Source organism: Gastrolobium bilobum, unplaced genomic scaffold, assembly GCF_033153095.1.
Source record: "Gastrolobium bilobum isolate Gb01-03AN ecotype WA unplaced genomic scaffold, APGP_CSIRO_Gbil_v1 utg28800, whole genome shotgun sequence".
NCBI classification, from domain to species: Eukaryota; Viridiplantae; Streptophyta; class Magnoliopsida; order Fabales; family Fabaceae; genus Gastrolobium; species Gastrolobium bilobum.
Genome location: NW_026895237.1, coordinates 3,085 through 75,173, shown reverse-complemented (window position 1 = coordinate 75,173; position 72,089 = coordinate 3,085). Strand labels below are relative to the sequence as shown.

Sequence of the window (72,089 nt, the reverse complement as noted above, 5' to 3'; positions counted from 1 at the left end):
GTTAGGTGCAAGCGGTGTTCCCTGTACTTATTGTGGGGTTGTAGACGTACGTCCTGCATTTCTCTGGCCAGTAGAATAATTAAAACACACATGGCATGAATATCTGTTGCACTGCATAGTTTTGGAACTTATACTGTTAAATGCTTTTGAACTTATATTGCTCGTGTAAGTGAACTTGGGGTGGAAGATCCTTGAGGACCCCTTGTCTTACTGAGATTTCTTTTTAGTGATCTCACCCCACGTTTGGGGAACATATTTCAGGTTCAGGTAATGCGGGGGTTGAGACCTCTAGCGACAGGAGGCCGGAGCTTAGCTGATATTTCTGCTATATGATGATTATGCTTGGATGCTGGATATGTCTGTTGCTATTTTGCTGTTAGCTTTATTATTATGTTGTTGCTGTTGAGGCTTGATGAGCTTTGTTGCCTTATTTGGTGAGCATGGGGATTGTCCATGCCGCATTGATTGACTATGTTTTATTTTAGATTCGAGTTGTAATAATGTATCAGGATTATTGTCCGGACTACGTGTTGTAGTTCCGTGACTTAGATATTCACATTTATATCTATATATCGAGGTATTTCAGTTAGATGTCTATTTGCAATTTACATACAGGAGATGTTTTTATGGAAATAATTAAGTAATCAACTTGACTACGTATAATGATGTCATAATTGAAAAGAAAAGGATATTCGGCATTTTTAAATTAAGCGCGGCTTAATACGATGACATGTTAACAAACCGGGTATACACGGGGTGTTACACAAGGCAACATACAAAAGTGAAGAAGTGACTCAATTGTACAATGACAACTTCAAAGTCAAAGTATTCAAGTGAAGGAATGACCTAGAAGACTCAAAGGATGAAGACACTTGAAAATAATTGAAGAATTATATTCTGCTTATGTGTCATATACTTTTATAGTCTTTGAATGTACGAAGCTGAGTTTATTGAGCTTATATCCCTCTAGATTTCATTTAGTAACATGAACTCATGCATACAAGTCTCACACACATGGCCAACTATTATATTGATGCTAGGAACATGCATTCATGCGTGAGAAGTGATAAAAGATCATATAGAACTAAGTTTGATCAAATTCAGATGATTTATGATTGTTTTCATGAAATATCCGGATATATGAACTGTATATCCTGATATCTCTACCCAGAATATCCGGGTACAGATTCAAATATATCCGGATATATCTCGGGGGTCACGTAATAGTTTTTTAAATCCGAATCAAATCTTTTCGTATCTTTTTAGATATCACTTGGGTTATTATGTATTTATGTTTTAGGGTTCAGAAAAAAAAAACATAATATTACATGCATTAGAGTCAGGATCGCTCATGAACATGATTTTTGCATAAACTTTAGTTCTAGAGAGAGAAAGCTTGATATTTCTTCTTCTTCCTTTGTTTTCTGTTTTTACTTGTTGTTCTGAAATTGGGGAGATTGTTTCTGTTGTGGTTGTTCAACTAGAGTGATCCTAGGGTTAGGTTCAGTGTGATTAAGTGTAGGTCACGGGTCTTGTAAAATTCCAATTGTGTTGGTTCAAGGGAGTAGTTATCCTAGGATTAGGTTGAGCGTGGTTGAGTGAAGATTACTGGTCTTTTAAAGTTCCTCTTGTAAAATGATTTCTTCAAGCACCAGTTGAAAGCTTGATGATAGAGGAAAGATTTGCCTCAATATGGATGTAGCTCTCAGTGGTTGAGAGTGAACTAGGATAAATACTGGTGTTATTTTCTCTTCCCTTACTCTTTTTATTTACCTCTGCATTACTCTTCTCTTATTCATTATTCTTGATAATATGAATTTGGTTTTTTAGGGTTTGGGAATTTTTATTAAGTCTCTCTCTCTCTCTCTTCCCTTACTCTTTTTATTTACCTTTCCAACTAAGAGTGTTAATAGGCTAGGTTAGGCCGAGCTTTGTCCTAAAAAGTCCAAGCCTATGCCAAAAAGTTTCAATTTGACTGGCCCGATAGCATAGTACGAGTCCAACTGTTAGCCTGACCTGACCCATTTATAAAAAAACAAATGGCCTGGTCTAGCCCGTGAGCTTGTTAATTTTCAACTTCTAAGCAAAAACATAAATCATCTTCACAAAATATTTAAATTATGTTGTTAAAACAAAAATCACAATTTCAACTTCTAAACATAACCTGCATTTAAGTCACTTTCAGAAGCAAAATGCCCAAACTAAATAGTATATGTTTAATTAGATCTAACAAACCAATCCGTACTATGTAAATTAAAACAACTACATGAATCCAACATATATATCATGATGCTTGTAGTAGCCAAAAACTTCTCATCATCTTCTCTTCCCTGCAAATACATTCCAAGGTCACATAAGTTAGCAAACAATTTGTAAATGTAGAAAACAAAAACAAGATTAAAGAATAGAAAAAAAATAAGATTAAGAAACAAAAAACCTTTTAATATATTCATATACACAATCTAACATGCTGAGATATTGGTTCCTCCTACATAATATATTCAGTCTAACTAAGACCATGTTGCACTAGCAAATTCAATATGTGAGCACAACATCTTACATGAAATAGATGTCCACCAGGGACTAAATTAGTGTTCTTTGCTAATGTGCTTTTCAAACTTCTTATACAAACATCATCATAGGTTGCATTGTCCACAGATACTGAAAATATCTTATTTTCAATCCCATATAATTGCAGATATTTAAAAATTGCATCAGCGACATCAACTTCACGCCTTGTAGGTGGAACCTTAACAAAATTCAACACTCGTTTTTGCAATTTCCATTCTGAATAGATAAAATGACATGTGAAGACCATATATTCAACTATTTGGTGACTAGACTTCCACATATCAGTTGTTATACTGATCTTGTTCACACCCATCAACAAAGCCTTTAGTTTTTCTTTTCTGCTTTATATAATGCAATACAATCTTTTTTCACTGTAATACGTGATACTTTCTCAAAATCAACATTCACAAACTTAAAGTCCCACATCCAAACAACGTCCTCCATAATACTAAAAGGATTCTCGTGAATCATAATTGCAGTAGATATAATTTCTCTCATCTTGTCATTGGTATACATCCCTCCGAGTGCAAGAAAATGATTCAAAGTAGAACTTGTAGGCTGGAATGATAAAGTGGTTTGTTTCTTCCCTGATTTGTCCAATTTCCTATTCAAGCAATTTTGTGAATACCTTCTTAGATGACTGGTGCTACCTCCAACTCCCCTAGTTGCTAAATTTTGTTTGCAGTAGTAACAAGCTGGTTTACGCCTAACATTAGTGATGTCCACTTCATGGAAATCATTCCAAACTGCAGAAGTTTTTCGCCTCTTTTTTACCAAGCTTGGATCTTTAGATTCTTGGCCTCATTTTCAAGATCATTTCTTCCATCTTGATTAGAGGCCATCTATATAACAACTTAAAATAACCAAATTCAAGAGAACAAGGAACCACTGGCAGCTGGAATATATCCTGCACCCACTAGCAACTTTTCACAAGTCTAAAAGTTGTTACTGTAGATGAAATCGAATATAACATTTTTTTCAACCCCTTCCCCATGCAACAACGATAGCAAGCAAATATAAAACAGAAATAGGTTTCTCACGCTAGGGAAAAAAATAAACAAATTCTAACATTACCTAAACAAAAAGATAATGTATTAAACACCAAGCAAACATACTCAGTAAACAGTGGAATCATTTTACTATAGTTCACAAGCCATCAATTTTTCTAATGAAAAAAGCGCCAAATCTCCCATACTGTTAATATGCATTGCCATATGAGTTGTGTAACTCCCACATAAAAAATGCATAAATCAAGAACTTCTTAGTTACTACTATGTCTAATAAAACCATACATTCATAAACAACCCACAAACTTCGGAAACTCCTATTTATCTTAATAAAAATATGGCAACACAAATTTCAAATAAAAAAAAATAAAAATACTATTTACCAGAGTAAAAAAAAGATAGATCTTCTGGGTTTCCATCGAATTGAACCATATTAAGTAGCCTAAAACTATTTGAAAGTTTCAAAGCCAGCAAAAAATCACTATTATTTTATAATCAAAAGGAATTCCTTTCATGCATCGCTATATCAAATTACTAACCAAAATTTGAAAGAGTCATCAATAATAAATCCTTATCAAACATGCATCAACTAAATGAAGAAGCATTAGAGAAGAAATGAAATGTTCCCTTGCTTCGAAAGAGAATGAACTAGAATAATTACATATCATTGTTCAGTAAAAAACTAGGGAGGACATATCCATATAAGTTCTATATGAGGACAACATTTTATCAATAACAATAGCAGAAAGGAAAAAGCTAGTTATTGGAATCCATGACTTAATTAATGAAGGGTAATGAATGGATAGCATCACAAATTAAAAAAGAAAAAAAAGAAATGTATGGAGAAGTTATATTGGAAATAATAAAATAGAATGGGGGAGAGGAAATAATACCTTGAGAATAGGAGAAGGAAAAAGCATTTACATTTGGGTGTTGAAGAGCGAGAAGCGGTCTCGGGAAGCGACTTTCGGTTAAAGTTTCAGTTTTTGTTGTAGGCATTGAAATAAAGGTTTATACCAACTTTGCGGCCATTTTCTCCATGCTTCATTCTGTCTCTTATTTTTCTTATACTAAACACGATTGAAAAGAGAACATGAATTAGTTCAAGCAAACACACTCCGCAAGAACAAACACTAAAACTACACAAAGAAAAAGAATTAAACAATGACAATCATCAAAATGAAACCAGCCCCAAAAGAAAGTTTGATGAACTGACCTTCAAAACGACACTGAATCAAAGAAGCAGCAGCATCAAAGTTGAAGAAGAACTTGGAGGAAATCGACAGTGACTATTGACTAGGGTTTTTTGAATTTATTAAGACTTGGGTCACTCTCACTTAGGTTGGGTTGGTGAGGGTAAAAGGGCTAATGTTGCGACTCGGCAAGTGCACGAGTCGTTAAGTAATAAAGTGTACCGGAGTACGAGGAGGATTAGTTTTCAAGCACTACTAGTTCACTAATTGCGGTTTAATTGGATAACCAAGATTGAGATGAAGAGAATTGAAATTAAAAACAATCAATAACATGCAAATTAAAATTAAAAAGCAATTAAAAGATGAGTTGTTTAACTATCAAGAACGTGTCTAGCTAGGGTTCGATTTCCCCCTTGTTTATTGTTATAAGTAAAACAATTATCAAATTGCTCTTAACATAATGCCAGTCGATTCTTTCTAAATTAATTAGGGCTCGATCCCTTGTTACCCTAAATCTATGTGATCTTGCGAGAAACCTAGTTCTCCGGTTATTCCACAAAAACACAAGCATTAAGTTTAAGAATCTTAAGATTGCATAAGTGCCCTATGTCTATTCTTAGATCACGGGGATTATGATAAGATTATCAAATCAGGATTTTCACAGCAACATTCCTATTGTCATGCAATTACCCTAGATTATTCTACAAGGATCAAACTCATAGAAAGTATTAAGGAAAAATAAAATCATGCAAATATGAAAAGAGAAGAATTCAAATAAAGAATTAACTCATAACAAAAGGATTCCAATAGGATCCATATGCCACTAACTACATAATAATCTAACCTAGCATATTGAAATTAAAAACTATAGAAAATAATAAAGAATCCCCAAACTCCATTGTTGTGATAGCTTGACGAGTCTTAAGAGTTCCCAAAGCCTTTTTGAGTTCCACCCGCTCCCAACGCTCCAAAGCATGAAAACATGTTTCTCTTTCTTTCCCTTTGAGTAATCTGCACTCTTGATTCGTCTAAAAAGCCCGCCTGATTATAAATATGCCAGCCTTTTTATAATGAAGAACCATATCTTTTAATTTTTTTATAAAATCTTCAATGGAATCTTCTCAAATCATATCTTTTATTATATGATTCCATAAATTGGGTCTGGCTTGGATCGCGTTGAGCGCTCAAGCGCGCTATAGGGCGCTTGAGCCCTTTCCCACGTTCAAAAACTCTGCAATTCTCTATCTTAACACGCTCAGGCGCTCTGGAGAGCGCTCGAGCGTGCTTCTCGATAGGAAATTTTTTACTCTTAGCGCGCTTGAACACGTTGTTGAGAACTTGAGCGCTCTCCTTGAGTGGATTTGACCTAATTTGCTGCGTAACGTGCTTGAGCGCGCTCCAATAGCCTTTGTATTGCTTGTAACTTGCTTCAATCTGACTTTATTTGATCTCTAACTTTATCTTCCAAGTTCCTTACTTCATTTAGATGCTTTATAATGTCAAATTACCTTCAAAACAAGCAAGATTACAAAATGTTAGCTCAAAATCCAATCTTCAAGCTCTTTTACTATAAAACCTTAATTCTCATGCAATTGACTATGTAATTATGTGTGTCCATACATATCAGATCTAAGGGTGATGACAATATACAGGAAGCATGGCTGCACTCACCATGAACCACAACAACAGATTAAGAGCATGGTCTCTATTGCACAATGTAGCAAGAAGCCATACACCACCATCTCGGGCTTTTCTTTAATTGAGTGATCGGGCTGAAACTTTCAACTCAATATCGGATATTAGTCGAGCTTTTAGACTTATATTTGATTAGACCGGCCCAATGACCCAGCCCACGGGTTGGAGAATTATAGGGTCTACGTGAACCCGTGATTATATTTACTTAATTTGAGTATCATGATTCTTTTTGGTTAAGCTGAATCATTATTTTCAATTAAGTTTGTTTTGAACAATTTTGTTTTAGCATTAAATTAATAATAATAATTGCAAAACAAATTCAGTAACTTGGATTATTTTTCCTTCACAAAACAACAATCAATTTACACATTGCACCCATAGAAATGAAAGCATTTGGAATGATTATAAACAAAAGATTATTTGAGGAAAAATTAACAAATGAAAGTGGGGTGCATTATTAAACAACAAACAAAAGGCTGAGAAATATATAGCTACATTGCATAGCTAAATATCTAGAATCGAAGTTGATGAAGAGTACTCATTGTCTGCAACTTGTTATACACAGCATGCCAACCTGCTTGTGTTGGGTGCAACACATCCCAAAAGAAAGTTGATTTGGGATTATCACAAACCTTATATTTCTTCACATTGTTCTCATCAACGCTTCCACAAAAATACTGGCTGCTAACCCCAACGCAGCATGGCTGTAACTTATCCTTAATGTTATTGGTGGATGGGTGATCCAGCACTGACATGAAACTGTCGTAAAGGTCAAGAATTACGAAGGTTGAATTATCCTTGCTTACTTGGTTCAACTTGGTCACAGCTTGGTTTAACAGGTTGTTGTGGAGAACTACGAGGTTGTTAAAGGTACTATTGCAACTTTGGAAAGAGGATGAGGCTGTGTTTGGAGGAAGGCAACCAAGGGGTTGGAGACCACCCACAACAATTTTCTTCACTCCCAACCCTTTGATGCGAATTAAATTTTTTGTGGTTTGGTTAACCACTGAGGCAATGAAAGACGGGAAACCCTACATATATACAATCAACAAAAAGAGTGAAAATTTAGTAAATAAATTACTATATATAACTTCTATGAGGAAATAAATAGCATGTTAACATTTTTTTTTCAAGACAAGAAATAATATAATTGTACGAAGCAATGGAGAGGCAAGAAAATTTTATGAGGGCAAAATTGTAATTATATTTTTTCTAGTATGTTATATATATATATATATAAATATATATATATAAATTTCTACGGCCACTTTAAATAAGATAGTTATTTTTTATAAGTACTGTATATTACCCGTACCCTAACCCTTTATACAGGAGCGACCATTTACCCTAACCCTTCCCTTGCTCCTTCACTCATATATCTACAAAAATACATATTATGCATTGGGTGGTGATAGAAGTCTAAATAAACGGTTTCTGAGAAACCATTATAAATATGTTTGATATCATATTTTAACCGAAAACTTTAAACTAATGAGTTTAATTACAGGCCTTTTCACTATATGATATTTACTTACTTTATTCCTAACTAATGAGAGATTTTGTCACTCATATTCAAATTACAAAAGCTACTATATATGATTGGTATAGTTGTAAGGGATTTGAATAGTTTGTATTATGTTATATATTCAATTTCCAATTATATTCAAAAAAAATTATAAACATCATAAATAAATCAAATTAATTTACCTGGGCAGAGCCATTTGTGGTCAAGTAAAAACTGTAGTCATTTCCAGCAACGGAGACATAGGCAACTGAGTTGCTGAGATCTGAGGCAGTGTACAATTTTTCTTCAATGAGCTGCTTGAAGAAATCGATCTGGATTGTCATATTTGGGTTTGTAGAGGATGTATTAAAGACACCGGTTCCACCAAAGGCAAAGTTCATCCCGTATTTCAAATGCTGTGGCATCAGTTTCCTCAATTTGTAGGGGGGTGGCGATTTGAGTCCCAAATACTTAGCTGCACCACATTTTGTTATAATAATTCAATATTACAAGAGGAAGCAGTGATTCAGGAAAGAGCTTATGACTTGTGAGGTTTTTTTGTAAATCAATCAAAAGAATCAAATTGTTAGGAATAATAATTCAGCAGTTATTTGGTACTAACAGCTTTGTACATAACTATCATACATGGTTTAAGAGAAAAAAATAAGTTATTTACTAAACAATGGAAAAAGTTATAGTTACTACCTCTTATTGTTACTACTTGTTACTACTAAATCGTAACCGTTGATTTTTGTCAATCTAACGGTTATAATATATTGGAAATTAATAATTAATTAATAAGTATGACCCAAGAAATTATAACTGTTAGATTGACGGAAATCAACGATTATGATTTAGTAGTAACAATAAGAGGTAATAACTATAACCTCTCCCTAAATAAATAAGGGGGGAAAGTTAGATTAAAAGGTAAAAAAGAATAACTGATAATATATAATAAATCTTTCTCGCGCTTCTCTCCAATTTTGAGTCGATTAATTTTTGTACTGGATGAATGTTTCTGATTTTTTTGGAAATAAGTTTTATCTTCTACACACACAAAAATATGTGGTCCATATAAGAATCTTATATACTTTTATGTGTGTATAAGAGATAAATTTATTAAATAAACAAATATGGGTTTATTATTTCTTATAGGAGATAAATTTATTTATATTATTTTTTTGAAAACATATCCTAATTACTTTTTTAAGGCGAGTAGGCTTTCTCCGACATCCCACAAGATTCGACTGATCTTTTAGTTGACTATGAGACTAATTCGGAGTGCAAGGCGAATCAGGGATAAATATTTTAAGTCCCTCCCAAATACGACATGTGGGGATCCAACCGAAATACTTTTCTTACACTAACCAGCTCTACTCGTCTCAAAGAGATAATTAAGGTATGTTTCTAAAAAAAAATAAGAGATAAATTTATATCTTATGAGAAGTAATAAACCCTTTTTTTAATGAATAAACAAAGAAAAGCTTTTGTTAAATAACGATTATTTTTTAGCGTTTCATAGAAGAGAAAAAAAAATTTGTCCCGAAAATCATGATAACCAAGAATATGTTAGGAAAGTAAATTTTTGAAAAATGTGATTAAAAAGTTATTTGATAGGCAAAAATATTATTAAGAATATTGGCTCAAATTTAATAATTTTATATTTAGTTGATTGTTAAATATTATTATAATATTAAATTTTTTAAACACCCCGGATTCTAAAAATATCATCTTGTCATCTTGCTGCACAATTTATTCATAAATCAAAATCTCATAAAAATCATATTCCCAAAAAAAATTTCAAAAATCTTTTACTAAATATAAATAAATAAAATTTTCTATCAAAAAAGGTCAATGCCAGAAACAAAGCTGCAATGCTGCAGACAAGAGCAGTTGTGATAAAAGCTCCTGGGAATAAGAAAAATAACAATATTCTAAGGGTTTTGCTTTTCTTGTGTCATATTAGATAACATCTTTCATACTATAGATATAATAAGTGATACCATTAAGCAAGTTTTAATATAAACTACACGATAATTAATTAAATTAATTGTTAATTAATTAAGGGGAGTGCTACCCACCCCACTAATTATAGAAACTGATTCAACTTCTAGAATAGCATGTGTACAACCAGGTTTTATTTTAAGCAGAATAAAAATATAAAAAGCAAGTCCGATCACTCACCATTAATTAATGAATTTAATATTTTTATGTTGTACAAGTTAAATTTTTATCTTTTATGTATGGGCTTTAATTCTCTATGTAGTATGAGAGAAGTTATCTTATGTTGTAAGAAAATGAAATGGAACTCATCAATTTTTAAAAATCAAAAAAGAAAGAAAAAGAAAGGTATGTCTTTTTATATGAGTGTAATATGAGAAATGAATCTCATGTGAGATAAGAGTATAATTTCCCTTTATATATATGAAAAAAATATACTCTTTTGTTGTAGGAGAGTGTTTTTCTCTCCTACACATACATCGATTTCTGTGTTACTTTTATTTTTATTTTTCTATAAATAGATGAGTCCTACACATGATTGTCTCTATAGCATGAGAGAGTTTCTCTCCTATTGCACGAGATTAATAAAGCAACATATATATATATATATATATATATATATATATATATATATATATATAAATGTGATGGTGTCATATATATATTTTTCTCTTATTCTTATATGGATTTATATAAATTCCACTCATTTTTATATGTACTTAAAAAATAAATTTATTTTCTATACCCGAAATATTAAACCCTCTATTCGTCCAACTACATAGTTACGAATGAGGATGACTTTCCTCATAAACGAATAGAGTCATATTCAGCAAAAAAATGATTGGTTGAAATGGTAAGGAGCATATTTCTCTTTCCAGGATAGGTATTATAGTGCCCGAACCAGATGAAATCTTCTAAAAATTATTTTAAAAATATAGCAATATTCTTTTATATTTTTATTATATCTTATTTGCAACTATTTTTTTTATAAACCATTTTACTCCATTTCCCAAAAGTCTCAAAATTAGAGAGTAAATAGGCAATGCTAGATTAGACTAGTCTTTGGCTTAAATAAATTAAACCTGTGTAAAAAATATTAAGTCTAACTTGGCCAGTTAGCCTGTGTAGGCTCTGAATTATAAGTCATACATGACTTATATTTAGAGAGAGAAAATTTTTTGGCCTAAGCCTATTAGCTTGTTCAAGCATATTAAACATTCAACAATTATTATTTTATTATTCAAAATTATTAAAATAATAATTTTATTTAAAATAAATAATACGATATAGACTGATATGTAAGCTTACAGGCTCGACTTATACAAAAAAAAGTTTATGACCTGTTTTCTAAATAGATTTTTTTTAAAAGCTTAATTCTGTTTTATTTCACTATTTGTAATAGACCAAACCTAACCTAATATAGATTAGGGCGTAGATCTCTATAGATCGGATTAGCCTATTTACACTACTAATTTCGTTTTTCGAAACATGGTGCAGCATATATAGATAGATAGATAGATAGAGGTATAACAGTGGTATAATTAATAATTCGGTGTGATCAAAACGATAATTCGATGTGATCAAAACGATATGTTCTAACGTGATACTTTGTTGAGTATTCCAAAATTAAGAATTAAACAAAAGTTAGAGGAGATAAGTTTTTGTCTAAATTATAGCTTCAGACTTTCTAAACAAAAATCAAACATGCAAGTACATGAGTGAACAAATCTAACGTGAAACATGATACTTGTTTTTCCCTTACTAAATATTAAAAAAAAAAAAAAAAGAGCTAACACAAACACAATAGTGTAGCTTTATGCTTTTTCTGTCCCTAGCAATGGATAATATAGCATTCACTGGCGAAAGGGAGAACCGAACATCGTCAGATAGATATATAAAATCTTATAGATAATGGCACAAGAAAGGTAAAGTGGCAAGCCACCATAGAAATGAACCCCACCCTTTCAATACTATAATATTGTATTGTTATACTATACGCATAGAATCGAACCAAAGCATCAGAATTCCAAACACGTCACTTTGCTTGAGAAAGAAAAGTAAAGATAAAATAAACCAAAAAAGCATGCACTTCGTAATTTTCTAACTGACAGCATTATATAACTATAGAGAGAGAGAAAGGCACGAACCAATATAATCAGTAAAAACTCTGCCGTCGGAGAATCTTCCGGCAGGTTTTCCGGGAAAGGTTATGCCATAAGGGTCTTTCCATGAACCAGGTAAATCTCTTCTAGTGTTGCCGGTATCAACATATGAGTCCCCAAAAACGAACAATTTTTTTGGGGGATAATTGAACTGGTCACGTTGCAATCGAGCCTCAATTTGCATCCCCATTTGTGCTGTAATAATGGACAATAACACATATAATTAAGTTATAGTTTGAACTTATGGTAACTCGAATTGAATTAATTGAGTAATATGACGCAATGAAAAGAAAAAATAAGTTTGAGATCAATAAGTGGTATAACAAGTTACGGAGTACCATAGATTAACCATTATATTGTTTTTTAAGCTAGCTTGGTGGCATATTTAATATATTCATAATTAATAATAATCATACCTGAGACAAGTAGAAGGACAAGGGGCAGACATAAGAGGGAAAATAGTTGTTTGTGAGAGTTCATCATGAATGATGAGCTTAGAAGTGCAAGCGTTTTATAGTGAATTCAAACGGAGAGAGGAAAATGAAACTGAATGAATGATTATAGGTTTGTAGAGGAAAGGAATGAACTGTGTTGAAGGCGAGAAACTAGGTGATGGATATGGCATTTTATAGTAAAAGGAGAAAGACGTGGCCTCCACTTGGAATTTGGCAATTACGATAGGCTGTGTAGTTAAAACGCGGTTATGGAGGGTGAAGACTGAAATGAAAAAGTTGGCACGGTTGTTATTACGGACCGAAAATTAAATATTCATTTTAACTACGTCTTCCACTCCAAAATATCTTCATGTGATGGGAGTACCAAACATTCATTATATCCTTTATTAAATATGGGAAAAAGGAACATAGTTATATTATTTCAATTTTTATAATTATTTTTTCCTATATCTTATTATTTTATTTTATTTTAAAAAAGGAGTAGGTACTCTGCACATAAAATGTGCTCCTTCAGATTCTTTTAAATTTGTTTCTATCAATGGTCTGTTATTAAATTTTTTCTTTTTCTTTGCATTATATTAAAGACAGAGGTGATAAAGTGGATAACCTGACTCAATCCGTCACGCCTCGTTTTTTAAAATAAGTTAAAAATTTCAACCCAACCCATCTTGTCAACTTGTTAATATATTAAAAATTGAATTTTTTAAAAAATTATATCTCCCTTATAAGTGAAAGACTGAAAGGTATCAAATGAAAATAAAAGAGATATAAAAAATATTATTAATTAGTGTTTTTTAAAAAAAATTAAAAAATAGAATAAAAAATATCTCGGCAAGTCAAGCTGTCTTGCAACCAGTACTTGAATCTATTTTGATCTTCCCTTAATCAGGGCAGGACAAGATTAGCGGGTTGTAAATTCTAACTCAATCTGCCATTTATGACGAGTTAAACAAGCTAATCCGATGGGATGAATTTATTTTACCATCTCTAACTCTTGTGATGATTGATGTACCAAACTAACAAGATTAGCGACGTTGTTTTCTACAATTAAAAATGCTTTATTACTAATGAAAATGTCAATAATAATGGGTCCGATTGATGTTTATATATTAGCAAAATTCCCAGCAGCCACATCGTACATAAACTTTTTCATTTCTTTATTACGATGACCATGGAAAATCAGGGAGTCCATTGACATGGTCAATGCAAATGTCACAAGAATTATGCGTATCAAATAAACAAATAAATAATGCGCAATTTTTTAAGTTATGCGTATGTACACGTGCTACAAATGTTATTTTGTGTTCTAGAATGATATATGAGGATTAGATCTAAAACGCCACATACAAATACTTCATTATGAAAAAAATACATCTCTTCGTCAATAATAGCTATATTTCTGCTTCTCTGCAATCTCATCTCAAGTTACGACTTCGGTAAATGTATCGATTGTAAAAAGTAATAAAGTGTATTGAGTACGATATCATTTCTATGAAGATTAGATTTCAACAATTAATTCACTATTTAGGCTTAAGTTAGACAATTGATTAAGAGAATTTAATGAAAACTAAATTAAATAACAAAACAAGAACGCAAAATATGAGTAACTTGACAACCAAGAAAGCACAATTAGGGGGTCAATTTCTCTCAATCTCCACTTTATGTTATAAATTAAAACCTTACTTAATCACCTTGTTTATATTGTCAATCAATTCCCCTAAGTTAATTAGAACGCAATCCCTTGACATCCTAATTCTTTATTATCTTGAAAGAATACTAGATCTCTAGCTATCCCTCAAAAAAATAAGCATTAAACACAAGAATCACAAGATTGCATAAAATCATATGTCTATCCCTAGAATCAATGTTGTCAAAATTGAGTATCTACGTAAAAACGGAAGGGAATGGTAGAGACGTAAATCGTAGAAACGACACGAAACATAAAGTTTCTACTATTTAAGGTCAAGATACAAAATTATATATATATATATATATATATATATATATATATATATATATATATATATATATATATATATATATGCATGTAAAAAAAATATATCACAAAAGTCACTACTCAAAATTCAATGAACAACTTTATATTTAAAATATATAAGGGGTTTGATTTTCTCATGTTAAATGAGAATTCAATTCTCATGTTATAGAGATAAAAAACATGTGGGACCCATGTGTTAGAAAAAATTATATGTAGGACCTATGCCAGCACGGAAATCGAAGGGTGTGTAGAAAAATTTGAATTCTCATGTTAAATGAGAATTATAAAACCCAATATATAAATCTCATAACTATATAAGACATAAGTTCAAAAACACAAAAAGAGTTTAACAACTTCTATAACCAAATTTCAAAAATCAAAAGAATAAAAGAAAACTTATGCAAATTTCCATAATAAGGGATTTTATAACCTAGAGTTAATGGTATTGCTTGGAGGAGTTATAATGAATAAGTTTTATGCTTCCGCGAGTTTTGCATTTACAATTACGATGTTGTTTTTAATTGATTACGGAAATGGTTAATGTTTAACAATGAGGATTTAATAAAAGAAAAAGTTTACCCGAAATTTAATTAACTCAATTACTGTGATTGTAACTGCGCTTAATACCATATGCAATGATAACATTACCGGTATGTAACGGGCTGTTACATGTGTGACCTTGAATGAATGATTCAAGTATGCATGTTCTTGAAATGCAAGTTTTATGACTTATGATGCATTTCTTCAAGATAGAGCTCAATACTCTTCATTCTTTAAGTCTCTAAACTTAAAACTATATTTCTAACTATAAGAGACTATATGAGTCTTTGTCTTCACTTGAATTCATTGGTTTTCATACTTTGAGCCTTTAGGAGCATTGTTTAAGTTGAAAGCTTTGACTTGGAGGTTGAATTTTGCAATTTGAGTTATTCCTTCACTTTCACATGTTCTCTTGGTCTTCTAACACCATTTGGGACTTGTTGCACTACTCTCCAAGTTGTCTAATCATATTAAGCTTGTAGGTGCTTTGTTATAATAAAACTCAAAAGCTTTAGTCCTTGTAACCTAGGGTTCAACATGCTTGAGCGCGCTAAAGCACCATCGTCCATAAACTTGAAATGCTTTTCTACGCTCTTGATGACTCCTTTGATCTTCTCTTTCATGCTCCAAGCCTTTTAAGTCCATCCTTACCTCAACTTAGCTCAATTTACCTACAAAATATGTAAGGAACATTCACATTAGTCAATAAATCAAACTTCATGCTTTTTAAGCTAAATAAGCCTAAGTTTTCATGCTTTTGACTAGATAATGGTGTGATTAAAGTCCTTAAAACTTATAATTATGTGTTTATTGTGTTTTCATGAAAAACCGAAAGATCATCACATCCATCCATGCTAAATATTTCAATAGCAACTGGACGAAACTAGTAATCATGCTTCAAAATCATCTAAATGTTATCAATCATCCACATGCGCAAAGGATGCATCACGATAGAAGAAATGGTCAAGCTGGTTATTACAACAACAATAATAATAGAAGCTGGAGCAGCAGATTTCGAAGAAATCTTGAAAAGATGCTCCTAGTTATCCTGTTATTCTAGAATATATCCCGATCATCAAATCATCCCAGTTTTCTTTTAGGGGTAACATTCATGTTTCCATTAGCCTGCATATACTGTTAGGATTTTCCCAAATATCCCAAGGTGAAAACTACCACCGCTAACCCCTGAATACATTGTATTGGATCATCGAGGAAACTAAAGTAATTAAAGTGTACCCGATTCCATTGTAATGATTATGGTTTGTTAATGTTCTTGAATTTTGGGACTGGTGATCTTCCTTAGTCAAATCACCAGAGTGCACATCCTTATGCGAAATTTATCTCTTTATGGTGAAAAGAAAAACTATTTAACTGATTTAATATACAGGGGACCATAATCATTTTCCTAATTCTTTATCATCAGCCCCACCACGCTCTTGTTATGCCAACCCATACTCATTGTGAAATCTAATTGAGTTCCTTAATAGATCACTTAATTTGCCCAATAATAAAATAGAATAATATAATTGATAATTAAGTATATAGCCTACAATAATATAGAAAATAAAATTTTCTAACAATCTCACACTTGAGCTACATATTAACTTGAAGCAATATAAAGATTATCAATTAAGGAATCAGTACCAACAATATTTGAATCATGAAAAAGACTAACTTTATTATTCCTAAAAGAATAAGAGTAACAGGATTTGTCCAAGCAGGAAATAGAAATTAAATTCCATTTAAATGACGGTGCAACAAAAGTTTCATTCAAATCCTAATAAACACCAAGCTTTATCAATAATCTAAAATTCTCAATAGTTCAACTGAAATAGGATTTGTCCAAGCAGGAAATAGAGATTAAATTCCATTTAAATGACATTGCAACAAAAGTTTCATTCAAATCCCTATAAACACCAATCTTTATCAATAATCAAAAATTCTTAATAGTTCAACTGAAACTTTCTTGCCATCGCCCACAAAGATGTAACTTTCAACGTCACTTGGAGGTCGGCTCCACAAGCAACCCTGCATAGACATATTTATGTGAGTAGTAGCACCACAATCTACCCACCAAGTATCCTTAGGTACAGAAGCTAAATTAATTTCAGAAAGAGTCATACCATTCTTTTCACGTCATTCCTTATATTTGGAGCTCTCTTTCTTCATGTGTCCACTTTTCTTGCAAAAGTAGCAGCTAAATGCCTGATCATGCTTCTTTTTGTTTCTTTTGCATACATGCTTCATTTGTAGTTTCCTTAGCTCTCTTTTTTTTCTTATTTTGACATGTTGATGCCAAATGAGCACTATTTATCTTCTTTCGCTGAGGACTTTCCTAATCTTGCACGCAAAGAGAAATGAACTTATTAAGAGTCAATTTGTCACTTTGAGTATTTTAGCTTACATAAAACTAACTATGTAGTGTAGGAAGAGATATGATAACTAAATGCACGAGAAAATCATCAGATAGCTCTAACTTTAGTGCCTTGAATTTCCCAGCATGATCAAACATCTTTATGGTGTACTCCCTTATATTTCCTTTTCTTTGATACCTTACGGTAATGAGTTTTTCCAAAGTGTTACTCGCTTCCATCTTTTATTTCTAGCAAAATATTGCTCAATTTATGTGATGAACTTCTTGGCATCAGTTCTCTCAGCAATAGAGCCCTGAAACGCTTCTGGAATAATATTTTTCATGATCATTAGACACATGAGATTAAAGTGTTCCCACTTCTCAATTATCTTCATATTCAAATTTTTCAAAGTGGAAGTGAGTTTCTCCATCCTTAGTGCACGGTCCAGTTCCATACAACCAAGAATAATTTTCACATTCTCTTTTTACATCTTGAAATTTGACTATTTAGCATAGGGATCATGTTCACTTAAGTAGCAAAATTAGCAGCAACTGAATAAAGAACAACATAAGTCTACATGCTCTACATTTATGATATATCATATATATAATGAAATAACATAATATACATAATGAAATTGACCAATAATTCAAAGAAAAATGGATTCATCAAAAAGATACCTTGCACAACATTGACATCTAGCCTTTGGACAAGAAATATCAACTTGTAAGTGGTACCTTCGCGTAGTAATCAAATATTGACAATCAATCCTATCAAACCATAGCCTTCCTTTGGACCTATTATTATTCACATGGAAATTCCTTATGATTATTACACATTTATTACAATAAGTGTATCTATTGCTTCACCAAAAACTACCCTTCCTTTGGGCCAAGCATTATTTGTATGAACAATTGACACACACATAGTACATGTATTGCTTAGCAAAATAATAACCCTTACTTTTGTGTGTGTGTGTGTGTGTGTGTGTGTGAGTGACCAATCAATTAGAATTAGATCAACTTTATAGGATTTGAACACATTTATGGCTACCAAATCCACCATATTTAATTCCAAAAGCAAACAATGATAAATAACAAACTCATTTTAGAGTCATACAGTCAATCTTTTCCATCAAAGTTGTAAGATTAACTGCATTGAACCTTTAAAATTTCCTTATCCTAGTGCCCCACAAATAAGGGTCCAAAGGCCTAAATATAAAAATATCATCATAACCAATAACAAAAATTTTATATTGAGGATTCAACAAAGAAAATCAAATCTAGGAAACCCCAAAAACCAAAGACTTTAAAGATTTGAGTTCTTTCAAACCACACATCCCAAAGATTTTCACAAAGGAATTCATTGTTCATCCAAATTCTCAATTCGAACAATGAGCCCCCATCAAACTATGAAGCCAAATTCTTCCAAAGATTCAACCTTGATACAAATTTAAAATTTTAAACAAGAAACCCTTACTAAACTATAAATCCTAAGATCCTCAAAAGATTCTTTCTTTATGTAGATTCAAAAGTTTAAACAACAAACCATTATTAAATTATGAATCCTAGATTTTCAAAAAATTCATTCTTTATGTAAATTCCAAATGGTATCTTTTATATAAATTTAAAAAGTTTAAACAATAAACCCCAATGATTCAATATGATCAAAGCTCTAATACCAATTATAAAGATTCTCCCTAATATCCCATAGTGTAAACCATCCCCGCAAACCCCTAGATATATAGTGTTGGATCATCGAGGAAACAAAATTAAAGCGTACATGATTCCATTGCAACAATTGTGGTTTTTTGATTCCCCTGAATTTTAGGATTGATAGTCTTCCTCAGTCAAATCACCAAAATGCAAATCCTTATGCTGAAGTTATCTCTTGATAGGGAAAAGGAAAACTATCTAACTAATTTAACATATTGGGGACCATAACCATTTTCCTGATTACTTATCATTGGGCCCACCAAGCTCCTATTATACTATGTTGGGCCAATCTGGTATCCATTCATTTAACTCATACTTATTATGAAATCTACTTGGGTTCCTTAATAGATCACTGAATTTGTCCAAATATTAAATAACATGATATAATTGATAATTAAGTATGTAGCCCACCATAATATAGAAAATAAAATTTTCTAACACGTACATCCCACACGATGAACGAAATATATATCCGATAAATTTTGGTTATAGAATGCATCAGGTGATTGATTGACTATTTTGCCCTCGTCCCAAAATTATACATCAATCTATCCCTATTTGACCATTAACCAACCCATTTACTTGAGTACAAGGTTTATGTATTGACGTAATGGAACAAAGGTTTTTTTATATAAAAAAACATCTATCTCAAAAGAGGGTAAAAACAAACTCTCAAAGCTCTTTCCCAATTAACAGTGGTATTCATGTCCATTGCAACAAAATATCCCCAAATCGCATCGTGGGTTATAATAACTTAAATAATCAAATAATATTAATTAGAAAATAATGCATAATTAGAGGGTTAATAAAGTAAAAATATTGATTTTAGGGCTAAGTCTCCACCGGGGCAAAAAAGTAATTTGGTAAAAATTGCCCAGATTGGGCTAATTCTATGTGATACATTCCACCTAAGCTCATGAAATTACGGAATCAAAATAAAATAGGCTAATTAGATGAAAAATCTAATTATACAAATAAAGTCATTTTTTGAGGAAAAAGTTACCTGAAACTTTGAAATACTATAGTGTGATACTACTAAATAATTTTGGAAAATGTGACATTACATGTTAGATGACCTAATTAATGGTTAGAGGAGATTAGGAGCAATTTCATTAAGGGTAAATTGATTATTTCCCTAACAAAACCTCTCATCAAGAGTCAAAACAAGACTTAAGTGAATCAAGACACTTAAATCCATATTTTTTTCCTCTTCTTCTTTATGAAAATATAACACCTCATAATTCTAAAACATAAAGTTATAGTTGAAATATGGATTAAAGGGTAGGATTAGTGAAAATCCTGAATTCGGAGTCGAAATACGTATAAAGGGTAAAAATGTAAATTGCCAAACACGTAATCCTAGACAATGAAATGTTAGTAGAAGGTATCAAATGGAAAAAATAACCCTGTAAATGGATTCAGAACGAAAAATTGAGTAGTTAGGCAAGTTTCTGGAAATTTGATGAATAGTATTTTTACCGGGTAAAAACACATCGGTATAATTGCACTGAAAAGCGTGCCAAATGAAATTTGAGCTCTAGGCTCGAAAATAAGTGGGAAGAGATGCATACGACTAAGATTTATGATTACTGATAAAAATTGATTGAAATTAGGGTTTTTGGGGAAACTTGTCCACAGTGCACATAACAGCTTAAAACTGTGATTTCACCGAATGACCGAAAAACTCTGGATTCATTGCTCAAGGGAAATTAAAAGACTTTGGTGAATGTTAAAATTTGGAGTTTCTAAATAGTCTTGGAATTAATTGGAGATTAGTGGTTTAAGCAGGAGATTCGAAATGATTTGAATTGCACGAGGTGACAAGTGGGACCCACCCACTTAAGTGGACAAAGCCACATGTCCAAGTCACTATTCAACCTCCTCCTTCTCTCATCCTTCCTCTCCAAACCCACGGCCATAGGTAGTTATTGGGAAAAAATTCATGTTTTGATTTCTTACACATTAACTCACCAAAATCAACAAAGTTTGTCATCAAACTTTTAAGTAAACGATCATCCAAACACAACCATACTATCCTAAACCCTTGAAACTCTCTATTTTGGAAGAAAATCAACACATATTCCCACAAAAATTTGGAGGAAATTCGTGTTCTTGGAGTTGTTGCTCAAGCCATTGCTTGGGTATTACTTGAAGGAGTCATAGGCCTTGATTGTGGGTAAGTTTCAACACTTTTCATTGGATGAATGTGGTGATTTAATTTTGGAAAACCTAAGCTATGTGTTGTGTGATTGAGGTGGTTGGGGACCTCAAATTGAAATTGTGTATTAGATAAATATGTCTTAGAATAATGTTTTATGATGATTGAGCTCATAAAATTTATTGAGGAAAAATATTTTAACTTTGGCAATTTTGTGGTTGATGAGCATGACTTTGTGAATTGAGATTGTTGTGTGACTGGAAAATTGAGTTGTGGAGTAGTTGTAGTAGTTGATTATAGGCTATGGTGTGTTTGAAGTGTAGAATTGAATTGAATGTACCTTAGAACCAAGGAATGCACGATTCGGCGAAGAAGGAAAAAGTGAGGGAAGATGATTTAAAAATTGTGTAATTGATGTTGTGATGGTCTGAGCTAAGTTTAAATAGGTTGTGTACTTATGTGATGCAAATGAATTGGAAGTAAAATCATTGGATGTGCCTAGGTGTGGATTTAGGCCTAGAAGAGGAATTTAGGATAAATGATGTTGAGTTGTAATTTAATGATGTTGGACTTGAAATGGTGTTGTCATGGGCTTAGGAAGCCATAGGAACGTTGAAATAAAATTAACAACATGATTAAGTAGTTTTGGCCTTGATGGTCGAAATGGTGTTTTGTTGGGGGAGTTCTGTAACATCCCGAGCACTGATGAGGGCGGGGAGTGATCGCCGGTGCGAAAGGGCATGGACAAGGAGCGGCTCCTGACAGGCTTCCACTGGGGAGTTACATGCATGAATGAATCAAATCGACCCCCGAAAGAGAGGGATTCCAAAGGTTGTGCATGCATAGAACTGCACAGTTTGGGATAGCTTATAAGAATTAATTGGTACTACCTACGCTAACAAGATGCATCTGCTTTTCGGTAGCCCGGAACGGAAGAGCTCCACAGTTAAACGTGTTTGACTTGGAGCAATTCTGGGATGGGTGACCTCCTGGGAAGTTTTCCCGAGAAGTGTGCGAGTGAGGAAAAAGCACACTGAAAAGTCTCATGTTAGTATGTGGGGATAGTCATTGATTCTTGAAGTGGTCGGACGTTACAAGTGGTATCAGAGCAGGGCCTCTCTTCCAGTACGGTGTGGTTCGAGGACGAACCAAGCGGAAGCTGGTGGGCATGTAACATCCCGAGCACTGATGAGGGCGGGGAGTGATCGCCGGTGCGAAAGGGCATGGACAAGGAGCGACTCCTGACAGGCTTCCAGTGGGGGTTACATGCATGAATGAATCAAATCGACACCCGAAAGAGAGGGATTCCAAAGGTTGTGCAGGTATAGAACTGCACAGTTTGGGATAGCTTATAAGAATTAATTGGTACTACCTACGCTAACAAGATGCATCTGCTTTTCGGTAGCCCAGAACGGAAGAACTCCACAGTTAAGCGTGCTTGACTTGGAGTAATTCTGGGATGGGTGATCTCCTGGGAAGTTTTTCCGGGAAGTGTGCGAGTGAGGAAAAAGCACACTGAAAAGTCTCGTGTTAGTATGTGGGGATAGTCATTGATTCTTAAAGTGGTCGGGCATTACATTATGTTTTATTGTTTATATGCATCGAAGTGAGCCATGGGGAAGAGTATTCTCCAGAATCTCTGAGTTACTGAGATATATCCATATATCTTACCCCGTTTTGGGGACTTTATTTCAGGTGGTAGCAGTGGTTTTTGGGGCAGTGGGCAAGAAACCCGTAGGTTGAGCATGAGGATTATGAGTATTTTGCATTTTGGTGGCCATTGGGCCTAGACTAGACTTAGGACATGAACACTATGTTTAGATAGGACCATTCATATTGTCATTTTGTTCATGTCTCTTTTGGCTAAGTCTAGTGGTTAATTATTATGCTTTATTTGAAAGTTATGGGTTGTAATTTGTAATATGTCATTTGGAGGAGTTGTAAATTGTATATCAAGACTTGATGTAACATGGAAGTGTATGTATATGATGAATAGGCATAATCTGGGATTGATTTAGAATATAGTGATTGAAATTGATTAACTTGAGAAAGTAAGCACGAATTATGCAAAATAATTGAATTGAATATAAACTGTGAAGGGTTGTAAGAGCACCAAAACACTACTGGTCCTTGTGTGCCACCCAATGATTATTAGGTACAAATTGAGGTTAGAGAACACATTTGCAAATATGGGATTTATTGGAAAAACAAAGAAAACTCTGGCGAAATTTTTAGAAATTTACAGAATTAAGGTGAACTTTGGGAGAGCATATCTCCCTTCACAGAGGTCCGATAAGGACGTTCCGTACGCCGTTGTAAATCTTGAGATTTCCTCTATCTTGTGTTAAAATTTGATAATTTTCTGGGTTGTACGTAGCCCTGTAAAAGTCATTGAAGACGGACTGTCCAGAACGCACCTGTGCAGGAGCTGTTTCTGTCAGTTTTTGGGAATTTTCTTCCTGCTTCGTTTCTTGGTAAAATTAAGTGCATGAAATTTCAAATTGAAGCTTGAGGTGTCTAGTTTACTGCCTAAAAATTTGAGAGCAATTGGTTAAGTGGATTTTCCAGAATAATTGATTGAGTGAAGATTGTTTGGAGCCGAATTGAGGTTGGCTGGCAGATTTGCTTGTCCAACTTCAAACGGCGATATCCGGAGCAAACGAGAACTTTATGACTCATGTGGTAGCTTCCTAGAAATACAATTAAGTCTAGAATAACATACTAAAAGATGAGATACTTGTAGAATGCGGTTTGTCCGCAGAAATTCAAAGACCGAACCATGTTCAGATAAGTAGAAATCGTAAAAGTGAGATTTTAGCTAAGTGGGTTTATGGAAACTCCTTAATGACTTGAGAGAAGTATTTTCTGATATATAAATAGTTTAAATAATTATTTTGCAAAGAGATTACAATTACGGTCACAACATTTAATTATTATGCCTTATTATTTTTTTAAATTCTCGCGTAATAAAACAGAAAATGTTTACTCGCATTTTAATAAATGAATTGATGTGATTGTAACTGCGCTTAATATCATGATTTACGTTAACAATACCAGTGTACAACGGGCTGTTATAGGTTGCCTTTGGTCCTTGACCAAAAGGATTTTAGTAAGTATTTATGTCACAATTGCATGAATGCTTGAATGACCAAGCGAGTGGTCTTTATGTGATGCTAACGATTATGAGAATGACCTTGTGTATGCACTTCTGGGTGGACTAAGTTACCGTGTAACTTGCATTGGAGCTACCTAGCTTGGGAGTTTCAAGAAGGTAATCTCTTGGTACTGGGGTTAATCCTCGTGTGTGCTCCACCATGCCCATTGGGGTAGTGGTTGAAAGTTGTATGTCAATGATGTGATTGTAACATGGTCATGCATATATATATATATATATATATATATATATATATATATATATATATATGTGTATATATATATATATATATATATGTACCGTGTCTCTGGCCAATAGATATATTGTCTTATGGCGTTATGGACTTCCACTGGATAAGTCTCCGTGAGGGAGATCCAGTTGGCCTGGGGCCCTAGAGCTGTTATCCGTTGAGGAGCACTCTAGGAATATCTCGGGTGTATCGGATGGAGGGCACCTTGAATGGTGTTCCTGAAACACATTCTTGGATGAGGGCCCGTAGGCTATATGCCATGGCCAATAGGCTGGATGTTGCGTGGTTTTGGCTATGACCATTCCAGCTTTATCGTATGTTTTCTCCCTATACATCCCTATCTCTCCAAATCCGTTGTTATATCCCTTTTTGGTTGTTATGATTCATTGTTGTACATTTATATCTGAGTGAGCCATTAGGCAGAGTGATCTCCAGAACTTCTGGGTTACTGAGATATATCCATAAATCTCATCCCGCGTTTGGGGCGTTATTTTATGTGGTTGTAGCGGGACAGGAGCTATGGGCAAGAGGCCCACAGGTTGAGCTGATGGAGTTGAAGAGCATTTTGTATTTTGAGGCCACACTTGGCGTAGGCTAGACTTAGAGCATGAATATTGTATATTGCACTAGGGATATGTATCATTTCATATTTGTTCATGCTTCATTTTGACTATGTCTAGTTGATTATATATCTTGTTGTATTTTGAGGATTTCATTGTAGTTATATTTACCATTTGGAGAATTATAATATAATGCTTATGGACCTTGTGTAATATTGTAAAGCATGTATGTGATGAAAGGGAAATAGGCCTATTTTAGGTTATGATTTATATGTCTATTATTAAGAATGCATGCACTAAGATAATGTGATTGTAATAAGTTTAAGTTTTGATAAAGTTAATTAATGGATTGTAAATTGATGAGACTATGGTAAATTGCTATGGGTTGTAAGAGCACCAAGGCATTGTTGGTCCTTGTGTGCCACCCTTGTCTATTAGGTACCCTTGAGGCTTTAAAACACACTTTTGATAAAGTGGGATAAGTTGAATAAACAAAGGAGGTGCCGTCAAAATTTATACTAAAAGAGCAGTTTTTATGCTAACTTTGAGAGAGCATATCTCCCCCCACAGAGGTCCAATAGGGAGGTGAATACATCATTTTGAAGCTTGAGATGTCAGCTATGTTGTATCAAAATTTGGTAGCAATTTAATTTTTGTATAAACCTGTAGGTGCGTTTGAGTGGAGACTGCCCAAAGGGCCCTACACAGGGGGTTGTTTGGGTTCCAGTTTTGCATAAATTGTTTCTCCCTCCATTCTTACTCAAATTAAGCTCATGATATGTCAAATTAAATCTTAAGGTGTCTAGTATGCTGTGTAAAATTTTAGAGCAATTGGTTAAGTAGTTTGATAAGAATCGCATAAATGGTGAGGTATGTTTAGTGCCCTGTTTTGAGTTGGCTGGCAGTTTTTCTTGTCCAATTTCAAACGGTGATAACCGAAGCTAGAGAGAAATTTATGGGGCGTGTGATACCTTTTTTGAAAGATAATTGAGTCTAGAATAACATACTAAAAGATGAAAGGTTTGTAGCTTGGATATTTTGCACAATGTCAAAAAGACTGAAGCATGTTCAGTTATAGAAAAACCGTAAAAGTGAGATTTATGCTATGTGGGTTTATGAGACCCCCTTAGTGACTTAAATTAGTGAATGTAAGATAGTTAGGCATTTATTTTATTTATTCCATGTTTAGAATTCAATTATAATCACAGCTTATGTCATTACGTTTTATTATTATTTTTAAACGCTTACGTAATGAAAAGGAAAAAGTTTAAATGAACTGTTGTGATTATAACTGCGCTTAGTATCATAATCAATGTTAACAATACCAGTGTACAACGGGCTGTTACAGAAAACACCAGCTCCAACCTGATGAAGACATGAAAGTGAGCTCAAAATACCAAATCCATTTCTAGCCATTAAAACACCAAAGTTCCAATATGAAAGTTACTTGAAATTGCCTTAGGATCAAAACCCACCAAACAAATCCTAGTGAAAAGAATTGAGTTGAAATAAATTCACTCCCAAAAGTGACACCATATTGAGGTGTTCTTGGAGCTATAAGGGTGCTTTGGTTTCATCTAAGCTTGGGAACTACTCCTATAAGTATTCTAAAGAGCATTATGGTGAGTAAACTCCATTTTTCTTAAGTTTTTATAAAGATTGAGAAATTTGCATTCTTGGATGAATAATGAATTTATGGATGTTGATATTCATGAAATATATATGGATGTCTTTGTAAAATATATTGGCAATTGGTTCTTGGAAAAGGAAAAAGGTAAAAACACCATTTGGCTCACTTTTGAAAATTGGTCAAGAACAAAGTGAATGGATTTTCATGTTTTGGGGTGTTGTAGTGAGAATGAACCTTGATAACTTCATAAAATATGTTACAGATTGGTTCTTGGCAAAAAAAGTAATGAAATCGTTACTTGTATCACTTTTGAAATTTCAAATTATGAACAAAGTAAGGTTACTTAGGCTTTAAGTAATGTGACATATATTGTAATGGTGGTTATTGTTTGTTTGGTGTTGTAGTGGTAAATCTTGTGACACTCAAGTGGAAGAGCCATATTTTGACTAAGTCACTGGTGGAAACTTGCATTCTTAAATCTTTCAAGAATAAATGTGAGCTGTTATTAGTGTACTTTGGTGATATTATATCCATAAAATGTTGGTTTATATAGAATATATAATGGCTGTTTATGTTCATTTGGTAATATAGAGTTGAACCAAGTGAATTAGTGAAGAAAGATAAAGTGTTGGATACATCTATGAACTAAGGCTTGAATTCTTGAATTATCAAGAATTAGGGTAAGTCACCAAACCTAAAACTTTGATAGGAATTGGAAGTATTGGCATATGAATATATTGTTATATATGTATGTCAATTAATTGAGGTATGCCTTAAATAGGTTGCTTGGTGAAATTGCCTAGTGGATAGGTTACTTGAGCCCTGATTCTTGAGCGATTAAAGAAAAGGGTATGTTTCCAAACCTTGTCTCTTGATGATCTTGTAACCCTAGATTGATACATTGATGTATAAATTGTATGATTGTATATGTTGATAAATGGAATTGTATCCTTTAACTAGGTGACATTGGTTGAAGGATTGTGTATAAGATTCCTTAGACTAGAAGGAAGCTTGGACAAGGAAATGCTATAGCACATAACTTTAATAGGTAAACCTTAGTTTCTTGGGTTTTTATCCCTTTTGGTTGTTCCACCATAGTCCAATGGTACTATAGTTGTATGTTTGATGATTGTTGGTCTGTTAGTCTATGATATATTTGCATTCATATAGAGAGTTGTTGTGTCATTGGTGAATGCACCATTGGACAAGCACTAGGGGTTAAATGTGTGATTTGATTGATTAGTTCTTTGGTCAATTGGAATACGGACTTCCTCGGGGATTTCATCCATTGTGGGATATCCCTTGAAAGTCTGCTACTCTGGGGAGGCATCCCACCGGAGTTAGCATGGTGTTCTTGGAGCACAAATCTAAGGTGGACTAGTTACACGGATCTGCTGTGGACTAGTTGTGCGGATCCACAATAAATACTATTTACCTCTGGATATATGTTACTTTTATGCCATGTGTACTGACCCTTCATGCAAGAAGTAAACTCTTAGGTGGAGAATTTTGGAAGAACCTAGGGTGTGCTGAGATTCGTATATCACCCCTTTTGGAGACATATTTCAGGTACTCCAACAGTAGAAAGGGAGCCCTCACAGGGCAAGAGACCCGTGCAGAGTTAGAAAGCTCATATGCATCGGAGGATGGATTATGAGGATCTTATGTAGATGTTTTTGAAAAAATGTTGCCTGGTCATATTTTTGGATAAGCGTAATGACATGTGATTTTTTGTTTATCCTTATACATTTTGATATATTTGTATTTATATTGATTAAGGCTTGTACCTATATGGCATGTGTTACCTTTATTTATTTGAGACATGTTGATGTAATGCTAGCATTCATGTGATGGAATTGTAAATGCTATAATACTTGCATGAATTAGATAATGAATATACAATGTATGTAGATTGTTGGCATGTAGCCTAACATGTAAAATCCATAGATGGATTCCAAGTATAATATAGTGGATTGATTAGGTTATGTATGGCTCTTTATAAACTGTCAATTAGGTACTTTAATGATATTATGTAGTATTCTAAATTTATCATGTTGCAGCCAGATGTTTTATTTCAATGGATATGGTGTATGATTATCGTATTTTGGGTAGTCGACTACCATTACTTATGTTTTTGGTAAAGCCTCTAGTGTTTAGAGAATTGAGGCATATGAGAGTGTGATAACTTGATTAATCATGAAAAAAATGGAAGGTGTGTTGTTGCGACTTCGGCAAGTGCACTGGTCGTAAAGTAATAAAAGTATACTGAGTACGAGATCGTTCCCACGAGGATCAGAATTTCAAGCACTAGTTCGCTAATCGCGTTTTAGTTGGACAATAAAAAGTTGGATTGGAGAGAATTGTAATTGAAGAAATTAAAAATTAAAGACAAGTAATGAAATGCAATTAAAGAAATTTCAGAATTAAAAGGACAATTGAAAAAGATGATGATTGATTAAAGAATTAAAACAAGCGTAGTTAAGGTTTCGACTTCCCCCAATCTCCTTAATATGTTATGAATTAAATAGTCAAGAATCTGGTTCTTAATATATTGTCAATCAATTTTTTCTAAGTTAATTACGGTTCAATTCCTTGTTACCATAAATCTATGTAATCTTGAAAGAACTCTAGTTCCCCGATTATTCCCCAAGAAAACATGCATTAAGATCAAGAATTTCAAGATTGCAGAATTACCCTATGTCTATCCCTAGATCACAAGGATTATGATAAATTTACCAAGTCGGGGTTCATGCACCAACATCCCTATTGTCATACAATTCTCCAAAATCATTCTATAAGGAGCAAACTCATAGAAAGCATTAAAGACAGATAAATTTATTCAATTATAAAAAGAAAAGAATTCAGAGACAATTTAATTCATAAAGATAAAGATTCAATTGGGTTCCATCTACCCTTAACTACAGAAAAGTTTAGCCTAGCATACTGAATTCAAAAACAATAGTAAAGAAAAGAGAACCCCAAGCCTCCATTGGTGTGATGTTGACTTGGTTCCTCAGTGTTCCAGCGCTCCGCAACAGGATTCATCCTTCAGGTCTCTATGTAATTCTCTGGATTTGTGAATTGGTGTTTTGGTCTTGACCCTCAGCTTCTTATTTATAATCATTGGAGTTGTATCCTTCATTCAATCTCCCAACGAATCTGTATCAGATTTATAATTGATTCTACAATTGTTTCCTCTTTGCATTTAAGACCTTGAAGATTGGTTGACAGATTTGAGCTTTGAATCTTTGTTGTGGTCTTCCATCATATCTTCCCATGGATTTATATCTATTCTTAATCAAGATTGATTTGATTCCACTTTGTATTTTTTGTAAAATCTGATGCATATCTTGATAAAGATATAAGATCTCTTTTGGATTTAGATTTGGCCGTGCATGGACATTTTAGCGTGCTGTTTGTGCGCTAAAACGTTCTCACAGTGTGTTGTTGTCTGCCTATAGGCATTTTGGCGTGCTGTTGGGCACCAAAACGTCCTTTTCGAAGGGTTTCTAGTTGCTTCTGGAGCGTCTTGGCGCTCTGTTTGGCCGCCAAAACACTCTGGTCCAGGGAGTTATTGTGATTTTCTTTATTTAGAGCGTTTAAATGTTCTTCTTGGACGCCAAAACATCCTCTCCAGCTTGCAGATGCTTGGAATCTTGCTTCCTTGAGGCTTCAACTCCTCTTGTTGCTTTCTTTTGGTTCCAAAGGGCCATAATAGATGTCAAAAATCCTTTGAAATATGAAATATGACAACATGTTAGCAAGATATTCAATTATTGTGACTTCACGGTATAAAACCCTAATTTCCATGAAATTCATGATATATTTTAAGTATAATTAAGCCTAAAACCATGGTAAAGCAATGGTTTATCATGTGTCAATACATAAGGAAAGGAAAAAGTTAGTCCCCATTTTACCTTTGTGTAATTAAGTTATTTTTATAGGTAACTTCCACTTTAATTATTAAATTATGTTGTGCTTAGTATTATATGCATGTTCATACACCGGCTCCAGACGAGGTGCTACATAGGTTGCTCTTTATCATCAATATCTCTTTGTTCCTTCGATTGGTGTTCAATTTAGGTATGTATTTTGGCAAAAAATTTGTTCTAAACCTTAACCCAAATAAATTCCATCTTGCTTGATTTTATGTTTTGCTTGAGGTCATAGTTAAGGCATTCTACCAGCACTGTCATTACGTATAAATTCGATGAACTGACTTTTAAAGTCATCGACATTGATATTGTGATGACAGCTAAGATATGGACGGAGTTGTTAGGCTATGAGTTCGATGATGAGGAGGCTGCCAATTTTGACAGGAAGAGTAGTGCTGAAGGTGAAGAGGCTTGATGTCTGACTTAGACAGTATGTATAGTTCGGTGTGGGACTGCTGATTGCGGATGCCCACATCCTCTTCTACATTATGACCCATACACTATTCTAGCGACCGCATAATCATGGTAAGGTGCTTGAGGTTGACCGTGTTGTGATATGGGCCATCTATCGTAATGTACCAGTCAACTGAAGGCATTATATATGTTGCATTATACAATGTGCAGTTAGGAAGGGTTCACTTCCATATGCCTTCCTTGTTCAGAAGATCCTGGAGAACATTGTTGAACCTATAGAGGTTAAGAGTTTGGAGATTGTCAGGGACTGGAACATTAGGTACGAGAAGTGTCTCTTAGAGTAATGCAAGATCACAAGGTGAGGGATTTGTGGCAATGGAAGACACATCTTGAGCCTAAAGTCCAAGTGAAAGAGGGGGATGCGTAAATACTTGAGGCTAATGATGGTTCTAATGAGGATGATGATGGTGCTGACATGGAGGAAATGCTTGTGCTGGACATCGATCCATCTCTTCTTGCTGTTGAGGTTGGATACATCCTTGCTGATGTCATGACCTCCCTCCTTGACTTGACAAATGAGTTTCGGGAGTATAGATAGGACTTAAGGCGAACTCGTATGGAGCATCGTTTTACTGGTCTACAAGATAGGATTGGTCGCTTAGAGGTTAGAAAAAGACAGGCTCCTGTGACCATGGTTGAGTATACTATAGCTGAAGATGATGATGTCGAGGAGACACACTCAGATTAATTTATAGTTGTTTTATGTTTGTAGTGTTGTTTTACGATGTTGATGTATTTTGGTATTTAATTTGTATGGTTTGCACAAATGACTATGTATTGAACTTTTATTAATAATATTGATATGCACCTTAATGGTCATTAGTGTATCTTCTTTTAATTTTTGTATAATATTATGAAATTAAACTTAAAATGGATGTTGATGCTACTATTACAATTTAGATGCACAAATGGACAACTTAAGTCCAGAAATAGGTTCAAATGAGATCACATGGATTTTTGTATCAATCAAGAATCAAGTGTTCAAATTGATATAATGAAACTAACCAATAAACTTGGTATATTTAACTTGAAATGGAATGGGGACCATCCACAATTTTTATGGACCCACAAGGCTCATCCCAAATCCAAGTATACGAGTACATGGCAATATTATCATGGTTGCATAATTTTTGAACAAGATACACTTTGGCAGGTTGGAACCAAGTCAAAACCTTGGTTTTGTATCTTTGATTGGATATGTACTGGCAATAAGTGTTCTGAACCCACATAGGTCCTGCTCAAGTCCAAATATATGAGTAGATGACTATAGCAACTCATTTGGATCGAAAAAACTCATGGAATAAAATGAAGGTGGTCAGTTCAATGAGTTACTCGAGTAACCTATTTTGAGTTACTCGAGTACTTCAGTCTGGGTTACCGGAGTAACTCAGTGAACTGACCAACTTCAATTTTATTCCACAAGATTTTTTTATCCAAATGAATTTCTATAGTCATGTACTCATACATTTGGATTTAGAGAGGGCCTTTATGGGTTCAGAGCAGTCGTACTTATCCAAATAAAGGTACAAAACCAAGGTTTTGACTTGGTTCCAACATGCCAAAGTGTCATTTTGATTCAAAAATTATGCAAATTCATTTCAATTGTCATGTACTCTTATAATTGGACCTGGGATGACCCTTAATGGTTCCAACAAAATTGTTGATGGTCCTCATCCCATTTCAAGTTACAATAGCAACATAAAAATTAATTAGTCGCATTATAATCACCAAATCATCTTAATAAACATTAAATTTAACAAATTGTTCATACATCGACATTAAAAATCATAATGTATTTCATTAAAAATAACATCTTCTAACAATCCACAAAATACAATCACATCTCACATTCTCAATAGACATGTGTGTATATTATGTCCAACTTTCTTGCAATGCCCTCATTTACTTTAGCTACTTGAAGATTCAACCCAAACCATCTCATTTTGTTTTCTTGTTGACTTCAGCCTTCCTTTACGTGTACCTTATTTGGATAAGAGATTATAGTTGGTCCATCGCCTGGTAGAATGTATGACTCATTGTCAAACAAATACCAATGTGCAACATATACTTGAGCAATGCAACACATGGAGAATACAGTATCCACGTACTGATAAAAGTTCATGGTTGTTGCCTTACACACTGTTATGACGTGACTGCATGGATACCTATATGTTGCGAGCTTGCCACATTAAAATTTGCCCTCCTTCAAGCTAACCATCATTGATTAACCTATTGTATATGTTGATTGGTCATATCCTTCCTCAACCTCAAATAATCCATCGACATTGTCATATATCTGTACACGATAGGTTGCTACGAATTATTATTCCTTTGCATGGCTTACTCAATCCATTTTGAAAAAAGTCCACCTTCATTGATATGTCCTTGGATCTCAACATATCTCTTGGCAAAATATTGAACAAGTCTACTATATGTGCATTTCACCAATTTTGTTATCGGAAGATTAGGTACACCTTTGAGAACCATGTTCACACACTCAAATAGGTTAATCGTCACCTGACCAAACATCTTATCCTCCTCCTCATAAACTCTACACTATTGCTCCTTAGGAATCCGATCAATCGATGCAACAACCTGGGGGCTATTGTCACGAAATTCTTGAAATTTCAAGTCAAAGTGAATCTTCGAACTCGTAGAGCCTGCATTCAAAGAAAATGAATATTAATTATATTTTTTAATCAAATATTGGAATTTAAAGATACGAATGAATTTTCATACCTAGTTTTGTCAAATCCTTCTATAGTTTAACATTATTGAATTTAGCATTAAAATTATTTGCAATGTAATGAAGACAAAACATATGATAAGCATGTGGAGGCTGCCAACCAAGTTGCACATTAGAGACTACTAATATAATGCACCAATGCCGATCAGAATTTAGACATATATCCTTCCTCTATGTCACATGGATATATAGAATGGCTAAAAATCATGAGTAATGATCTAACTTCTCACCTGGAGGTACAACGACAAAGGCAATTGGCAGCACATGGTTTCATCAACTTGGATAATCAGCTTGCATAATTAAAAGGTTTCAATGCATTGGTGAAATGTCCAAAAAACCCTATAAAGTATAACCTTATCATTGATGCGTCGATGGTTGACAAAATAATCCTTCATATCAAGCTTAAAGACGGAACCCATTAAAAATTATAGCATGTAGGTCAACCATCTAGGAAAGAAGGCATATGTATGTCCCAGTCATCAAGTATCTTCACAATACTCTTCATTTTAGCCTTCCAAGCCTTCCTATACTTTATTCTAAATCCATACTTACCCAATATCCTCTTTTGGATGAGAATGAGTTTAATAGAAGGATCTTACTTTAACATATCTATCAAATGCAAAGAAGAATCAGTACTTACATTAACATTCATCACCAAATAAAGGACAAACAAATAATGTAATTGATAACATAACCATATAACACATACCTAGAATGGAAGAACAAATAAACTCTGAGTCCATCCATCCATGATCCTTGGAAAGACTCTAGTTCAAGCAAATGTGATCTTTACCTCACTTACGGATCACCTATTTATTTTCATTCTTAGGGATGTTGCCCTCACATACTAGGGACAACCATCCGAGTGGTTTCAATATTTCATCACAAATCTGTGTTCATCACTTTTTACAACTACGAATGTACGATGGATCTTCATATAAGACAATTTAATAGCATGCCGCATTTCGAACTTGGAAACAAACTTCTATTGAACATATAACAGATCTCTTAATTGCCAAGAACCTATGTATAATGTTGGCTATTATTCTAAAATGGCACAATAACTAGCACTATACCTGTAACCATGATATTTATGTCATATGCATTAACTAGATTATATGACAAGTTAAATAAAATGAGGAATTCATTAATAACCATTATTAACTGGGTCGGCATGAAGACTTGACGAAGAAAGGTAACTCATGTTTATTGGGTTCGAATCAGCATCAAAATCACCCTCCACGTTAGTATCCGATGAATAACTAAGTGGAAATACACTTTCATGTTCTCCCTCCTCATTATTGTCCTTATTTTCCACATCATTGTCTTCTTGTTCCCCTGATATTATCTGACTTAACATTGGTGGAGGTGCAGATGAGCAGACAAATCTGTCTTCATTACCACAATATCATTCAGTGCTCATATGCATCGATTGAATGGGTAAAGAAGCCGAATGAACAAAATCAACTTCAACATATATTTCAATAAAATTTTCTCTTTCCGATTAACATATGCATCAATTATACAATCCACATCTTCATCGCCATTGACATCTTTACCAATATAGTACCCATTTCTAGTCTTATATCTAGTTATCAAACGAGAAATGCATTAGTTGCCTTGGAGTCTCAATTTTTGTTGAATTCTCCTCTTGAGATCGTTGTATGTAATGTTGTGTTTGATTTGTATTGTTTTCGTTTGCCCTTCAAAAATTGCACAATTGGGACCTTCAAATTGCCTACCAATGTGGTAGACAATTGCAACATATGTTTTGGAATTGGGGTTTGGAGGTGGGATCAGATTTTTGCCGAAAAATTAGAATATCTAAGTGTAATGATAATTATTTGATAATGGTAAAGGTTTAAGGATAGTGGGGTGAAAATTACTTTGTTGGGTGCAAAGAAAGAAAAAAATGAGTGGGAATTTGGGTTAAAAAATGTGTACAATGAAAATGTGGGTGAAACCCACTATTATAACCCGTTATGACTGACAATTACTCAAGTAACTAGGTCAAATACTCGAATAACTTAGTTGCTCGAGTATTGGAGCCTTGTACTCAAGTAACTAGGTTGGTCAAAGGTTAAACCGGAATAGGTTAGTGTATAGTTTTGATTAAAGGTTAAAATTATTAAATAGTTTAAAAACAAGGATAAAGTGATAATATTTTTAAAATTGGATGCAAAAGGGTCAATCACCTAGAATGTATCACGCAATGCATATCAACGTGCGGGATATTTATCCCGAATATTCTGTTAATAATAGGTAAAAAATGCTCACCATGTATGTAATGTTCACCACATATTATGATATATATCCCCCGTTATTTTTGTAATGCTCATAGGTAACAAAACCCGTACAAATTTTTTAGGGACATTTTGTTAGATCACTGTGATATTTTGATTGACTGAAGTCGATGGTCTTAACATGATTTTCCTGAAAGCAACCCAATAAGATAAATTTAAAAAATCTTAGTATATACAAAGAGATGAATTACCGATATCTTGAAGCATAGACATATATTAAATTGCAAGGATTAGTGATGATGCTCGCTGCCTATTATAACACCTTGTATTTCTAAATCATATAATTATATATTAAATATGGATTAAATGGTAGGATTAGTGAAAATCCTGAAATTATAGTCAAAATACAAAGGAATGATAAAATGGTAATTGCCAAACACGTAACCCTATGAAAGTAAAATTGAGTAGGAGGTCTCGAATGGGAAAACTAAACCTGGAAATGGATTCAAAATGAAAAATTGAGTGGTTACGCAAGTTTCTGGAAATTTGGTGAATAGTATTTTTACCGGGTAAAAATATCGTGGTACAGTTGCACCGTAAAGCGTGCTGAATGAATTTTGGGCTCTAGGTTTGGAAATAAGTTATAAATGGTACATAGGACTAGGAAATATGATTTCTGGTGAAAACTGATGGAAATTAGAGTGTTTAGGGAAGCGTGCCCACATCGCGCATAACAGCTTAAAACTGTGATTTCTCCGAACGACCGAAAAACTCCAGATTCATCTGATCAAGGACAATTAAAGGACAATGGTTAATGTTAAAAATTAGAGTTTCTAAATAGTTTAGGAAATTATGAACGTTTAGTGGAATAAGCGGGAGATTTGAATTAATTTGAATCGCGTGAGATGGTAGTGGGACCCACCCCACTTAAGTGAGCTTAAGACACCTAAGCAGATCACTCCTCCCCATTTTGTGCAAGTTTTCCTTTAAAATTTCATTTGCTCCTAAATCACTCAAATCTCCACTGAAATTCAACTTCCACTACATCAAACTTCAAGTAAACGATCATCCGAACACAACCATACCATCCACAAGCCTTGAAACTTACTAAATTTGGAGAAATTCCTCATATTCAGCCGCGACCAAGTGAAGATTTTTGGAGTTTTTGGAGTTGATTGATCCTCCAATGCTTTGGTATGTTGTGGAGGAGTCCTAGGCCTAGCTTGTGAGTAAGTTTCCACACTTTTGAGTTGGGATTTCAACACTTTGTGAAATTGATATGTTGTAGGATTGTGTAATTGAGTTGTGGAGTGTTTGTATGAGTTGATTATAGGATTGTATGATCTGTGGAAGTGTTGAAATGAGTTGGAAATCCCTCGGTAGCCTTGCATGATGAATTTGGCCAATGAGGGGAAATAAGGATGGGTGATGGAAAAAATTGTGTAATGGATGTTGTGTGAATGTGAATGGTATTTAAATGGGTTGTATGTTGAGTTGATACGTTGAATTGGAAGGAAAGTTATTAGGTGATGTGTGTGTATGTGTTTCAGCCATTTAAGGAAAAATTAGGGAGAATGGTGCTAGGATGATATTAAATGGAATTTAGGGATTGAATGAGTGTTGTGGTAACCTTGGAATGTTAATGGCAATTTGAAATAAAATTAAGAAAATGGTTTGATAAATTTAAGGCCATTGGCTGAACCTATGCTTGTGGGGGAGGGATCTTGGTGCCTTGTAATCTTGTTTGGTTGCACTTTGTATTGATGATCCTTGTGTGATCATGGTAAGTTGCCTTCCACAGACGTAAATTTGAAGCTTTGAGCTTGGTGGGTTGCCTTTGGTCTTTGACCAAAGGAATTGTGATAAGTTGTTATGAATATATGCATGGGTACTTTGATAAACATGTATATGTCTTGGTTGATTATAATTGTAATGGAAATGGCCTATGTGTAGGCATTTCTTGTGAACCAAGCTCGGTGGTACTGTGAGTTGGAGCTACCAAGAGAGGGAGTTTTCATCAGGTAATCCCTTAGTACTGGGGTTTAATCCCCGTGTGTGCTCCACCATGCCTCTTGAGGGTAGTGATTGGAGGTGTATGTTGGTAATATAGTATAACATGTTCATGTATTATTGTATGTATAGTGGTACATAGGATGTACCGTGTCTCTGGCCAGTAGACTGTTGCCTTCGAGCATTACGGACTTCTACTGGATAGGTCTCCATGAGGGATTTTCAGTTGACCTGGGGTCATAGTGTGTTATCCGTTGAGGAGCACACTAGGAAAGTCTTAGGCATATATGGATGGAGGGTGCCTTGGTTGATGTTCTGGGAATACTTCCTTGGATGAGAACCCGTAGGCTATATGTCGAGGCCACTAGGCCGGATGTTGCGTGGTTTTGGCGTCGATCATTCCATCTTCATTGTATTTTTACTCCCTATGCTTCCCTACTTCACTAAATCCCTTGCTTTATCCCTTTTTGGATTGTGTGGTATATTGTTAATGTACATGTGAGTGAGCCATTGGGCGGAGTAATCTCTAGAACCTCTGGGTTACTGAGATATATTCGTATCTCTCACCCTGTTTTGGAGACTTTATTTCAGTTAGTAGCAGCGGGACTGGAGCGGTGGGCAAGAGGCCTGTAGGATGAGCATGATAACTTAGAGCCCATTTTGCATTTTGTGACCATTTGGTCTAGGCTAGACTTAGGACATGAACATTGTATGTTGATCTAGGATTATTCATATTGCCATCTTTGTTCATGTCATATTTGAGGAATTATTATGTTGTAATTGAATATGTAAATTGTATTATGTTTCATTGGAGAACTTATAATTTGTAATATTTGGATATTGTGTAATATTGGAGCATACAATATGATGAAAGGGAAATAGGCCTATTTTAGGGTTATGATTATGCATATGTTTAAAGAATACATGCAAATGGATCAAAGTGATTGAAATGGTTTAAGTTTTGATAATGCAATTAACGAGTTGTAAAGTAAGCGAATTGATATAAATTATGATGGGTTGTAAGAGCACCAGGGCATTGTTGTTTCTTAAGTGTCACCTGTGTCTATTAGGTACCCTGAATGATAGATAACACACTCTTACAAAAATGGGATATGTTGGAAAAACAAAGGAGATGCTGGTGAAATTTCTATAAAATGACAAATTTTGGGTGAACTTTGGAAGAGCATAACTCCCTCCACAAAAGTCCAATAGGGACGTTCCATACACCATTTTGAAGATTGAGATGTCAACTATCTTGTGCCAAAATTTGAGAACCATAGGAGTAGCACGCTGCCCTATAGAAGCCATTGAACACAGACTGCTCATAAATCCCCTGCACTTAGGGCTGTCTGGACCGGTTTTTGGAAAAATTATTCCCGCCTCAATTCTTGGTCAAATTAGTCTCATGATATGTTAAATTGAAGCTTGATGTATCTAGTTTACTGTATAAAATTTGAGAGCAATTGGTGGAATGGTTTGTCCGGAATCGTGGAAAGAGTGAGGGCTGTTTGGAGCCCTGTTTGAGGTTGCTGGCATATTTGCTTGTCCAACTTCAAACAGTGATAATCGGAGAAAAAGAGAACTTTTTGGAGCGTGAGACATCTTGTTAGAAAGATAATTAAGTCTAGAATAACATACTAAAAGATGAGAGGTTCGAGACACACGGATTTTCTGTAATATCCAAAAGACTGAACCATGTTCTGAAAGGTAAAAACCATAAAAGTGAGATTTAGGCTAAGTGGATTTATGGGAATCCCTTAGTGATTGAGAGAAGTATTATATGATAGTTAGACAATTAATATTATTATTCCGCATTTATTTTTCATTTATGGTCACAACTTTTATTCATTACACTTTATTATTGTTTTAAATGCTCGCGTAATGAAAAGGAAAAAGTTTACTCGCATTTTTATAAATGAGCTGTTGTGATTGTAACTGCGCTTAATATAATAATCAATGTTAACAATACCGGTACGTAACGGGCTGTTACACCTATTGTTGCAACAACTAAATAGATAATCTTCATATGCAAGCACACTTGATCAGCCATAAATAAATTAGAAATATTTAGCATGAAGCTTCATTCATTTAATAATGCAAGCAAGTCAAGACTACACATTTATCAATAATGAGACACTGGCCAAAATGCCTGTAAAGGATGGTTAATCATTTCATATCCACAACATTACAAGCTCTTCTATTTTTCTTCTCATTTATTACAAGACATCATAACAGAACATTATTATTTACTTCTTTTTCAAAAGGTTACTAACTTGACGACAATACAATATGAAAGCTAAAAATTATCCACTAGCTCAAGCTTCAAACTAAGCGAAGTACCACAGGGTATTGCTTTAGAGTTCCCTTATCTATATCTATGGCTTTTTACTAAATTCTTAGTAATCAATGAGATAACTTTTTCTTGAAAAAATTGCATAATATTCTTCAGAATGCTGACATCAAGAAAAATATTATTATTCAAGGCATCTCCCACAAGATAGGATTGTCCAATCCAAAGTTGAAAAGAAGCCTAAATAGGAAGGCATCCTCCAAAATTGAAAGGAAGACTAAATAGAAAGGCATCATGTACTAGCAACATGAAACTCAATATTCAAGATTAAATTCAAGTGCATTATCATTTTAAATTCAACATGATCATCAAAGCTCAATCTCATTCAAAGCATCAACAATAAATCATTGTATTATCATCTTCAAGGATTCTCGAACCCATTTAAGGTATGTGTTTTTTATTGTTTATGGCATGCCCTAACATCTTTTACATCTCGATACTCAAACAAGTGAAGCATCTAGCTGGGGGGGCAACAGTTCTGGAATAATATTTTAGGTGCAAATCCAAAAGCCACTTATAAATGCTTCACCATGAATAAAACACATCTTTCACTCAACAATAGATGTGCTGATATTTTTCTGCTTCTCTGCAACTTTATCTCAAGCCACCTACACCAAGGGCCAACTTTATTGCCGGATAGCTTTTCAAGTTGTACGACAAATTTTTTATTTTTATTTTTTTTGGATTTCTCAACAGTTCATATATTATTTAATTAATCCAGTTGAGCAAGTCACACGGGATTATAAGGGCGATAATGCTCTTCCTATTAAACTTTTAATACAGCTATACATTTAAGATTCAAAGTCGAGACTAAAATTAGAATACCTTCTAAATGTTGATGTAAATGATTGGAGGTAAATATCTTCTATATAAGCTCTAAATAACTTTTTCAAAATCCATAAGAAAATAAAAAAACTTACCTAAAGGAAATATGATAGGAAGCCATCCTAGGCCCATTAGACAGCTATTTTTTTATTCGTAATATTAATAAATGGCTAATAACTTTTGCCGCCAGGGCATGCCGTTTGCAGCATCAAATAAGAAGGATAGGATAGGATAAATTATCATATACTATTCTTATCAATTGTTTGTTGAGCACAATGGATAGCATAAACTTATCAGTTTGGCTTATGTTATCCTATTGAAAGCCCGATAAGTTATCTTGAAGGGGACCTTGGGTTAGTATTTGATCGGATAGGGAAAAAATAAAGCTTTATTCCAATGCATCCCTCGATGCTCATTTCTCCTTTGTCACAAGATAGCCTTCTCACCGCGTACCTCCATTCTCATTCTTATTCTCATTCTCGCTCGTTGCATATCCTTTCTCTCTCTCTCTCTATGTTTTCTCTTTCTTCTTTTGATCTAAATCCTCTTCTCTCTCTACTAGCCTCGTTGATTCATATATTATTTTCATTTCACATCCTATTTCAAGGGAATTGTGTTGCATTTTTTTGTGATAGATTGCATCCAAATTGCACTCACCTTTGAAAACTCTTGCTTTTCTTTTTCTTTCTCAATTTTTTTATCTTTTGGTTCATGTCACTATAATTCATTGATTTTCAGGTGCTGAATTATTGATCAGAAGGTTTTGATTAACAGTGCTTCGAATTTAATGGGTGTGAAATTTTTTCCTTTTTTACTTAAAAAAACCACTCCCCGTTAAACCCGACTAGTGAGTGTGGGGTGGAGGTAATCCTTGTACGTAGCCTTATCCTTGCATAATTGCAAAGAGCTTGTTTCCTGGATTCAACCAATGACCCTTCACAATTAGGAGAGGGTGGTGTTGGTTGTGAAGGTACACTACATGTTTGAGTGTTAGGGAGGGGTCCTCTGCTCTGTTGTGGAGGATATACTTTTCAAAAAAAATTAGAAATTTTGAATAATTAAAAATAGAAGTTAATGTATAAATAAGTTAAAAGAAAAAAAATAAAAAGTATATAAAATTATGCTATAAAGGATATTTTCGTCTATTTATATCATATCCTAGCGCTATCTGGTTGACTTCAAACACATAATAGGATAATATAATTATGTCAGACGGTCTTTCTAGTGTACATCAAACACAGTAAAGGATATGAGCTTATCATGCTCATATCATATCCTACCTTTATCCCGTCCGCTTATCCTATCTGTCCTTATCATATCTTGTCCATCAAATGACCCTTAAAAGTTTAGACATGCTTGAAAAATATATCAGGAACCTATCCGATATCATTTTTTTTATTCGTGGTACCGATAGATGGCAAAAAAAAAAGGAAATCATTTTATATAAATACAATCAAATCTGCTAGATCCGATATAAAAAATTTTATCAAAGAATGTTAATTTAGATTTTTTTTTAAAAAAGAAAGTATATTATTATGAGATAAGATCCGTTTACAAATTTTTTTTGCAAATTACACTAAGTACGACCGGTCGTACACTGCATGATTAAAGTAGAACCGGTCGTACTTAGTGTAGTTTGTAAGAGTTTGTAAACAAAAAAGTTTGTAAATATAACCTGCCCCTATTATTATATACTAAACCAGTATAAGAAAATTTTGTTACTTTTGTTGTTGCGACTTTGAGTTCTATAATAATTAAAAGGTTGTAAGAAATCAAAGGGTAAGACAAATGGTACAAGGTAAATTTGATTGAATTTACAATTATTTATCCATATTTAATGGTGGTAGTTGTCCGTATCACACTTCTGAAGAGTTATAACAATATTAATTCTTAGTGGCTCCTGTTATACGAAAATTTGACAGTTAGTAAGAGCTTTAGGGTATTGTACTGAAAAATAATGTGGATATTTGAAATTTTAAAGTCTAGCGGCAGGGACATTCAAAATTATTAATATTGAAAAGATCTAATAACCACAAATTAATTAATCTGCGTTTGAATCCTAAGATCACTTGGATTTGGTAGCCATCCGTGCAATGAGTTATTGTGCTTTCATCCATGCATTTAGCAGTTTCATTGCTTATTCCTAATTAGCCATTTGATTTATTCTACAAAATTTAAAGAAGAAAAAAATAACAAGTGCACAATGTTATTTTTCCAGCATCCTACTAAGCTTGACGGATCGATAGAAGAAGCAGCACAAATACTTGCAGTGGGGTGATAATTCAGGTCCACAAGACAAGAATTTGACACAAACACAAATATACTTAACACGAATTATACAAATTTAAAATCGGGTTATAACTTTCGACACAAATTCGACTCGCTTATTTTGCAGGTTGATATGATACTATAAGATATAAATAATCTATAAGAAGAATAACACATGTCAATTTCAGGTTCACGGGTTGAAAAGTGATACTACAGGTGATACGACACCAATTTTTTCCAATTTTTTGGTGGAATGGTTCACACATCACTTTATTTTGCGTCACTTTTCTATTTTAACCTATACATGTATTTTGCACAAGAACTTAACTAAAATGTGTATTCTCATACAAAATTAAAGTGATGTTAAACAAAAAAAATGTGAAAAATCATAATCACTTGGTTGTAATATGCTTCCACTCTTTCAAAGATAAGCAATTTGCATGGAAATTCAATCCGTAAATGGTTTGGTTACATACATGAGAAACAAGGGTTACACAATCTCAAATTGAAACTTTCTATGCTCTTTCCGTGAAAGGGTTAATCTTGATAACCAAGCCAGGGAAAACATCATCAGGGTCGTGGATATGTGGATTCTCTTCAACAATATAAGGATCCCCACATTTTTCACTGATTGTGTGAAGGGTCTCTCCCTCACGAACCACGTATATCTCATCACAACCAATGTTGTTGTTGTTATTGATATTCTTTTGCAGCATCTGAACCCTGAACTCATTTGTGCTTGACTCACAGCTGCTCAACACCAACATTAGTGCCACAAACAGAGCACAGTTCCAAGAAATCTTCTCTGCCATTGCTCTTGAAGTACACCCACAAGCCATGTCTGAAATGATCCCTCTCACGATGACAATGCCATATCCTTGGTTTTGGAGGAATTATATATAGATATAGACAAAATGAGAAAGGAGTTTCCTCTCGCTGGTTGGTGGGTGGGTATAGTTCTATGTGGAGGTTGAAATGGCTCCTTCAGCAAAGTAGGTAACTGTCAAGTGCACAAAGAAAGTTGGTTTAACTGCTTTATTTAATGGGATTGGTATTGGTTTTGACTTTTCTTTTGGGCAAGGCTTTTCTTGTAGTGAGTGTACCTTTACTGCCTCTATTTCTACATATAGACTACTCAATACACAATATGATGAGGTGCCTCTTTTGATTTAGAAGAATTTGTGAATATTAAGAGCATTTTGCTATGTGTAACAAAAGGTTGAGGCAGAACATGTAACTATTGTTAGAAGGCATAATTAATATTTGGTTGTGCCTGCCGAAATGGCTGGTAAGGTGTGGATGATCACAAATAATAACCATACAAATTGTATGTCAAACTTAATACAAAGAACATTCAAGAACTAGATATACTCCTAGATATAAATAACACCAACAATTCTCAACTGTAATTGTGCACTGATTGATTTGAAAAAGAGAGAAGTCCTAAAAGCAATGAATTACACCTACTCCAGAACGACATGTGGATGTCTTAGGTTAAATGTTTCAAATGATCATCGAAACAGATACTTGTACGAGTGGAAGATAATGTAGTTGAGGTAATATACATTTAATGATATTCTGTCAATAAATGATGTACCTAAAATATCCTCAACTTATAAATATAATATTTTTTTTATCTTGGAATTGAATTCTTTGTGATTAGAAGGTCATATGTTCGATAGTTGAAAATAGTCTCTTTGCAAAATACCAAACTAAAACTACTTACAATCAAATCAACCATCATCCCTATCCTTACAAATTGAAGAGTCTTGTATATTAGGATTTTCACTTTATAATATATTTTTCTCAGCATATCCTCCCCTAGAGTCTAGGAGATAGTTATAATTAAAGCCCATGAATTGAAAATTGACTTCAGAGCCAAATTATTTTTCATTTTTATAATATATCACTAAATAATTAAGGGTTACTGTCCGTCTAAATTATTATCTTTTGGTTTCTGTGCATTTTAAATCTTGCATTCTAATGTTGTCATGATTTGCTAAGTTGTGGATGGTTGGTTTCCCGCGCTCATTTTTATACTTTAAGTTTAAAATTTGTTTTACAAATTAGTCGCTCTCAAAATTGCTATCTTCTGTAAGTTATCAATTAAATAAATATTATTAGAGAATCCTATGCATAATAAGAATAAGCTAGCTTAAGATTTCAATGTCATGAAATCTACCAAGAAGAAAAAGAAAACAAAGAAGCGCAATATGAACTTCAGTGAATTAGTCAAATCATAGATAATTACAAATAAGCATGAGAGAGGTTTACACAGGAGAAAATGACGTTGATGCAATGCCAAGGCTGAGAATTAATTATGAAGATGACCACTAAGGTATTGAATCATTTTCTTCAAGACTCCAACAAACAATCCAAGAGTCTTAATGGAAAAGCCTAATCCGAGGAAAATAATTGTTGGCTATTGACAGTAAAAGACAAGGTTCTGATGCTTAGAAAGCACATCTTAAAAACTTATGAAAGGTGAAGTATTACTCCTAATTATTATAAGGGATGCTTATGAAATAAATTTCCTAAGTAGAAGAGCAAAATGAAAATTGGTCTTGAAAATAGAATTTCGTTGTAAGCATGTTTCATAATAACAAAATGATATATATGATTTAATTTTCGTATATAATTAAAGCAAAACCATACTGTACATCAAGAGTGTTAAAGGAAATCGGCAATATCACCTTCCTTGGTAATCCAAAAAATAGTATTTATAATGCAATACAAGAGTGTTGAGTATGTAATAAATTGGAAGCATCAAAAGCTGATTTGAATGATCATAAGCACGTTCATATATAGATGCCAGTTACAAAAGATGAGAATTACACGAGATGAGAAAATAACACCTAAGGCATACAATAAATGCTATAATTATATGAGATAAGAATGACTACTAGAGTTACATATGTACAGATAAGAACAAAATTATTCAAATTCAAATCTGCTCAAATCTAATCTTGTTCCCAACCATAAGTGTGAGCTTGAATTCTTATCAGAGAGTTTATCTGGGTTTTTTGATGATGATGGTGTAAGCGCTGAGAACATTGTTGCATTGTTGGATTCTTGTTCCCGCACAATATCACTCTGCATTGTGTGTGCTGCATTTTGGAAGTATCAGTTGTTGTTATACTTGCCTCTGCCACATGCTCTTTTGAATCTGATCACCTTGAGGCTTTTTGCAACAGTGCCTTCTATTAAAGTAAATCTCCAAGTAAACAAATATAAACAAGGAAGGTTGAGAATTACCACACGTGCAAGTATACACGATCAATAAGTAATATAATGTGTGAGATTATTTGATCGTTCCCTCTAGGATTTATATGAAAGTGTAATCAATGAATTTTCTCAAGATCAATTGGAGAAACATGAACTAATGTATAAGGAAATCAAGATAGCACTAAATGAACTGAATACAGAGATGAAATGATGTAAAAAGAGCTACTAGTTCGCAGAGAAGCTTGTATTTACTAATGAGAGTCCAGACCTGAAATATCACCCAATCACCTTATTTTTCATCATTGTTCCATAACCTGCTACAGCACCTTCCCTAAGCAATTGATCTTCTACAGCGATTCTGCACTTTCCAGCATCAAAAACCTATGTTCAATTATGATTTGCATTATTCCTAATCCAAAAGCATCACCAAACATCATGAACGTCTAGATCTGAGTTCTACGTAATTGATTATCCCTAACCTAATTACGCAATGCTTAAGAGTAGTTTGAATTATTGTTTTCCAAGACTAATTCTTTGTAACTCAATTAAATTGATCAGGTTTAAAAGAGTTTAGAGTTAATTCCTCTTAAACAACTTAGATCTGGTTTTATATCAGAATTTCAGTCACACTTCAAGGTGATTTTCAGACATTTCAGATCTGGTTTAGAAGATTAGCTATCCATGAATGCAAAACACAAATTCACATATTGAATAACACTTTCCATAATACTTGGGAGAATTCAGCAGTACACGAATGTGATAGCCTTTTGACCGTTATGACCTTTTATTAATAATTAATTACCAAATTGACCTTCATTATAAACTATTTCAAAAATTTAACCCCCTCAAAAAATATAACACCAATCCTGTTTGACCGTTGACCACCAAGCCTACTCGGGTACACCCCTCTCTACGCGGGTATTTTTTGAAATTTTTTGCTTACCCGGATAAGGAGGGGTGTACCCAGGTATTGTTCTTGGCACTTGAGAAATTGCTTGAATTATTTACCCGGGTAGGAGGGGGTGTACCCGGTAAATCTCCACATCTTGCTGGGAAATTGCTTGAATTTTTTGCCAACGTTTCCTTTTCTTCCATTTCCGGTGGGAAGAACTACTTCTGTGGCATCAGGTCCGGTAACTCTAGTTTGTATTGTTGGGACACTGTCTCTTCCTTCAAAAGGAAAAGACTTTACAACAATGGTTCTGTTCCATTGGAGAATCTTGCTGTTGGGGATGCTCAAGTTTGCACGACGGTGGTACGTGATGGAACGGTGAGGTGTTGGAGAACCAATGACACGTTTCAATTGCCATCTGGGTCTGATGAATTTGCTTCAATTTCATCTGGGTATGGCTTCTCTTGTGGAATTCTGAGGATTGGTTCTTTGGTTAAGTGTTGGGGAGATATGGATATTGCGAGTCAGATAGAGAATGAGTTTGGAAACATGTCCATGTTGAGTATTGTAGCGGGTGGTTCACACGTTTGTGGGTTGAATTCAACTGGGTTTTTGGTATGCAGAGGGAGTAATAGTTTTGGGCAAGTGAATGTTCCCCAAGGTGGGGCTTTTGAGTTTGGTGGGTTGGCATTGGGAGCTGAGCATGGTTGTGCAATTAGAGGCAAAAAATCCGTAGTAATGTTATTTTTCAAATGTATCTCCATCCTAAAACATATTTGAAAAGAATGGCCATATTAGAGCAGTCAAACACGTAGGTTTGACTGACGAGATAAGTCCCGCCAGTGAGAAAGACGAGATCAGAAGCCACGTAGGAAGCTCAACCAATCGCGTCAGTCCATGTCACGTGTTTTCCACGTATCCCGCCACCTGCTGTGACATGTACCAGTCCCGCCATGTCAGTTGGCGAGACTAAGCCATGTGTGTGACACATCCGAAGTTCTTGTGACGTGTTCCAGCCACCCCAAATACTAATAAAAACATGAATTACTATTAAATCATGCCAATTACATTAATTATATTGTCCTAAAGCATTTTTTGCAACATTGTAATGTTAATAAATTATTTTGTATAAAACATTTAATAGCATGAATAATATTTAACTAATTCAATAAATGGTAATGGCTATTTATTTACTTTTTTAATAGTTATTAAATCAACTTAATATGTTTTTTCTTAGGTTTTATTCATTAACATGAGATCTGCAATTATATAATTATTAAAAAAATTATTACGATTTCAATAATTAATAATTGTAATTATTATAAATATATTGAATCTAAATTACTATTTCAGATTAATGTTTATAATTTTGAATATTAACAACTTAGTTTTCTAACATGGTTTTTAAAGCATTGTAAATTTCAATATGATTACTATTAATCAGGTCACTAATTAAAATTACAACATAATTATGACATTAATCACTGTTTACCAAAAGCCAAAATTACATTGATTAATAATTATCTTAGGAATAATTTTTTGATGCCTACTAAGGATTCCAAAATTATTTTTCTTAATTAATGCAGAATATTTGAAAAGGGCTTTAATGACATGATTATTATTTAATTATTAAACTAATGATGACTAAGTTAACATAGGCAGGTTTGTTATAATTATTATATTTTATTAATATTAATATTTATTTTATTTATTAATTACGCAAACAAATGGGCCACTATTTACTAATTAAAAAAAACAAATTTACTAATTAAAATTGCATTTACTAATAATTATTAAAAGAACCATTTCATTTTATTTGTTATCAGTTCCTTTCATGCCACCGTGTTTGGTCGGCAAAATATTAATGAATTTTTAAATGCTTAATTAACTTCCTCTGCATCATTTTTATAACTTCAACAACCACAAAAAAACTTCTGCAACTATCAAGGAAGAGCTTGAAGCCATAGCATCAATACTTGAACAGTAATGGCAACAATAGGAAGAAAGAAGGGAGTTCTCATATGTACAGTCACAGATCCAAAACATATGTAGAGAAATAGCTGGGAATGTGAACTTTATTGATGTTCCCCCTGCAGTTATAGAGTCATTTTTAAAAGGGTTTTTTTTTGTAATTTTAATATTTTTTCCTATCACTATTTTATCTTCAACCAAACACAGATTCAGAATTTTCACTCAATTTGTCCGGTAAAATTTTTTCTAGCCAAACAACTTTTTTTACAGTTTCCTATCAAACTCACCTTCCTACCATTTTCCTATCACTTACATTTCCCTAGTATTCAAAAAATCTCTCCTTATCCAAACGCCAGCTTAGTTGTTGCTTCAAGCTTCCAAATCTCAAAGATAAAACCAAATTACGAAAGGAAAATACGAAGAACCTAAAAAGAAAGAAAGTTCAATTTACAAATTACAACTCAAATGCTCCCAAAAGGTAAAAAAAAGTACTCAGATAATCACAATAATGGTTTAAAAGTTACAAAATGACAAAATAACAAAAACTCCTCGAGTTCCCGCTCCTTGTCTTATTTATATCATCAGTTTCCCATTCAAAATTTCATCGAGCAAGAGTTATGCTACACCCCTTGCAGTCCCCACAGCTCCTTTAACTTTCCACAGCATCTTTCTTTATTTGCTTCTTTCAGACGTCACCTGCACACGAAATTTTTGTTACTTTTCACGATACAATGTATAAATTGACCTAAGCATTGTTTTTATACACTAATCAGATTTCTTCACATTTTATATCCGAACTCTACTCTTTACTTAACACATATATACTTTTCAACTATTTTGTTTATACCAATTGCAGCTTTTTAATATAACTGAAACCAACCCAACACCTTCCATTATGCGTGTTTATCATGAAGCGTTTTTTGGATCTGGGCTCTTATATCATAATAAATTGAAAGCATCAAAAAGCTGATTTACATTATCATGAGCATGTTCATATGTAGACGCCAGTTACAAGAGATGGGAATTCCATGAAATAAGAATGACACCTAAGGCATACAATAAATGCTATAATTACACGAGATAAGAATGACACCTAAGGCATATATTAAATGTTGACAACTAGAGTTACGTATGTACAGATCAAAACAAAATTATTCAAATTCAAATCTACTCAAATCTAAACTAATCCTAATAATATGTTGGAAAGTAGCAAAAATTGGTTCATGTATGTTGTCTTTGTAATAAATGGATGTTTTGATAGATTTTCTTTCTAATATGAGGGTTTTATTTGCGGCTTTATCTCTTGTTGTTTTAAGTGTAGATGCTACATTTTGAGTCTCTCTATGAATGTTCCAGGTCTAAATCCATGTTTTGTTCACCTATCCTGATCTCGTTTGATGGACTTGATCTGAAATCTGAATGAAAGGAATATTTGTTTGTTTGCTTTTTTTTATTTTTTATAAACTATGGATTTTCTTTTTATTCTAAAGTGCAAATAGCTAGTTGCAATCTATTTTCTTTTTTATGGACTATCTTTTGGAATGTCATGGTGCTCACAATCTATTTAGTTTTATTCAAAGTCCTACACACACAAAAAAACCATGTAACCGGTTTCTTTATACCTATTAAATAACATATTCAACTTGTTCACTTCAAGGAGAATATCTTTGGTACTATAGATGCACCGAAAACTCAGTGCATCTTCTACTCATACTATGACACGTGTTTTACTTTATATCAAATCACTCTCTCTTGATTTTAAAATACATTATTTATTATTGATTTGACAAAAGTAAGACAAGTGTCATAATATAAGTGGAAGATATCCAAATTTACGGTGCATCCATATTACCAAAAGAAATTTCCCACTTCAGGACCTTTAAAATTGTTAAGTTGTGGACATAATTTTGCATAGTGTTGCAGAAACGATGCATAACTTAATGTTTTGCATATTCTGTCACTTATTTAGTCTTTGTCATACTGTTACCAATACGACAATATTCTGTATGCACTGTAATGTCATTTTTATCAACATTGTACCTATTCTGTATGTTTGTGGGACCTCCTACAGGGAAAAATTTAATATACTCCAGGTTCACCATTTATTCAATGGTCTCTTTTTATAAATAAAAAATTTTCTTCCATTCCTACCTTTTTCTTTTTGATTTTTTTCTCCTCCGTCCCTCTTTTTTTTCCATTTCGAGGAAGGACCACCATGGTCCCGACCATAAAAAATCTTATCATATCTGCCAATATGCAACGTCTGTCAAAAGAAGAGGGATAAATCTTATTTCTACAATAAGTCCAAAGATATTAGTTATTTAGCGATAAATTAATGGTCAACAATTAAAACAATAAATTTTAATTCTACACTTTATAATTTTTATTTATTAAAATTGTGACCATTATAAATACATGAAAATGTTCACATAATATCAATGGTAATATTAAAACAATAAATGAAAAGATCCATTCCGATCCCACTAACAACTCTCTTCTCATTGTTGCAATTTTCATTTGTTTTAGATGTGCATTTGTATTATTGTCTGAGCTCATTTATGTGCCTAGGCAATAAGTTTAAGTCATGATTTAAGTAAATATATTATTTATATGAATATGTGCTCTCTCTTTTTTAATAATACTAATCTTTAATTAAAAAATTGAGTCACAATTCCTGAAAATTATGAAAATATATAAATCTGAAATTGAATTGACACCGGTTAATATATCTAAGTAAAAAAAATCGAAGAGTGATTATGTAAGCTCGAAGTGCTCATTGTTTAGTATTGCTCGTTAGTTCTACACGACAAGAACGTGAAGAGGGTGCAAAATATTTTTGGGGGTTGATCTTAGGCCACTGACGACAACAAAACATAATTCATCAGATAACACTTTTAAAAGATGAGTTATAATCTGAATATTTTGAGAAGTGCATATTTAAGTAGTTAATAGTTGTTTACCAAAAAAAAAGTAGTTAATAGTTAGGGTTAAGCCTTTTATAAATATTTGTTTTCAATTTTTGTCAGCTACTACAAATCATTAAATATTAATGAAAGTTAACCAATCAACAAATTTGCTTTTTCAATAAATGAATTATGAAATTTAATTTTGATAAATTTTGCTAATAAATTTTCGTAATAATATTATCGTATTATGTACTTATAAATCATTAAAAGAATTTTATTATCACAATCAATATTTCAAAAATCAAATTCTTTTAATCAACCTTTTGAATAATATGTCAAAATATTATTAGATGGCAGTATAAAAAAGATTTTATACTTGATTAAAGTTCTAACTCAAAATTAGATCAAGTCACATATCATATTAGCAAGTGATGGCATATTAACAAAGATTATTTAAATTTATCACTATGGGAAAATGAAATTAATCAAGGATCAGATTCAGCTTCTTTTTTATGGTAACCAAAAAAATGTGAAGTCATGTGCTTTTTGAAAACAATTTTCTGCCTGTTCCGTGCTAAAGATGACGTCGAGAAAAGAATTACATATATTGTGGGACCCTTACAGTGTCATAAAACTGAATGAATTTCAAATTGAGACATGAAAGCATAGAAAATGGTTGTCCATCTTTGTGTGAAGTTTGATACAAATGAAAAAAATTAGAGGGGTAAATACGTTAAGAGGGCCTATTAGAGGCTTAATGCATGCCCTTAACTTAATATATGTTTAGCAAAATAAAATAAATTAAAATTTATTACAAAAAAACCTACTTAAAATAAAGGTTACATGCTTATATTTAAAAAATTTGATCTATAAATATATACACAGAATTATTATATTATATATTTTAAATAATGCGAATGTTGAAACTTGATAGGCTAACTACAAGAAAAGTTATTGCATATATATTTGAGGATTCTCTGTCTAATTGAGAAAGTGAATAATAGTACAAAATGTCCCATGACTTTCTTACAATTAACTGTCCAAAATAAAAGGGAGCAAAGCTTTCATAATGCCTGTATTTTAAGACTCAAACGTAGACCGTTTTTAGAACAAACACAAGTTCCTTGCCACTAGAATCGACAAGAATTAGCATATAATTTACTTAAAGATATTACACATTTCTTTTATAATTTTACATATTTGTCGCTTAAACATGTTTCTTAGAATTTATATTTTTTTTTATATTTTACCTAAATTTAAAAATATTTACACAATGAACGGAATTCATATAAATCATGATTCCCCTTATATGATTTTCTGCAATGCTTCAAAATTCAGACCACTGCTCATGAACTGCTAAATGGAATGCTCAGAAACAGCCTCAAAAAAACAAGATCGTCCTAAGAACAAGAGAAAGGCACAAAACTTTGCAAATCAAGCTCCACACGAAATACAAAATCAGCTTGTATGCACATGAGAAGAACAAGCAGATTAAAACAAAACTAAAAAATAAAAAAATGCTGACAAGTTGAATAGCATGAGTAATGCACTCATAAGTCCTAACAACCCTCTAATATGGAACGAATTAGGTCAAACAAGTTTGATTGGAAAAGTTGGGCTTCAACATGAGAATTTGAGGGCAAGAATTAGCATTTCCAAACAGTACCAGTCAGAGAGTCTTATAACATTATGACAACGTGACATGCAGACTTAAATGTTCATCAGGATCGACACTCCACAAGTTTTGGCTTTCCACTTAGACAAAGGAGTTGATCGAAGTTGAACTTCTATCACGTCACTCAGGAATCAGGATCGAAGAAATAAAGGCATCACTTCATGCCACAATTTCGGTGTTAAGTGAACTCCCTTTAAAGCATTTCTAGCTCTGCAAATCATGTGGCCTGACGAATAATGGATATAGATGCCATTTATATTTACAATGTAAAATTGCAAACATGTATATCTGTTTGGTTTATTATAAAATTCAATTACCTCCATTGCTGCATAAATCATAAATACAGCACGTATCTCATGAATTTTTAAGGTTGGGAGAGCCAATGACATTCAAGGATGTCTTCGCCTGGCTACCCTTTGCACTACCAGATGCCTGGCCAGCAGAGCCCTTAGTATGTGCTGCCTCAGTTGTTATCATTGATTTCTTTATCTGCCAAGAGTATTACAAAGATAAACAAATATATGAAAAAATAATAACTACCATCATCACAATGATAATAACAACAAAACTATACATTTACCAAACAATGGTTAAGAAAATTAAAAAACACACACATTGGCATATCTAGGGCAGTACAAGAAGTCTATTGGCATGTATTTATGTTAGCAGAAATGTGCAATTACATGCGCCTTAGAGATACGATACAACTAACAGAATAAGAAGAGGAAGAGAGACCAAAACTTACAGCCGCTAGACGCTCCTTGTGAATATCACATGTAAGCTGCAAAACCATCACAAAGTACAAGCCAAGAATATGAAATTCAAAAGAACATAAACCAAATTATATAAACTTAAAAGCAAAGATGTAACAGACTGAAAATTCTCACCTGTCTTTTGAAGCCTTTAATCTCATCACCACCAAATCCAGGAAGTGTCATATTCCAATTTTTCTCTATAAAGATGCAGATATAGAGTTGAGAGCAAAATGTGCTGACAATAAAATCTGAGCATGGAGAATATTATCAGTAACTAACCAAGATGTAAAAGTATGTCCTTCGCTTCCAAAGTCGTCGATTTCCGATGCTTGGCAAGTGAGCAACCCGATCTGGTTATCTATTTACAGGATGATAAAAGAATGGTCACTATTGAAAACAATGTAATACAAGTATAAAGAAAAAAACCATAATAAAGTAATTGTGAGCTTAGTTCATTTCTATACATCTTAAACACCGTCACAAAAGAAAATAGTTCATCGGAAAGAGAAAATCATAAAACAAGACAATACCAATTATTTGGGGCTTAAATTACCAACAACCAATAGGTGAAAAACAAACAATTATAATCATTGAAAATAAAAAACTCTCTTCATAACAAACATGGCTTTTTTTATTTTTATTTTTCAAATGCCTTTAAAAGCCAGTACAAACTTACATATATATAGGGGTAAGATCAACTAACATCGGTTACGAATAATAAGTTTTACACTCAATCTTAATCGTTGACCTACTTGCATCTAACGACTCTATTTATTAGCCACATGAGCCATTAGATTCATATTGGGATCAACGACAAAGATTGATAGTGTAATTTACACTAGTGTGAAGTGATTTTGCCCTCTAATGGCTTAAAATTATCTAAATTAATGAAAATAGAGAATACTAAACCCAAAAATTTATATAAGGACGGAGAATAGAGAAATATAACTTCTGTGAAGAGATATTTTGATTATTGACTCTAATTATTAATTTAAATTTGGGAAAACTTCAAAAAAACCCCTGTAAGTTTCTTCAGAATCACTTACCCCCTTTCCCAAAAAATTTAATCATTTACACCCCTACTTAAAACTTTTTTATCACTTACCCCCCTAACTTGATTTTCCATCCAAGTTAAAGTTAACGGAATTAATTTTTTTTAAAAATACCAAAATTATCCTTAGAGAAAAGTAACACACAACACTGGACCTTACTGCTGGCAAGAGATAGTCATTGAAGAGTGGAGCCCTAATCATTTTGACGCTCCACCGCCCTTACTTCTGATTAGCCGGTAGATGCTTATATAAATAATTCATAGGTCTTCTTCAAAGAATGTAATGGAATAATAGATTCACAAATACTTCTTGAGCTTATATCTTTTATAAGCGTAAGCGTCTCTTTAATTAACGTTGGATTTTGGACATTTGCCCCTAAACATTTAGATTGATGTACCCTTTCTAACTAAAAAAAATGACCTTCATTTCAATATATAAGATTTTAATTTAAAATTTGCTCTTTCGAGTATAGGAATTGTAAATTAATTAAGACCACTAGATGAGTTTGACGAAATAGCATAATGTTGAATTATTTGGAAACTTCACTATTAAATTATTTAATGGTCTTTTCCACCTTACTTGCTGAAAGTATTTACCCCTTTGGTCCTTTAATTAATATATGGAAGCATTGAAAATTGATTCATTTTTGACAAACGAAAGGTAAAACATATAGTGGGGCTAAAAAAAAAAATTACAAGATAACAAAAAAATCCATGTGGGTAGTTTTCTGCAGATCATTGGATACCTCCAGCAACGATAGGGAAGAAAGTAAAGTCTATATGTAATGTGTTATCTCTTGCTAGCAATAAGGTGTTTAGTTAGTGTAGGGGTTAATTCCTTTTTTTGTTTAAGGATAGTTTTGGTATTTTTTTTAAAAATTAACTCCGTTAACCTTAACTTGGATGGAAAATCAAGTTGGGGGGGGGGGGGGGGGGGGGTAAGTGATAAAAAAGTTTTAAGTAGAGGTGTAAATGATTAAAAATTTTGGAGAGGGTGGTAAGTGATTATGAAGAAACTTATAGGGAGGTTTTTGAAGTTTTCCCTTTAAATTTTAAAATAATGTTATTAAAAATATTAAACATGGAAACTTAAATTTTCAGAAATTCAATAGTCGTTTTTCGTTAATTTATATGTTGAGTTTTAGTTTTTACCGAACTACTTTACTTAAAATTGTTAGAAAAATAAAATAAAAAAGTTAATTATATATTATTTTAAAATTAATGTGTAGAATCAATAATCAAAATCTCTTTCTTCATTAAAATTATATTTAATTATTCTCTCCACTTATCAAGGGGGTAGAATCTATTAAATTAGATGATTTAGAACCATCAGATTAAAATAAAATCAATAGGTTAATATTGGCGTAGGTAGATTTCTTACAGACGATATTAATTACTTTAACCCAGGATAAAAAGACAAAAATAGACTACTACATGAAATGCATATTTCCAGCAAATATTTATCCGATTGTTCTAAACAGAGTAGAAACAGACTGATAGTCAATTAATAGCCAGTTCTAAAATTGCTGAACCAAAAGAATTAAAATCACATTTCACCAATGTAGAAGCAGCAGAAAAAGAATGTATGTCAATCAGAAACATGGCAGAAGAAAATCTTTCAATATGTGCTTCTCTACTTTCAAATTCAAATTAGAAGACAGGCTAACTAAAACGCATTTATCATACAAACAAAATAAAAAGGTATTACACAACTTATTTTGCAGGTAGGTGTTCAAAAAACAATAACAACAGCAACAATGCTATGCTTAGAAATATCTCTAAGTACAGTAACTCATGGTTCAAAATAATAAATGAGAAAATAAAAAAGCTTTGAGAAAAACCAAAAACAAAATAAATCAAAACAAAATAACAGATAAATTTAACAATTTTTATCAAAATGCAAAAATATAAACAATCAGTCCATTGAACATAATAACACTAAATGAAAACACTCACAGTCTCAAGAAAGTTTTCTGCAATATCCACAAGAATGTCTGCAACTGCAGGATCCAACTTCTCCAATGGATCAACCTGCCAATAAAGCAGAAATGTAAATATAGGACAAAAAATAAACATATTATATGAAAATAGGGCTGTGACAAGCTCACAGAATCATAGCAAAATCATCAACTTTGAAACACCTTATGCCATATTAAGCAAAAGAGGGGAAAGGTTAACAGTCAGCAATTAAATGGTTCTAGAGTAAAGGCACTGCAGGGAAGGATGTATGTTTCTTTGTCATATATTCAGTAAGCTAAAAAGTTTTCAGGAATGCATTTGAATGTAAAATACATAATTACATTTGATAAAAGAATTGTGGTAGCTTAGATTGATATACCAAGTACAATTGGCAGTAACTAGATAAAGATAACAATTTACCATAATGGGTAAACATCTATCATAATCATAAACTACAAACAAAGGAGAATTAATACATAGCGCACACCTATATTGGTTAGCTCAGAAACATCAAAAGGATCAAACCTACAAAAAAACACATACTCTAGTAATCCAAACTATTGAGTTATTTGTAGCCAGAAAACATTACTCAGTTACTGTTGTAAATTTTTCTCACACTTCTCAAACACTTAATTATTTAGATTAAAGTAAATATTGAAATTTTTGCATTGATTAAAAATACAAAAAAATTACTACTTATATTTTAAGTTTGACCAGAGTGCAAGAGAGATTGTAAGAGAAGCAATCCTCTTTATTACCAGAAGGTTCAAATTCAAATTGCTAGGAAAAAAGCCAGAAGCCCAAACAGTCCAAAAGCATGTATAACTTTATATTAACATGATAATATATTAATATTATCAAGTTATCCTATTCATTCTATTATACATTATTGTGGATAAAAACTACCAAGCATTTGCCATAAAATTTTAGAAATGTGAGCAACGTATTTGACCAAACTGAGAAACCCATGAGAAAAAATCTATGACAATTCATTATAAATTACCATGTCACCTCTAGTAGTACAACGACATATAATTTATTTATTTTTTTAAAAAAAAACAAGGTGTCGGACATGACCTTTACTGTGGGAGGGTCAAAAATCGTAAAGTAGTATAGAAAGAGAACAGATTTATTAACAAACCAGTTCTTTATTAAGAACACCTTAGAACCTTTATAAAACCTAGATTACTAACTAAAGCAGCATTTAAACTCTTCTATAGTTCCTTTTAGACATTGATACAATATTATGGTACCAAGCCCAAAAGATCCAGTACAACTGTTAGGACAAACCACAAAGCCTAAAATCTAACCCGATTTATCTTAGTAGCTTTTTTTTTTTATGCTTATAAGCCATCATTCAATTCCTTACAGGTCTAGTAATGAATAGACCTCAGGAGAAACCAGAGTTCTTTTGAATTTCAACAGGTCACTTCAAATGGGAACTAATCAAAATTATTACTGCAAGCCTCTATATTTAAATTAACTGCCATTTTGTATAATATTACAAAGTTCCTACAAGAGACCTTCAGCATTCCTATTTGGACTACAAAATCCAGAGAATCACACAAGTCTATTCAACAATAGGTGCTAGGAATTAGAATCTGAGCCCAGTAAAACTAGTATGGACAATGATGTAGCGTGGCTCACCTGATTGACTAGCTCATGGATACTTCTTTTGCTGAGAATACTATTACAAGATTCTTCAGTATCTGCATTAACTAATCTACTTGGAATCCCTGGTTGAACTGCACTAGATTGTGCCACCATAAGAGATGAAGGTTTCTGATTTCCTGAGCCCTGTAGCCTTGTAACCTGTTGCTGGTGAGGCATATGCAGAGCCCTTGATGACGGAACTTGTTGCCCAAAATGCTCCTGCGATTGATTAGACGGCAAAGGTTGCTGCTGCTGCGAAGCTGTTGGCGTGGGTGGCTGCTGCTGCTGAGAAATATGTGACCTTTGCTGCAAGGATTGTGGATTCAATTGCTGCCTATAAGAAGGAGATGGCAAAGGCGGCTTCCCTTGTGGCCCAGCTGACAACCATGGCTGATTAAGTGACTGCATACTTTGTGATGCACTTGGAGATGGAGAAGCAGGTGATCCCACACCCACTGATGAGGATCTCATAAGCCCATGCCCTTGGAAGCTCTGAAGGAAAATGTAAGAAATTAGGAAATAACCTACATTTTTCCCCAAACATGTATTTTGTATACAAAGCATAAGCATTTCAGCATAAAACATAAAGTAAGCAAACCTCTTATACACATGTAACAACTGAAAATAAGAAATGCAAAATACATTTACATACTTACCAATCAACATGATACAATAAAGACCATAAGCTTATAAAAAAGAATAAAATTTTAACTTGCTTATTCCTTCACCATCCCTAAACTCTCCACAGAGAAACAAAAGCTGTTATCTTGAAAGTGAGAAGTGCACTACGTGTCCCACACAAGACTTGATGAAGTTTGATAATTATAGTCTCATTGAAGGCAAAAGAGTAAAACTCATAAACCCAATTTTTGGAAGCACTCTAAATATATTTTCAAACATATCCCAGTCCAGCAGAAATCCAATGACACTAGCCCTCCAACAAGGCCAAGCAGAAAATACTAAAATTCAGAAGTGAAAGGCACACACGAGCATACTCATAACATTCACTTTTACAGCAGCTATAGTAGATAGGAAGGAACAAAGTAAATCCAAATACTAACTTGTGAACCAGCAGGCTGATTATTTGGGACAGAGGATGGCGGTCTAAGAGAAGATTGAACGGGTCTCTGTTGATGGGCAGGTATTCCACCTGGCCGCATTTGAGAACTTGAACCCAAAGATCCTAACATACCCATTCCCTGCATGGGCGTTCTCACCTAAATGTAGCAAACAACTAGTGAAAAGGCATAAACAGTTACATTCATTCAAAAAGCTTCAAACATCAAAATGTTTAAAAAATAAATAAATTAAAAAAATTAAAAATGTTTACGGTGGATCGAATAAACACACGGTGAACCCCTACCTGAGAGGTGCTAGAATTGGAGGTAGATTCTGTGACGTTGACTCCGGTTCGACCCAACCCACCAAAATGCTGACCGAAAGAAGAAGAAAACGGAGGGGAAGGGCTCTGGTGGTGCGCGGGGACACCGATTGCCACGCCGCCCCTCGGCCCGGCGGTTGCACCGGAAATGGACGATGAGGGAGTGGACGGAAAAGAAGACGCCGGAGGAGCGGACGAAGGTGGGAGCGACGACATGTGCTGGAAATGGGACTGCGACTGCTGCTGCTGCGACGGCGGCGGCAAATTTCGGTTGAATGAAGGCGGAGGACGAGGTTGGGGAGGGGTTGCGATTGGGGGTTTGGAGTTTGGGTTTTGAATTGGGCTAGGGTTAGGGTTTGGGTTAGGGGAAGGATGGGGTGGAGCTGAGATAGGAGGGGTTGATGAGGAAGGTGGAGGGAGAGAAGATGGTGGTTGTGATGGTTGAGATTGTGAGGGTTCAGCGGCGCTTCGAGCGGTGGTGCCGGTGGCCGGAGCTTGAGGATCCATGGCATGGAGTTGCACAGCTTCTGAGAATGAGATTGAGACTTTGAAACAGAGCAACGTCACTGTGCGTCTGTGTATTTTTCGATTATTATTATTATTATTATGGTAGGTTAGCAATTTATGGGAACTTTGTAGTTTTCATTAATTTTATTTTTTTTATAAAGGCCCTTTTGTTTTAATTCAACGTTTTCTTTCCTAAAGAAATTGACTCTTGCTTTTAGATTGCGTTTGTTTAAAAAAAAAATATTAAAAAGGCGTTTTTCAATTAGGAAAAAAATTATTTAAGATATTTTTAGAGTGTTAGAGTAAAATTTTTAAAACATACGGATATAAAAAAATATTTTTAATCATTGTCAGAAGCTAACCATTAGAGGTGTTAACGGGCCGAGCCGAGCCGAGCTTTGGTCTTAAAAGGCTAAGCCTGTGTTTAAATATGTCATATCTGTTATAAATACTATTATAGGCCTCTGGCCTGGCTTATTTACATAAAGTAAAAGTCTGGTTTAGCCTATTTAAAAAAATAAAATAACAAAAAGTTTATCCAAACAAAATATACAATCAACAACCCTAGTAATTCCATAAATATCATAAATTCAATATATATCCAAACAGCATAATATAGAATAAAATCATTCAAAAAGTCTATTTAACCAATAAAATGGGGTGAAATAGATTGAGGAGAAAGAGAGTTTATTACAAGTAGTATAAAAAATATAAAAAAAAATAATAATAATATAAGAGGCCAGTCTGAGAGGCTCTAATGCCGAGCTTTTGAATTGGAGTCTGAAGCCTTTTTAATAAACGAGTTTTTATACAAGGTCAAGCCTGGTGTGAACTATGTGGCACCGATACGACACGCGACACGTGACACGACACGACACGACACTCCGACATGTCAATCTTAAAAAATTATGAATTTTGATACGTTGGGACACGTTTTAATATTAAATAATATTTTTAATTTATATAGTGTATATTTCATTTAATATTTAATAATTTAACAAAAAAATGAAACTAAATAATAATACCCATAAACACGTTATAAAGATGGAAGCTTTAATAAAAAAAATAAGAACTGAGATGAGAGAGAGATATATAATATCAGATAGAGAGATCAAATCATATTAGAGAGAGATCAGAGACAAGGAGATACAACAAGAGCGTGATAGGAATTGACAACAATGATGCTGAGATGATCTCTTATCTACTTAAGGGAAAAAAGATAAAAAAATAAAATTGATATCATCAGGTGGAAGCTTTATTAATATATTTTAATTTAAAAAAAATTAAAAATAAAATAAAAAAATTACAAAAATGCCATTTGACCGTGTCGGACAAGGTCAAATTTGCGTGTTAGAACGGTCAACGTGTTGGAAAAAGTTGACCGCGTGTCCGACATCGTGTCGGAGCGTGTCACCGTGTCGGAGTGTGTCAGACACGACTCTCCCTGTTTTTACAAGTGTTCGTGCTTCCTTAGTTGTGAACAACCAATTTTAGACATGTAAGCTCAGATATTCACGAGCCGAGCCAAAAGCCCTTGAAAGGCCTCTGACTAATTTACCACACTTACTAACCATGAGTAGCTTTTAGAAATTTTGGATACGCCAGATGATAGATCTTTATTTATAGCTTCTAGAAAATCACATACCAGAATTTATTCAAACTTACAGCTCTTTATGAAATTTCAAATTGATAGTTCTTACCTTTGACTTTTGACAGGTTGGTTAAAGGAAAATAATTATTGCATAAAATAATTATCTTATATAATAAAAATAAGGTAATGATTTACAAAAAAAAAAAAATAAGGTAATGAATTCATTATTTAAAAAAAAAAATTGATGCACTTGCAATAAATAAATGATATTTTAGATCGCACACCTTCACTTCACATGTATACTGATAATGATGAGTGCGTGATTCTAAAACTGATTGAGTAAAAATAACACCATATCTAAAAAATATAAGGTTAAACTTTAGCATATGCACTTGCAATTAATAAATGATTTTTTTATAAAAAATAAAATAAAAATAGTTCACTCCTCCGTCATCAGTTAACCACCATATAGGTTACTCTTCTTTGATGCTCTACTGTTAATTATGTGCTCACGAATTTAATTATTAGAAATGATGCCATTAGTGGGGATTCCAGGTGACTTTGATTATGTTAGAGCACCATAACTCGGACACAATCACACAGGAGTAAGGGTAATTGCAAAGATATTATAATGATCAAGTTATTCTCAACGTGAGATGGAAATAAGGATATAAATAAAAAGTGAATATAGCCAAGATAATATGTACGAGTGACAAAATGTGTTAGTGATCAAATTTTTGTCATATCAAGATTTGATCAGCAGGTGAAATTATTCAATTCAAACACGACAGGTATTTATTTACGGATAAAAATTCAAAATTGGACATCATTTGTCACAAGTTGCAAGATCACATGAGTTGATATGCAAAAAAAAAAAAAAAAAAAAAAAAAATTGATTATTTAAAAAAACTTGAAAATAACAATAAAATAAAATAAATGAAATGTGTTAGGTTGACCCATTACCCACAATGAATTGTGTCAAAATCATCAAATTTTAACTTTTAAAATAAAATAAAATAAATGGAGGTTGACACACAAGTCAACCCATGACACTACACAAAAACAATTCATATCAATTTTTCAAATATAGACACGACTTGTCTGAAGTCACGGTTCGACATGACCTGTGTTGTAATGTATTGTGTCATCAGTCAACTCACAAGTCATGACATATTTTGTCATCCCTGATAAAATGCTTAACAAGCTTATATAGGGCTAAGGCCTTTTAGGCTAAGATAGTAGGCTATATGTATTTTATTTTGTCTGAATTCAATAACCACCTATACTTTTAACAGAGGACCCTCAAAGTTGCTATTTAATGAGAAGTTATGGGCTTGGAGACATATTGACTGCGTTGTTGCACTGAAAAGGCAAGGTCAATCTTGGTAGTTATTAGGTATAGTAACCTGCCAACCAATCTTATATAAGAAGAGGCTTCAATATGAGAAAGTGCAGTGCCATGATCACGATATAGCTTGAAGGATGGGTACATAGGCATGAAGGCTAGCTTTGCTGCCAATAAACTGTTGTCTGCAAGTAATTTCAGAGCATATTTGCGCTGATTAAAAAAATCCCAAAGTTGGATCTAGAGATTCCTAATCCTAAAAAGAACCTTAAATCACCAAGGTCTTTAATTTTGAATTGATAATCTAAGACAGACTTCACATGGCGATTTCTTGGATGTGGTCACCGTTTAAGACTATGTCATCCACATAGAGCAAGAGAGCAATAAATGAAGATGGAGTGCTCTTAATGAAAAAAAGAACGATCCGCAATAGATATGACATATCCCAAAGAAATGAGGATAATGGTGAGTTTGGAATACCATTGTCTACTTACTTGTTTTAAACCATAGAGAGCATTTTCAAGTCTGCAAACTTTTCCTGAAGAATAGGACAGACCTGGTGGCAAAGACATATAGACCTCCTCATTTAAGTGTCCATGCAAAAAAGATCATTGTTTACATCCAATTGCTTTAAGAACCATTCCTTTGTGGTAACAATAGACAATAAAACTTAATTTGAGGTTAACTTGGCAACAGGAGAAGAAAAAGTGTCAAAATAGTCTGCTTCTTCCAATGGGGTATAATTCTTAGCCATCAACTGAGCCTTATGTCTTTCAACGGATCCATCAGCCTTATACTTTTATTTTGTAGAAACATTAAGATCCAACGACATGATTGTCTGGTGGTGAATCAACCACCTTACATGTTTGATTAAGCTTTCACACATTAATCTCAAGTTGCACTGCTTGTTGCTAACACTTATATTTAAAGGCCTCTACATAAGATTGTGGTTCTCTGTGGGAGCTAACATTTAAACAAAAATGAGTGCATGTGGCAGAATAAGTATCACAAGACAGTACGTTGGAAATAAGGTAGCATGTGTTGTTGGAGTGGTTACCTGATAGAGAAATCAACACTATGGAAGCATGGTGAGAACACAAAAAATCAGAGAGATGATGCCTTTTAGTTCTGGATGATCTTCTAAATGGGATGATTGAATTGATATTCTCAGGTTTTGTGGTGTTTAGTGATAAGGGGTCAACTAGAGAAAGATTGGCAGAATGCTCTTATTGTTGAAGTGTGGTGAATGGCAAGAGAGGGTAAGTGGAATTTGTATAAGGAAGGTCAATAGTGGTATTGAGAGGGTTTGACAGCAGTGAATGATCCGGTATGGTCTGTGAGGTGGTGGCACAAAGAGGAAAATAAAATTCATAAAAGATTACATTGCGAGACAAAAAAAGTTTTCTGGTTTGATGTTCAAGCAATATATACCCTTTTGTGCCTTCTTGATATCCAAAGAATATGCAATTCCAGGCTCTTGAAGAGAATTTAGTTCTATGAGATTGCAATGTAGTGGCATAGCAAAAGTAACCAAAGGTCTTTAGATGAGTGGAAGTTGGGTGTTTATTGAAAAGGAGATTAAGTTTTGTGTTATAAGAGAGGTGTAGACAATGGGTTAATTATATGGACTAAATGTCCCATTGCAAAAGTTCAATAAGATTGAGGCAAGGATGGTTGAAAAGCGAAGGCCTTAGCCACATTCAAGATATATTGATACTTCCTTTCAACTACCCTATTTTGTTGGGGAGTTTCAACACATGATGTTTGATGTAAAATACCTTTGGAATTGTAAAAGGTAGGTAGGGAAAATTCTGGACCATTGTCACTATGCACCACTTGCACCGTGATTTGGAATTGATTTTCATTGAATGTAATGAAGTTTTGAATTACCAATCTTGCATCAGTTTTGGATTTTAAAAACAAGACCCAAGTATATCTTGAGAAGTCATCAATAATTGAAAAAGAAATAGCTATGACTATCAATAGAAGTGACACCATAGAGTCTCCAAATATCTTCCTGCATCAGTTGAAAAATATAAACACTTTTATTGAAATGGCAGGTTTTGCTGCTTTATCAAATGACATGTATCTTAAAGGGATACATCAACGCATGGGATGAAGGGAAATTTCATAGACATTTGCTTTAAATAGGTAAAAGAAATATCATCTAATATAAGGTGCCAAAGTACATTGTCATTGTTTTTTATCAATAGGTGTTACATTGTGGGTAAATTACTGTTGTGGTAGGTTTTAGAATAGGATCGTTTCTTGGCCAGCTCATAATGCATAGCCCATCATGCATCTCAGCTGAACCAATCCTCTGTTTCTTATCCACCTGAGTAATGACACACATAAATTTGTGAAAAGGTTAGGCTACAAATTAGATTGTCTAACAACTTGTGCATACATATGAGGTTAACAGAGAAATTTGGTACATAGCACATCATGTAATATCAAAGTGGGTGAGAAATGTATTTTTCCTACAAATGAAGTCGAAACCTTGGAACCATTAGGCAAAGAAATGAAAATTGATTTAATCTTATGGAATGATAAAAGGTCTAATCTTAAGGAGGTTATATAGTCTGTTGATCCAGTATCTAAAATCCATTTATTAACATCATTACCTAATGCGGAGCTTTCAGTGTTAGCTGCTAAAGCAAAAGTGCAAACAAGATTGAGTTGAGCAGTAGAGTGATCTATCTTAGATACTTGTAAGAGTTTCATCATACTTCGAAATTGTTTATTGGTAAATGTCACGATTGGATTAGTTTGAGCCATATTAGTCAAAGCAGATTCAACAGAAGCAACAACTGACTGGATAACACTGTTATCAGTATTCTTAGTTTTCTTGGACTTTTACCCATGAGGAAATCCATGCTTGAAATAACATGTTTCAATGGTATGGTTATTCATCTTGCAGTGAGTGAAGTGTATAGAACCTGAATTTTGACCTCTTCCTCCAGTAGAGTTTGGTTTTCCTCATTTATCATTCCTTGCTTCATTGAAGAAGAAAAAAACCTTTGGGACAATGTTTTCTTATTGTGGCACATAATGAAACTCTAGCTCCTATTGACTTAACAAAGAGAACACTTTGGTGACATTTGGAATTGGATTCAGCAACATCACTTAAGATCGAACTTGAGCATATTGCTCGTTCAAACCTCTCAAAAATGAATTATGTAATTAGATTCTCTATTTGTTCGAATTTGAGTAAGAAAACCACAGGCACAAGGAATCATGCATTTACAAGAACGAAGTGGTTTCAAAACTTCTAATTTGTCCTGGAGAATCTTGAGATTAGTGAAGTACTCAACAATTCTTCTATCACCTTACTAAATTTTGTAGATTTCCTCTTGAAGCTCTCAGACATGAAAGATATATAACTTGTAGAATCTATGCTCTAAATGTATCCACGCTTCAAGTATAGAATCAATTGAAATAATTGATTGAGCTATCGATTCTGTTATGGATCTACTAATACATCCCAGAACTATGGTGTTGCATCTTTGCCACGCATATAAAGTTGGATCAGATGCTGATGGTTAAACAATGTTGCCATCAATAAAGCCAACCTTGTTTTTGGATAACAGAGCCATTCTCATGGCTCTTGACCAAATGTCGTAATTAGATCCATACAATGGTGTAGACACCAAAGCTTCTGAAGGATTTTTGTTTGGGTGAAGGAAAAAATGGATTAGATGGATTTATGAGAAATTCTAGCAAACTGCTTTAATTCTCCATAGCTATAAATAAGATATTTAAGAAAGAATGAAAGGTTGAAGATAACACATGAAAAAAAAAGGAGAGTTAGAGCTGTGTGAAGAGCATTAATGCCATCTTAAGAAACTTGTGTATTGTGAATATTGAAATCTAATGATTACAGAGTAGGTGAGCTACTTATATATTACATTGAAAAGAATAAAATAATTGTAACAAACTATAACTAATCAACATTGTTAGTAACAGAAACCATAAAAGAATAACGACTTATTAGTGATGTGGAGATCGTGACTTGTTGCCATAGTTGGTGTCTATGTTAATACGAACATCAAAGACAAAACAAATATGAATACGTAATAATAAGAATATGAAAAATTTGTATTGTATTCAAATCATGTTGGTAGATTGTGTTGAAAATAATCACTCATAAATTAAATGGAATGAATTTAGAGAGATAAGCCTCATTTTGGATCAAAATTGAAGCCACTATAAACTTAAAAGAGATATATAACTTTATGTTAACAAATTCCCTTGATTCTACTAAGACATATCTTACTAAATTAATATCTTGATCTTATGGTGATATTTTGATTATCAGTTGAACTCTAAATGTATTTTATAATGATTTTATATGCATTAGAAAGCTAAGCGAATATTTTTAACAGAACTAAAACTCTAGAACTTATTTTAAGATGGTTTCATATACACTATAAAGCGAAGTTAATTCTCTATAACTTTCTCGAGGAGCCTAAGGTCAAATATTGAGATATGAAAGGTCAAAAGGGCAAGGGAAACATATAAAGATCTTGTTGGTGCTATGATGTAGAAGCTTCTATCACAATTTGACTGCTCCTAACTGGACTTCCAGAATTAGAGCATCAACTTTAAAATGGAACTGGGTTTAATTTGGACCTTTGTAGCTTTCGTTATGTCTATTTTACTAAAGCATATTCTTGCCTAGCGCTTTAGCGCACTGAATAGGTATTTTTCACGAATTTATCATGTTGTAGCGCACTTCGTGTAACACCCCATTGTACACTAGTGTGTGTTAACATTGATTATGATATTAAGCGCAATTACAATCACAACAATTTATTTAAAAATATGGAAAAACTTTTCTTTTTATTACATATGCGATTAAAACAATCGTAAAACGCAATGATAGAAACTATGATCATAACTGAAATCTAAACACGGAAGTAGTATCTATTTGCCTAATTATCATACAACACTTATTTTAAGTTGCTATGAGGTTTCCATAAACCAACTTAGCATAAAACTTATTTTTACAACTTTCCTAAAAGAGAGCACACTTCGATTTTCTCAAAACTGGGCATGATCTACTCAAATAAACTCCCATATTTTAGTATGTTTAAACTAAACTCTTCCACCTTTTCAACAAGGTATCATACGCCTCATTTGAAGCTCTCTCGCTCCGGTTATAGCCATTTGAAGTTAGACAAGCAAAGCTGCAAATCAACTCCAAACAGGGCATCAAACATCTCTCACCATTTCTGCAATTCCTACGTTTTACTCAACCAAATGCTCTCAAATTTTATCTAGAATAGTAGATCCCTAGATCTTCAATTTGATGTTTCATAAGCCTAATTTTAGTAAGAATTGAGGGAGATATAATTTTTCAAAGTTCGAACCCGAGACAGTCCCTGCACAGCCCTACACTGGGCAGTCCTCACTCTTTTCGACCTACAGAACGCTACACAATTCTAAATGGCACCAAATTTTGGAACAATATAGATGAAATCTCAAGCTTAAAAAAGTGGCATGCCACGCCTCATTTGAACATCTGTGGAGGGAGATATGGTCTCCCAAAGTTGGACAAAAAACTGATCATTTTTCTAAAAAATTTGACGACATCTCCTTTGTTTTATTAACTAATCCCACTTACTCTAAGTGTGTTCTAATCTTCCAAATTGTACCTAATTGACCAAGGGTGGCACACAATGTTCAACATACCTTAGTGCTCTTACAACCCACAACATATTTGCTCAATTATTTGATTAATCCAAAATTATCATCCATCACTTAATCATTGTACAACTTGATACTCATTTCAATCACATGATTCAATTACATGCATTTAACATAATTGAACAATATCATAAACTAGAATAAGCATATTGCCCTTCCATCACAGTCAATCAATGAGTTTTTCTTGTTTGTCTCATTCAATCAATGTTTTAACGCTTTTTTGGGATATTTAATCGATTAAATATAAGTTTTAATCGATTAAATATTCAAGTTAATCGATTAAAGAGAGAGATTTAATCGATTAAATCTCGAGTCGACCATTTTTGTCTATTTTGACCATTTAATCGATTAAATATTCAAGTTAATCGATTAAAAAATGATAGATTGGTGAATAGTTTTGAATAAGGAAAAAAATAGTTATTAATTAATTAATGAAGAGTAAAGGAGTCAAAAGCCTACAATCGAATCACGGAAAATATATGTATTATATGGATTATTTTTTTAAAAGAAAAGTTATAATAAACAATTGACCTGCATAAAATTATAAACAAATGCATGAACACAAATTTGTCCAGGTATCAGTATCATGATCATTGGTATTTATATTTAAATTATATTTGTAAGAAATTTCAAAATATGATTATATGAAATTAGAACACCAAAAGATTCAGGCTTACTTGTCGAAGACATGATTCTTGATTTCTTGAAGACTTCTTGTTTACTCTGATGCTCCTACAATGGGAAGACTAGGATCTTCCTCTGCAATTCACACTACTCCCTTAACACAACCGTCGATGGGGCAAGGTTTGGAGTGACGATTTTCCAACACATTGTGAATGCAGAGGGGACCTAGCCAAACTTATTAACCCTAGTCCCCTTCCCATCATGGGCCTATGAGTTAGGCCTACACTGTTACCCAAACTAATCAGTTTAAAGCCAGAGAAGGGGAAGGGGACCAGGGTTAATAAGTTTGGCTAGGTCCCCTCTGCATTCACAATGTCTTGGAAAATCGTCACTCCACAACTTGCCTCATCGACGGTTGTGATAAGGGAGTGGTGTGAATTGCAGAGGAAGATCTTAGTCTTTCCATTGCACGAGCATCAGAGTAAACAAGAAGTCTTCAAGAAATCAAGAATCATGTCTTCAACAAGTAAGCCTGAATCTTTTTGTGTTCTATTTTCAAAATAGGATTATATGAAATTAGAACACCAAAAGATTCAGGCTTTCTTGTTGAAGACATGATTCTTGATTTCTTGAAGACTTCTTGTTTACTCTGATGCTCCTGCAATAGAAAGACTAGGATCTTCCTCTACAATTCACACCACTCCCTTATCACAACCGTCGATGGGGCAAGTTGTGGAGTGACGGTTTTCCAACAAATTGTCAATGCAGAGGGGACCTAGCCAAACTTATTAATCCTAGTCCCCTTCCCATCATGGGCCTATGAGTTAGGCCTACACTGTTACCCACACTAATCAGTTTACAGATATCCAAGCCCAAATCAAACGGATCACTAATTAACTGGGCTTTATACTGCACACCTATATGGATCATGACTTAGCCCGTTTTTATTAAAACAAGAAAAACTACAATTGATTGAAGCCCACAATTATTATAAAAATTTCTAACATTCTCCCACTTGGGCAAAATCAATTGTAAGATATTTTAGAACT

General features: G+C 33.5%; 3 protein-coding genes across 6 annotated transcripts; all 3 read right to left on the bottom strand.

Annotated features, from left to right (window-relative positions):
• Positions 1–6,978: 6,978 nt before the first annotated feature.
• LOC133301456 (GDSL esterase/lipase At5g03610-like) lies at positions 6,979–12,616 on the bottom strand. The gene is made up of 4 exons (XM_061501085.1): positions 12,550–12,616; positions 12,119–12,328; positions 8,174–8,445; positions 6,979–7,497 (listed from the first exon to the last, which is right to left on the bottom strand). Exons 1-4 carry the CDS (start codon positions 12,614–12,616, stop codon positions 6,979–6,981), a joined length of 1,068 nt encoding a protein of 355 aa, XP_061357069.1.
• A 31,481-nt stretch (positions 12,617–44,097) lies between these two features.
• On the bottom strand, positions 44,098–49,878 carry LOC133301441 (uncharacterized). 2 transcript variants are annotated; one of them, XM_061501075.1, is made up of 2 exons: positions 49,846–49,878; positions 44,098–44,599 (listed from the first exon to the last, which is right to left on the bottom strand). In XM_061501075.1, exons 1-2 carry the CDS (start codon positions 49,876–49,878, stop codon positions 44,312–44,314), a joined length of 321 nt encoding a protein of 106 aa, XP_061357059.1. In that variant the 3' UTR covers positions 44,098–44,311. The 2 variants fall into 2 exon arrangements, with proteins under 2 accessions (XP_061357059.1, XP_061357054.1); XM_061501070.1 differs by lacking the exon at positions 49,846–49,878 and having other exon boundaries at positions 44,116–44,874.
• A 4,169-nt stretch (positions 49,879–54,047) lies between these two features.
• On the bottom strand, positions 54,048–61,837 carry LOC133301419 (transcription initiation factor TFIID subunit 12). 3 transcript variants are annotated; one of them, XM_061501054.1, is made up of 9 exons: positions 61,247–61,837; positions 60,945–61,100; positions 59,878–60,375; positions 58,228–58,302; positions 55,500–55,578; positions 55,353–55,417; positions 55,211–55,246; positions 54,783–54,954; positions 54,048–54,691 (listed from the first exon to the last, which is right to left on the bottom strand). In XM_061501054.1, exons 1-8 carry the CDS (start codon positions 61,769–61,771, stop codon positions 54,820–54,822), a joined length of 1,569 nt encoding a protein of 522 aa, XP_061357038.1. In that variant the 5' UTR covers positions 61,772–61,837; the 3' UTR covers positions 54,048–54,691; positions 54,783–54,819. The 3 variants fall into 3 exon arrangements, with proteins under 3 accessions (XP_061357038.1, XP_061357030.1, XP_061357044.1); XM_061501046.1 differs by having other exon boundaries at positions 54,048–54,954; XM_061501060.1 differs by lacking the exon at positions 60,945–61,100 and having other exon boundaries at positions 54,048–54,954.
• Positions 61,838–72,089: the final 10,252 nt, after the last annotated feature.

Coding starts and splice junctions, on each gene's coding strand:
- LOC133301419 (XM_061501046.1), bottom strand. CDS start 61,771: ATGGATCCTCAAGCTCCGGCCACCGGCACCACCGCTCGAAGCGCCGCT. Junction 55,579..58,227: donor CAGAAAACTTTCTTGAGACT/GTGAGTGTTTTC, acceptor TCCTGTAAATAG/ATAACCAGATCGGGTTGCTC. Junction 55,418..55,499: donor GGACATACTTTTACATCTTG/GTTAGTTACTGA, acceptor GCATCTTTATAG/AGAAAAATTGGAATATGACA.
- LOC133301441 (XM_061501070.1), bottom strand. CDS start 44,635: ATGGCTTGTGGGTGTACTTCAAGAGCAATGGCAGAGAAGATTTCTTGG.
- LOC133301456 (XM_061501085.1), bottom strand. CDS start 12,616: ATGATGAACTCTCACAAACAACTATTTTCCCTCTTATGTCTGCCCCTT. Junction 12,329..12,549: donor TGTCCTTCTACTTGTCTCAG/GTATGATTATTA, acceptor CCATTATTACAG/CACAAATGGGGATGCAAATT. Junction 8,446..12,118: donor AGTTTTTACTGATTATATTG/GTTCGTGCCTTT, acceptor AATGTGGTGCAG/CTAAGTATTTGGGACTCAAA.